At 36.0% G+C, this 66,676-nt stretch overlaps 3 protein-coding genes across 4 annotated transcripts; 1 reads left to right on the top strand and 2 right to left on the bottom strand.

The window, feature by feature from the left end:
• Positions 1-3,653: 3,653 nt before the first annotated feature.
• On the top strand, positions 3,654-5,969 carry LOC306883088 (THO complex subunit 3). The gene is made up of 6 exons (XM_079438180.1): positions 3,654-3,896; positions 4,027-4,183; positions 4,265-4,469; positions 4,546-4,707; positions 5,025-5,125; positions 5,213-5,969. The coding sequence occupies exons 1-6, from the start codon at positions 3,717-3,719 to the stop codon at positions 5,374-5,376; spliced, it is 969 nt and encodes a 322-aa protein (XP_079294306.1). The 5' UTR covers positions 3,654-3,716; the 3' UTR covers positions 5,377-5,969.
• Positions 5,970-18,615: 12,646 nt separating this feature from the next.
• LOC306883387 (complexin-2-like) lies at positions 18,616-48,354 on the bottom strand. 2 transcript variants are annotated; one of them, XM_079438593.1, is made up of 4 exons: positions 48,267-48,354; positions 33,718-33,876; positions 24,865-25,040; positions 18,616-22,257 (listed from the first exon to the last, which is right to left on the bottom strand). In XM_079438593.1, exons 2-4 carry the CDS (start codon positions 33,746-33,748, stop codon positions 22,060-22,062), a joined length of 405 nt encoding a protein of 134 aa, XP_079294719.1. In that variant the 5' UTR covers positions 33,749-33,876; positions 48,267-48,354; the 3' UTR covers positions 18,616-22,059. The 2 variants fall into 2 exon arrangements, with proteins under 2 accessions (XP_079294719.1, XP_079294720.1); XM_079438594.1 differs by lacking the exon at positions 48,267-48,354 and adding an exon at positions 34,577-34,697.
• A 7,947-nt stretch (positions 48,355-56,301) lies between these two features.
• slc25a48 (solute carrier family 25 member 48) lies at positions 56,302-64,587 on the bottom strand. Its single transcript, XM_079438354.1, has 7 exons — positions 64,407-64,587; positions 63,749-63,792; positions 63,461-63,532; positions 58,946-59,198; positions 58,495-58,770; positions 57,149-57,282; positions 56,302-56,827 (listed from the first exon to the last, which is right to left on the bottom strand). Exons 1-7 carry the CDS (start codon positions 64,450-64,452, stop codon positions 56,723-56,725), a joined length of 930 nt encoding a protein of 309 aa, XP_079294480.1. The 5' UTR covers positions 64,453-64,587; the 3' UTR covers positions 56,302-56,722.
• Positions 64,588-66,676: the final 2,089 nt, after the last annotated feature.

The following is a 66,676-nucleotide window of genomic DNA, read 5'->3' as shown; positions in this document are numbered from 1 at the left end:
ACTGACTTTCATTGTACGAAAAGTAGTTTCTTCCCTCAAAATATCCCTTTAAGAAATATGTATTTTGCATGCTAACAAGTCAAACCTTGATGCCTTGCACCCAATTGACAACACTGGCTCAACCAATGGCGTGAGTTGAGGTCAGAATTACTTGTTTTAACTATGGCAGATGCCGCTAGTAGCACAGAATATACTTCAGATTCAATGCAAAGCAGTAAAACAATCCTGACAGAATCGCTGCACTGCACATCATGGCACCTTTGCTGTTACAAAAAGGTCCTAAGTGTGAACTAGACTATCCAAATTAATCAAGAGATGCAATTATAAGCCATTAAAGCGATTCTTTCCGTTAAGAGGAAATGTTGTGGTCTGTTCTGTCTACTTCTTAAGACACACACACCTCTTGGGGATCTAAATCGCACATCCTAGTTGTTAGGAAAATGAATACCATCGAATCATGGAGGGCTACGCACCCATGTCTTCCAGCCATTTCCAAAACTTAGCACTGCATGAATGCACTGTAGAAAAGTTTGGCTTTGATCGACAGCTGCGTCTTGATTAGATCCGCTCACTAATTCTGAGCTGTTCCAATGCAATATCATCTGCAAATTGTAATATTGTGCAGGATCAGGCTGCCTTTAATAACTGCTAATATTTGCCTTGTGACTCCTCTTGACTCGAAGTGGATCATGTTAATGGTACGACGTTGAGAATATTAACGAGACTGTAGGGTTCTGGCCATCTCAGTTGGTCTTATTGCTCAGCTAACACAGGGAACGTTCTTAGAACTTTGGCTAATGTTCTGGCAAGATTCTATCAAGGTTATTAACAAATGTTTTATCAGTAACATTAATAGAACATTCTTTCAATGCTATCTGGTCTTTAATAATGTTCTAAAACCATTAGCACAAAAGACGTTATTTATACGTTATTCTTTTTTTTTTTTAGTTTCAGTTGGACGTTTTGCTACTTACTACTTGTTTCAGAACATTCAGAGAACATTTAAAGTAACATTCCCATAATGTTTGCAAAACTATGGAACGCATTACCAAAACACTAAACAAACTGAGCATTTTGAATATTAACCCTCTGGGTCTCTTTAGTCGGAACTGACTGTAAAATTCAACATTTAGAATTTTAACATTTTTCACTTCATCGAAATGGAATGACACTTGGTGACTTTTGTCGCATTAGCTATGTGAACACACACACACACACACACACACAAAGCATGGACGTGATTCGGATATATTAAAGAGTTAAAAAAAAAAGTAACTTCGTAAAAAGTGACAGTGGAAAAAAATAGCTCATAAAAATTGGGTGAATATTGCGTAGTACCATAAAATACCCTTAAAATCCTAAATAAAAATTCCAAAATCATTTTGAACAAAAATATTTTACATTGATATTTCTGAAAAACCAGCCCATTCTCATGCCAATTTGTACATATTTTACGAGGTGGCTAATTCATACGAATTCGTATGACCTCACTTTTGCCAAATCGTACGTATTTTACGAGTTGCACAATTCGTGTGAATTTGTACAAATGACCTACACCTAACCCCGTCCCTAAACCTACCCATCACTGGGGTTTAGACAAATCGTACAAAATCGTACGAGTGAGGTCGTTCGAATTAGACACCTCATAAAATCTGTACGATAGCGTTGGAAAAACAGGTTATATTTCAAGGCTTTAGTCACTTTTGACCACAAAGGTACCAAGTGATGAAGAGGTACAGAGGGTTAAAAGAACATTCAAACATAACGTTTTCATAACTTAATAGGAATGTGAGCAAAATGTTCTTAAAATATATATTTGTTAGCTGGGTGGTCTGACGTCTTTGATATCAGGCTATCTGCAATAATATTTTACATGGCCGATAATTATGGTTACAGTTATGTCAGAAAATCTGAATTGTTTTATTATATCTTCTTGTTTTCACAGTCGTCACAAGTGATTCTAATAACCCACGTGACTCATTTACACTCTTTTTTAATGTAGGAGACTCCTTGCTCCTTGATTTTTCACCACTTCTGAAATGTGTTTTGGCCTTACTGTATGCACCACTTCTTCCTTTTCAGCCTTATTGGAGTGTAGGCTTGATTTTCTATAAGAACTGAGAGGTGATTGATCTGACTTGTGATCTTGAAATGAGTGTGTTTTGAAGTGACTGAGTGTACCTGTTTTTATTTAAATTGATCTGAATCTCCCTCTTCAACGTACCTTTTAAACAACTGAATAAACTTATGAAGAAATACAGACTGTTTTCTGTACCCCTTTTTCTGTTTTTCAAACAAAACTCATCATTAAACATTAAAAGCATATGCAAGGACACAGAGTTTGTACCTTAAACGACATGCTCAAGTGTTTCAGTAGTTGGTTTCTCTAAGTGATTGGTCTCTATTGTCTAAGAAGGGACTTTGAGTTCAGTTTAACATTGTGCAGTTAAACAAAAGAAAGTGCAAAACATTACAAAGAGTGCTTTGAAATATACATGAGAGCATTAGCAGGTAATGCAACTGTATCTTGCCAGTGAGAAACAGAACCTGGACGTGTGCAGAGAGGAATGGCAGGAGTTGACAGAGAAGAAAAGGACACTCAGCAGTCTACAAACACAGCACAATCACACACATATAACGCTGGCTTTAACTTTTAATGAAGCTTGGTCTAGTAAAGGTGATCATATTTCGGACATGTCCTAGTTCAGTGGTCAAAATATCATTGAAATCTCATTTTGTTATATATGAATTACCAAATGAGGACAATACATTTTTGAATGTTTTGTGTGTGTTTGTGTTACGATTGTTATAATTAGTACGTTTGTGGACCAAATCACACTTGTGTACAAAAAATAGCTAATAGTAACCATTGCCAATAACAAACAGAATAAAACAAAACATTTTTTGTCATAATTGACTTTTTGTGGCATTTTATCATACTTATAAATTAGTACGTCATAATTTTGACTTTGTATTTCATAATATTGACTCTATTTGTTATCATTTTGACTAACAGAATATTCAGTTTCGTCATTTTTCATATAGTATCTCATAATTTCGACATAATTTTGACTTTTGCGGTATTATTTTGACTTCATATCTCAGATTTTTTTTCATATTTCATAATAATTATGATAAACTATCTCATAATTTCAACAATTTACACCATAATAATGACTTACTATGCCATAGTTTAACTAAAAAGTTTAACTAAAAAGAAAAGTAATGTAAATGTAAAGTCAATTTTGGTTTTATGTCTCCGAATGTTTACTTTTTGTTGCAATTTTAAGTTTTTCTCTCATGATATAGTATCAAAAGTTCGACAATTTCTCATAATTCTGACTTTATATCTTAAAATTGTACTTTAATGTCCTAATTTTGACTTTTTCTCTCATAATTATGGTATCTTGTCATAATTTTGACTTTATATCTTAGCATTTTTACATTTTTGTCATAAATGTGACTTTTTCTCTCATAATTATGACACAGTATCTCATAATTTCGACAGTTTATGTCAAATATGAATTTTATCTCATAATTACGGTTTATCCAAACATGTTTTGTTTTCCTTATGTGGCTGAAATACGCTCCCATGATCTATCTCTCAGGTTTTGTGTATTTTATTCCGCCTGTCGTGTTCCTCCCGTGCAGCAGGTGGCGCACAGTAACGTCCAGGTGAGGATGCGGCTTGAATACACGGCGAAGGAGCGGCAAGTATGGCGTCCTCGTACTATCAGGAGATGCAGGAGGTGTTCAGGAATAACAATAAAAGCAGAGAGTTCCCGGCTCACAGTGCTAAAGTGCATTCGGTGGCCTGGAGCTGTGATGGAAAACGATTGGCGTCCGGATCCTTTGACAAAACCGCCAGCGTGTTCGTCCTGGAAAAAGACCGACTGGTGAGGTTTGGTTTGTCATCTCCATCATCAAACCATAGTAACTGAACTACAATACTTTAGGTGATATGTGATCGTTAGCCTTTATTAGACGGGATCTTGCTCATTTTTGAACCTGTATTTCACGTATCAGGTGAAGGAGAACAACTACCGAGGGCATGGAGACAGTGTGGATCAGCTGTGCTGGCATCCCACCAACCCTGATCTGTTCGTCACCGCATCAGGAGACAAGACCATCCGCATCTGGGACGTACGGACCACCAAATGCATGGCCACGGTCAGCACCAAAGGTGCAGCACTGAACCTATCTGTCATATCTCTTGATCTCATGAGGTTTATTCATTTGTGGGATTTTCTCTGACAACATTTAGGAGAGAATATCAACATATGTTGGAGTCCTGATGGTCAGACTATTGCTGTTGGCAACAAGGATGATGTTGTGACTTTCATTGATGCCAAAACGCACCGTCCCCGTGCCGAGGAGCAGTTCAAGTTTGAGGTCAATGAGATCTCCTGGAATAATGACAATGACATGTTCTTCCTGACAAACGGAAACGGCTGTATTAATATATTAAGGTATGTTTGGTTGTAGTTGTAAGAGGCTGTTGGTGATTTCATGAAATCAATTGTCATGTTTATGTCTTTGTTTCAGTTATCCTGAGCTCAAGCTCATTCAGTCAATTAATGCCCATCCGTCCAACTGCATCTGCATTAAATTCGATCCCACGGGCAAGTATTTTGCCACGGGAAGTGCAGATGCGCTGGTCAGTCTGTGGAACGTGGAGGAGCTGGTGTGTGTGCGCTGCTTCTCCAGGTCAGTTCATCACCACTTTATCTCACAATTATGATTCGGTATGTCACTTTGACTTTCCATCTCATGGCTTTTACGTTTTATGTCATAAAGACATTTTAAATTAAAGAATTTTGTTTTCTAATCATGGCTTTTTGTTTTAATTTTGACTACTTGTCTCATCATTATGAGATATACATTGCTCTCCATAAGTATACAGTGCTTAATTTCAGTTACTCAAAGATGAAAGTTCATTGATGGTAATTTGTTGACAGACAAGCACATTTGCCTTATTTTCATTACGTATAATAATAGTATCATAATATTTCTGAATCCCACAGACTAGACTGGCCTGTGCGGACGCTTAGTTTCAGTCATGATGGGAAAATGCTGGCGTCAGCTTCTGAGGATCATTTCATTGACATTGCTGAAGTAGAAACAGGTGAGCAGACTCATTTGAAATGGTCATGAAAGCTTGAATTGTGTTTTGTGTCTGACTGACGTTTGTTGTTGTGTGTTATTGCTGTAGGTGAGAAGCTCTGGGAGATTCAGTGCGAGTCTCCAACCTTCACTGTAGCGTGGCATCCGAAGAGACCGCTGCTGGCGTACGCCTGCGACGATAAAGAGAGCAAATACGACAGCAACCGAGAAGCAGGCACCGTCAAGCTCTTTGGACTTCCCAATGACTCCTGAGGACCAGAGTCTTCATGTTTTCAGGCGTATTCTGCATCATTTGAGGTTTAATGGATGCTTCACTTAATATTATTGCTTTGTATTAGATTTCTACTTATTCGTGAAGTAAAAGCTGTAAAAGATATTTTGATGTTCAGCTCTCATATTACTTGAGTTCCTGAATGATTAAGGTATCAATTACAAGTATAAATAACTACTGCCAGCAGCTCCTCTACAGAACATAAGAATTGTTTGTCTTTTTCCAAACATTGGCCTGGCGACGTGGATGGAAGTCTAATCTGAGTGGTGTTATCACATCTGTGTAGATGACTTGAAAATCATTTGACTTGCAGAGCATGTTGTTGTTGTTTCCCATAATTGACCATTGCCATTTTGTAAAAAATGTATTGGATTTGTTTCATTTTAACAATCTTTTGTTCAAAAGCATGTCTTGTATCTCCAGTTTCAGAAGTGACCAGCAGAGGGCATCACGAGCTCAGAGGAAACAAGGCATGGCATTACAATGTATAATATGGGCAATTTATTTTTATATATATACAAATGAACTTTATGTACTGTGCTTTTTAAATAAAGTGTGATTGACCTATAAACCATATGACAAGTTGTTGTGCTTTTTTAAATTCCATTCATTTTCTTTGGGAGGGAAAATACAAAGCACCACATTTTCATGTGAGCAATGTTATTTTAGTATTTATCAACTATTAAAGTATTTATACATATTTTGAGTGAGCTTTTTTTAAATGTTCATTTTAAGTAAATTTTATGTGCATTAAACATTTTTGTTAGTTTTTTATATTTTTACTTTAGTACTTAATTCATTTAATTGCAAAGGCAGCATTTCTTATTTTAAGATTTTCATCTATTTTATTATAAATTGATTTATATTTCAAGTAATGGAAATGTTTTTTGTCAGAGGCTTATGCATACAGATTTAGCAGAATACTTTATTATTATCTGTGCCATATCATGATGGCAATTTAAATATGCTTTCATTTCATATACCAGACAAGGAGTTGTTAGAATAAATGTGTCTCTATTCAGAACTGTTCTGTTCTTTGGCTCTTACTGAATGCCGGTGTGGTGATTTCTGTGGGACGGAGGTGTGGTGGAGGGTCACTGGAGGTGGAGCAAACAGGGGTAGTCTGTAGACTTGGAGCAGTCTCCGGTCAGCAGAGAATAGCTGGTAAGTGAGATTAGGTTCAGCCCATCATTAATCTTTCTCTGTTGTGACAGACTCGCTCAGCATGCGCGTCCTCAGGAGCCTGTAGTCTAGCTGGTGGCAGCTGTCCTCACTCTTCTCTGCTGATTCACCCGAGCAGGCTCCAGGATGTCTCACTTTGCCACTTCCTACATGTGACACGCTGCTGCAGGCGTCCCTCGATTGCGGTTTGCGGTTTAATTGCATTTCCTTAAGCAGAGCCCATTTCCCTTGTGATGTCCAGTTTCCAGGCTTTGGCTCATCACCATTATGGTCACCCTCTTGTTTATGGTTGGGGATTTAAATCCATTTATGACTGCTAATCTTGCAGCTATTCCTTATTTCTATAAAAGTCTGTCTGAACTCACAAGGATTTGTTTCTGTTTTACAGTCCAAATTAAATGCAAATATAATATTATAAAACGCTTGGTTTACCTCTTTTTGTGAAACTGGCAGAATAAATTAATTAAAACTAAGTAATAAGATAAAGGAACCTTTTTTTTATTCAAGAGACCATAATTATTCCGCTTACACTAGTTACCTCACCTCAAGACATTGTTCAAGTTTTATTTCAAGACTCAGGTTTTGATCCTTAAAATGCTTTTGTGTGGAGGACTAATTTATGTCAAGCCTCCCGCTGCTAATTACAAAACGTCATTTTAGAGCTAATAACGGATATGCAGAGTAGAGATTACAGTTTTCTCTATTGCTTTGGCAAATTTTTCGACGCAGTATTATCAATCTTTAAACTGTAAGTGCAACTGTCAAAACTGTTTGCTGAAACATCACAACCCCATGTGTGCAAAAGGTAGTAACTCTTCCAAACCATTTAATTCATGCTGCAGAACCTAGTTGCGTCATTGGAAATATTTGTTATATGAAAATTTCATTTAATTTTTTGTGCAATATGCAAACAAATTTTTATGTGCAATGTTTTCATAATTTGTATATGCATTTTTTTTTTTTTTTTGACAGCCTGCTTTCTATACTAGAATGTCAGCATTTTAGATACTTATTTCAACAGTAGGCCTGTATTGGGAAAAATCAACACTGTAGTAGGCCTACACAAAAGAAAATTAACATTTTTATTTATACAGTACATTTATTTTTGTAGAAAGTGTCACAAGTCAAATTAAATTTCACCCCATCGCTTATTCATTTTTATACACTGTGTTGACTTCCCTTTACACTAACACCACCACACATTCCTACACAGCATCTTCTTATTTCTATTCCTATTCCATCGGCTACATTTCTACAGATAAATGTACTGCACTGTGTCTGATATTTATGGACTTAACACACTTGTCTGATGGATTTTGATATCATCATTTTGAATGTGATGCCTCACACGATGAAAGAGATTTATAAGTTGTGAAGAGTTTTACTGAGAATTATGCTAGCTCTTCTTCAGTTGTGCATTTAGTTATTGTGCAAATTTTAGACAACTGCACTTACTCATTTACACACGTGCCAAAACAGCAATTTGCTTAAATCAATAAGAAATTCAAATCTGATGTGAACAAGAAACTAATTGTTCAGACATCTGAATTTATTGTTTTGAGGGAAATTTTTTTCGTGTGTGAATTACCAGAGTCTGTGTTCGGCAGCCGAGTCTCTACTAATAACAAAACTGTAAGTTTAGCTGCTTCAAAAATAGCTTTATCGCTTCCACATGCAACTTTTCTGCAGTGAAAATAGCCTATTATTTAATTGTTAAATTCACAGTGTAAAGCTGACAGCAAATTTCTGTGCGCGTGTGGGTCTGTGCTATCTGAGCGTTTGTATGGAGGCAAAAGCGGGAGAAAGGACATGATTTCAGTCGATAATAAAACGTAATTTTGGGGGAAACATGGAAATGCTTTGTCATTGTTATGCTATTGTTTGTTATATTTATTGGTCAACATATTTTGGGGTTTTGGTTCTCCTCCACGGACTTATGCCTATGCATGAATCTGGTCCTGATCATTGTGGCAGTAGCTCCTAAAGGAAACCACATTATGGAGATTACAGGTGCAAAAACCTCAAAGTCCGTCTAAGATTTTTCTTTCAAATGAAAATATCATTGGACATTTTAAAAAATTAGACATTTGATAACTGAATAATAACCTTTTCTTTGCCATTAAAGTGAAATGACTAAACCTAAACACAAGAGTCTGATAAAATGCTCATTTAAAAGAAAACAATTCAAGAAAAATATCAGATGACTTTTGCAACTGAAGTCATATATATAAAGTGAAGCCATAAGTAAAGTGAGTTTTTAAGGCTTCAGTTTAATTTTGACCAAAACAAAAACTGATCATCTTTTATGCTTGAGCATTCCAAATACAATATGATTTCTAGAAAGTCATTAAACCTTTGTTTCCAACCGATAAGACATAGAAGATCAAGTCAGTCACTTTTTCTAGAAATCATGTTGGATTTGAAATTTTGTTGAATAACAAAAAGCAGAATTACAGGAATATTCTTTTTTTATATCTTTATAAATGTAAGTGGATGAAGACCAAACCTTATTTCTATGTAATAAAAAAAAAAAAAGAAACAACGTTTGTAACCATTTTCAGTCATTGAAATAGTCTATATGGGAAGCAAACAGGCCTACAGATTTGCTGGGATGACGTAAGACTTTTATTTATGAATGAAAAGACTCTTCTTTGTACACTTTTTTCCCCCAAATTTATTGGTGTGCATTGCTAAATTATTTATTTATTTGCATTTATGAATCTCATTATAAATTAGTTTATTGTGTTCAGTTAAAAAATAGCTTAAGAGTGAGTCGTTGAATCATTCACTCAAACGACTCATTCGCAGTCCGCTTCATTGAGATGCCGGTGCCATAATCAATATCTAATGCTTTATTATATTCCAAGCACTAAATGGTTCAGTATGACGCAATAAATCCTACATTAAGCAGTGGCATCCTCCTTCATACAGGACTGTCAGTAAATCTTGGCCAGGCGGGTAATGCCTTTGGCTTTTTGTGGGATCAGAAGCGTTTCTCAGGAGGAAGCTCTGAGTTTGCACTGCATTATGCATCGGAGCTGCAAGATATGGCTCTGCTGACCAGAACAGGTTACATTGGCACTCGGCTTCATGTGCAAGGACTGGAGTAGTGTGGATTACTTGTGGATTATTGTGACGTCTTCATCAGCTGTTTGGACTCTCATTCTCCAAATCTGTCATTTTTCAGCACATTTTTTTTTTTAACTCATTCGAAATACTTCTGCTTAATGTTACACTGTTAGATATGCAAAATAAATCTCTCCTGTCTCTTGCTCTGGCTACTGTGTATAGACCGCCAGGGCCATATACAGATTTCCTAAAAGAATTTGCAGATTTCCTCTCAGATCTATTGGTTAATGTTGATAAACTGCTAATTGTCGGACATTTTAACATTCACGTTGATAATACAAATGATGCTTTAGGACTTGCGTTTACTGACCTAATAAACTCTTTTGGAGTCAAGCAAAACGTCACATTAAAACGATGAATGGGCCCCATTCATCGTTTTAATCATCTGGATTTAATTATATTGCATGGAATTGATCTTACAGATATAGATATCGTACCTCAAAGTGATGATGTTACTGATCATTTCCTTGTATCGTGCATGCTGCGTATTACTGATATTAATTATATGGCTCCGCGTTATCGTCCGGGCAGAACTATTGTTCCAGCCACCAAAGACAGATTCACAAATAACCTGCCTGATTTATCTCAACTGCTCTGTGTACCCATAAATACGCATGACCTAGACGAAATGACTAGCAACATGGGCACTATCTTCTCTAATACATTAGAAGCTCAAATTGAAAAAGGTTAGAGAAAAACGTACTGCGCCATGGTACAACAGTTATACCCATTCTCTCAAGAAAGAAACTCGTAATCTTGAGCGCAAATGGAGAAAAACTAACTTGGAAGTTTTTAGAATTGCGTGGAAAAACAGTATGTCCAGCTATAGACAGGCTCTAAAAGCTGCCAGGGTAGAGCATATCCGCAAACTCATAGATAATAACCAAAACAATCCAAGGTTTTTATTTAACACAGTGGCTAGATTAACAAATAAACAGACACTGCCCGATCTAAATATTCCCTCACAGTTTAATAGTAATGACTTTATGAATTTCTTTACTGATAAAATAGATGATATCAGAAATACAATAAAAAAATGTATATTCTACTGCGTCTAGTATTTCAGCTTCATTCATTGCACCCAAAGAAAAACTGCAGTGCTTTACAACTATAGGACAGGAAGAGCTAAATAAACTTATCAGTGCATCTAAACCAACAACGTGCTTATTAGATCCTGTACCCACTAAACTACTGAAAGAGTTGTTACCTGTAGCAGAAGAACCACTTCTCAATATTATTAACTCATCGTTATCTTTAGGTCACGTCCCAAAACCATTCAAGCTGGCGGTTATTAAGCCTCTTATTAAGAAACCACAACTAGATTCTAATGAACTGGCAAATTACAGACCCATTTCAAATCTTCCGTTTAGGTCTAAAATTTTAGAAAAAGTTGTCTGCTCAATTGTGCTCCTTCTTGCAAAAAAATTATCTCTATGAAGAATTTCAGTCAGGTTTCAGGCCTCACCATAGTACAGAAACTGCACTTGTTAAAATTACAAATTACTTACTCCTTGCTTCAGATCAAGGCTGCATCTCATTGCTAGTATTACTTGATCTTAGTGCTGCGTTCGACACTATAGACCATGATATACTCATAGATCGATTACAAAACTATACTGGTATTCAAGGGCAGGCTTTAAGATGGTTTAGATCCTACCTGTCCAATCGCTACCACTTTGTTCATTTAAATGGAGAATCATCACAATTATCACCAGTAAAGTATGGAGTACCACAAGGATCTGTCCTAGGTCCTCTGCTATTTTCAATATACATGTTGCCTCTTGGTAATATTATTAGAAAATATGGGATTAGTTTCCATTGTTATGCTAATGATACTCAACTATATATCTCAACAAGACCAGATGAAACTTCTAAACTATCTAAGCTAATAGATTGTGTAAAAAATTTAAAAGATTGGATGACCAACAATTTCCTCCTATTAAATTCAGATAAGACAGAGATATTACTTATTGGACCAAAAAACAGTACACAGCATCTCTTGGATTACAATTTACAACTAGACGGATGCACTGTCACGTCCTCTAAAGTAAAAAATTTGACAGCAACTTGTCCTTTGAAAATCATATTTCCCATGTTACAAAAACAGCATTCTTCCATCTTAGAAACATTGCCAAGCTTCGAAACATGCTACCTTTTTCTAATGCAGAAAAGCTAGTTCATGCTTTCATGATTTCTAGACTGGACTATTGTAATGCACTGCTAGGTGGTTGTCCTGAGAGAGCTGCTTTGCAACGATTTGTATCGTAAAAAGCGCTATACAAATAAACTTCAATTGAATGTTCATTTTTGAGTGAACTATACCCTTAAACTTAACACTGGACATTACATTTAAATAGTTCATAGTTATTCAGATTAGCTTCTCCGATCCATTTTTTTTTTATATATATGAATATGACTTTTTATATGACACTTTTATATGACTAAAGATTTTTTATTCTTATGTTTTCATCCAGGTGCTGCTTTGCATTCAGTATTCTGCCTAATTTTGTTAGAATGTTTCAATTTTGGATGTTGTACTAGTTCTAAAATTGTTTGACATTTGCATAATGCATTGTATAAGAATGAGTCATAATTTTATGATGGTTATAAAATCAGATGATGAGGGTTTTTGCATTTTAATGAACATAGATATATTAAGAATAGAAGTATAAAATGAACTGTTATATGAACAGCCACCAGTGATAAAAATAAATGTCTGAGGGAAAATGAATATCTCTTAAAAGAGCTTAAATTCACAGCGTTTTATCAGGACTGTTGACATGAGGAGGATAATGTGAGTGTGTGCACTGTTGAGGATATAGTTTTAATATGTTTCTCATCTATAGAAAGTACACTTTTACCGGCCAAGATGCAAAAAGCCAAATTTTACTATTATTTGTCTATTTTTCTTGATTCATGTAATAATTCAATTGTGTTCAAATTGTCCTACATATGTCATAATAAAAAAACCACAGCAGAACACACACAAACACATATGAAGAGGCAGAAGTGAAATGCTTTGCTTTTCTCTGTTAAAATGACATGACACATTTTCGTATCTCTCCTAATTTCAATTTCAATAGATAGCGCTTCCAGGTCCCTTATGAGACTCTCTCGGTCCCTCAGGTCTTAATGGATTAGTTTCTCCACCAGCCATATTATTGGCTTTCGTTACTCTTCCAATTTGTCTTTCAGTTCTTGCTCCAGTAAATTTATGGGGCTTGATGTGAAACAAAACATTTCTGACATGCAATTTATTAGCAGCCCTCAGTAACCTTTGCTGTTCAACAATTCAGCCTCTCAGAACGTTGTTTTTCAACAGCTTTTGAATGAATAAAATATGCAATTCACATGCAGTAGCAATATTTTATGCTTGGCCACTTTCCTGCACTATTTGTTTACATTCCCCCATATGCAAACGCTAAAAATGCACTTCGTGAACTGTATAGCGCCATCAGTGAACAACAAACACATTACCCCGACGGCTTTTTCATCATAGCCGGTGACTTCAACCACGCAAACTTAAAGACAGTTTTGCAAAAGTTCTACCAACATGTGAACTTTGCAACAAGGGGAAACAACACACTGGACTTTGTTTACACAACAGCAAAGAATGCTTACAAGGCTGTACCCCGCCCCCACCTCGGGTACTCGGACCACATCTCTGTTATGCTAATCCCAGCATATAGACCACTTCTCAAACTTGCCAAACCGGTTCAAAAACTCACAATTTGGCCAAATGATGCTACCTCAACACTACAGGACTGCTTTCAGTGCACAGACTGGAACATGTTTAAAGTGGCAGCCACCTACAACAACCACACAGACCTGCACGAGTGCACTGAAACTGGGACTGCTTACATCAAAAAAGTGCACTGATGATGTGACAGTCACCAAGACCATCACCACACGTGCAAACCAGAAGCCATGGATGACAGCAGAGGTTCGCTGCTAAAGACCAGAGATGAAGCATTCAGATCAGGAGATAAAGCAGCCCTCAAAACAGCAAGATCTGACCTGTCCTGTGGCATCAAAAATGCAAAACGGTCATATGTTCAAAAAATCAACAATCACTTCACAGACAGCAGAGACACACCGAGCCTGTGGCAAGCCATTCAGACCATCACTGACTACAAGCCCCCGCCACAGGCCTGTGATGATGACACATCCCTCCCCGATGCACTCGACCACTTTTATTCACGGTTTGAAATGCAGAATGACACACCTGCACAAAAACTGCCCACACCTCCCAACGACCGGGCACTCTGTCTTTCTCCAGCCGACGTAAGGAAGACCCTATCTAGGATTAACCACATACCTGGCCGTGCTCTGAGAGATTGTGCTGCACAGTTGACAGATGTGCTTACAGATATCTTCAACACCTCGCTGAGCCAGGCAATCATCCCCACATGTCTCAAATCCACAACAATCATACCGGTACCAAAGAAATCATGTCCTATCTAAAGGACTACCGTCCCATAGCACTGACTCCATTCATGATGAAGTGCTTTGCGAGGTTAGTCATGCACAACATCAAAACCAGCCTCCCCAACACACTCGACCCGCTCCAGTTTGCATACCGTCCAAACCGCTCTACGGACGATGCAATTTCCTCCACCCTCCACCTGGCTCTTACCCACCTAGAAAATAAAGACTCCTATGTTAGAATGTTGTTCATTGACTTCAGCTTGGCATTCAACACAATAATCCCACAACAGCTCATAAATAAACTAAACCTGCTAGGCCTTAACAATTGCCTTTGTAATTGGATCCTGGACTTTCTAACCGGAAGACCTCAGTCAGTCCGTGTCAGCCACAACACCTCGAGCACTACCACACTGAGCACAGGTGCCCCACAAGGCTGTGTGCTCAGCCCGCTGCTCTTCACACTGCTGACCCACGACTGCACTGCAAAGTTCAGCTCCAACCACATCATCAAGTTTGCTGATGACACAACAGTGGTAGGTCTCATCAGCAACAACGATGAAACGCACTACAGAGAGGAAGTGGCACAGCTGGCTGAATGGTGTGACACTAGCAATCTGTCCCTCAATGTGGGGAAGACAAAGGAGGTTGTGATGGACTTAAGGAGAAACTCCATTGACCATCCACCACTGACCATCGACAGCTCGACTGTGGAGAGAGTCAGCAGCACTAAATTCCTGGGGGTGCACATCACAGAGGATCTCACCTGGACCAACAACTCCATGTCACTCTCCAAAAAGGCACAACAACGCCTACACTTACTCCGCCGGCTGAAAAGTGCAAGTCTCCCTCCACCCATCCTCACCACATTCTACAGGGGCACCATTGAGAGTGTGCTGACCAGCTGCATCACTGTCTGGTATGGGAACTGCTGTGCTGCTGACCGCAAGACCCTCCAGCGGACAGTGAACACAGCTGCAAAGATCATCGGTGCCCCTCTCCCCTCCATCCTGGACATTTTCCTTACACGATGCTCCAGCAAAACCAACAGCATCCTGAAAGACTCCACCCATCCCTCCCACAGTCTCTTCCAGCTCCTACCATCAGGAAGACGGTACCGGAGCATCAGAGCCCACTCCGCCAGACTGCTCAACAGCTTTTTCCCCAGGCTATGAGAGCCCTGAACTCAAACCACCCCGCCCCCCTCTGAAACCCCATGCAAACCCCTACCTCCTGAAACATGGACCACCCCCCACCCCAAACCTTACCACACCAAAGAAAAAACTGTATGGAACTTTTTTGTGCAATTCGAAGTGTGCTACACACAGGTCAGTGGGCCTGTACAAACCACCTGTAGTAACACACTCTCCTCTATGTGCACTAGACACTTTACACACACTGCTGCGTGTACACAATCCCACAAAAGACTCAGCAATATATGTATGTTTACATGCTCATGCACTACAAATCATCCTGCTCTGTTCCTCAACCAGCTGCTTGACTCAAAATGTTTCTCTTTGCACATGTACAGTATTTATGTGAAGCATTCATATAGTTTGTATATAGGGTAAATATTTATATATAGTATACTTATAGTTAAATCTGTCAGTAGGTTAGTTGTGTATAGGTTTATAGTGTTTTTTACTTCATTGTTGTATGTCTGTATTTATGTAGCACTGTGGTCCTGCGAGGCACGGCATTTCGTTCCACTGTATGTCCCCACATGTAGCGGAATGACAATAAAGCTCAACTTGACTTGACTTGACTTGTGTTCAAATATTCAGATTGGACTACGGTTCTTACTGTAATCAGGCTGTTTCTTGTGTGCAGACTTTAACTAGTTAGTTGCCTCTTCAGGAGGCTGGATTTGGAACTGTTTGCCGCAGTTACTTAGGAAGGATATCCACTCTTAAAGCCTGACATAACAGTCTAATATATACATATATATATATATAAATGGAACACTTACATTTCCACAGCTGATCACTTTACAGTATATTTTTTAAATGTTTGTGTAAAAGAGAGAAACAACTCAGAAAATTGCTCAAAGAAAGTTTGAGAAGTAGGACAAGCATGTGAAGTAAGAAACACAAAACCTGTCATCATCAGATCCTTACAGTCTCATAGGAGCATGATATATATATATATAAACGTGAGTGGGTTTCGGTGAGTAAGTCCCACATCAGCATTTGCTCATGAAATTCAGTCATAACCTTGCCAGGAAATCAGTGGGAGCTTTACTAAGGCAAAGATATGAGACGTTTGTGAGACGTTATATATATGAAATGATATGCTCACCTTTTTTATTGCTAGACAGACTGTCTTGTTAGCACTTTATTTAAATTCACAAAAAAAAAACTTTTTATAAAGCATTTTTATTTGCCATTTAAAAAAATGGTACTTTAGGTCATTTAGGTTCATTAATTTAACAGATTTACAGTGATTTGGTTTGACAGATTACATTTCATGCAATAAGAAAATCATTCTCTACATTCTCCACACTCTTGACCTTAAAAAAACTTGCCTAATTACAGCACCAGCATACTCATAACATAAAATCTAGAGGACTTTTTTTGATGAAACAAAAATATCTGTGCCTCGGTGCAACACCCTTGTTTTTGTCCATTGCACTTTTTATAAACATGTTCATCTAGTTTCTGATCAGATAAAGCTGAAAGGTTGCTGAGGTTAATTTTGACAGAGTAGTTGTTTATTCCTATCCAGAGTTCATGAGAAATGATCAGAGATGCAGTAAACAGTAAATCATTCTACTAAAGTTACATTTCCATATGGTTTGTAATTTCTTTTTAAAGAAATAACATTCTAAAGTTGTTTTATAAACCAAAGCCCCAAACACACAGCAAAAGGATAACAATCTGTGTTATACTACATTATATGTACCAGTAATTTATATATGTTTAAGAAACTAGTTTAAACTGAAATGAACTATAATTCATTCAGGTCCCTGACAACAGAAACTAGCTCAGTTGAATAGCTTAGACCCCTGCTTTCATTATTCCATCCTGTACAGCCACAAAATTATGGCATAAACAAATATTCTCAGATTAATAAATGATATGATGTGAAAACATGCATGTCAAAAGCCCATATGAATGGCATATGTCATGTTTATGTACTGGTAGGTATTTTTAATATAACCTAATATATACAAAATTATTATTTTATTTTTTATGCTGAAACAAAAAGACCAGTCATATCCTGCAGATTGACAGTTCCCCAGCTGACAGTGTTGAAGAGTGATGTTGCAGTTCAAATCACATTAAATAAATGTATTTAATTAATTGAATGTTTGCAGTGATTCATCCAAAATCTTTCTCATTTATGCACATTCATTGAAAGGACAGTAAATAATGGCCATGTTTAATGGTCTCATGCATTCACAGCCAAAGAGTGAAAACAAATAGCTAATTTTCCCCTATTCCTGAAATAAATGAAAGCATGCAACTGTTTGGTCCAAACCAGCCAAAGGGTGTAGTGGAAATGTGAAACATGGCCCTTAACATGTAGACACTTTTTTAGCTTGGAGCATCATTACTCCTTTATATATTGATTAAATATATTAATACATCCCAATATAATTTAGCTGTTGTTAGTTAACTGACATCTCATTGTTGTTCATCAATGAAATCTCTTTGAGCTGTGCATTTATCATATTCATCACAAAATTGTCAGTTCACTTTTGTATTCATTAATTATGTTGGCCATAATTCACATTCAAATTTGCTGAAAATGTATTCACCCTCAGGCCCTCCAATTTCTAGATGAGTTTGTTTCTTCATCTGAACAGATTTGGAGAAATGTAGCTTTACATCACTTACTAACCAATGGATCCTCTGCAGTGAATGGGTGCCGTCAGAATGAGAGTCCAAACAGCTGATTAAAACATCACAATAATCCACAGCACTCCAGTCCATCAGTTAACATCTTGTGAAGTGAAAAGCTGTGTTTTTGAAGTAAGCAAAAAAAACCCCATCAAAGTCCGCTACCCAAAATATTGATTTCTCCAATGAAAAAGTCTGAATCAGGAGGGAAATATGCAACGATCAATCACCTTTATAAATATGTTGGTGGATTTTCATTTGAGAGGAAAAATACAAATAGTTTCTTACAAATATGCAGCGTATTGCTTCACAGGATAATAACTGATGGACTGGAGTGGTGTGGATTATTGTATTTTTTATCAGCTCTTTGGACTCTCATTCTGACGGCACCCATTCACTACAGAGGATCCGTTGGTGAGCAAGTGATGCAATGCTACATTTCTCCAAATCTTTTGCGATGGGCTCACGGTGAGCAAATTTCAATTTTTGGTTAAACTATTACAATAAACCGATATGTTCAATCAAACTCACATGCTCCAGATGTCATCATTAAAATAATTTCAGATCCATAAATGGTTTGTTTTCTACTACTGGACATCTCCAGATAGCATATTAAAAATCACAGAATCACCAACACAGTCAGCCCTTTTACCCAGTTTATTATGTAATCGAAAAATAACATAAAATGAAAATTCCAAATATGTCTGTGATACATATGAAATGATGGAAGTATCATTAAATACTTTTTGACACCTAAAGTGTTTTGATTCTGTGGGAAATCAACCAACTATTTTATACTGTGACCTAAAAAAGGTCTGCACTTAAACATGTATGAGTTTCTTAGTGCACTGTATAACATGAAAAAAACAAACTGAACAACTTTAGATGTGATGAACCATGATGAACTGAAGTTCAGGGTCTAGAATCAATTGTTTGCAGAGGACACGTGGTTTGATATTTAATATCTAAACACAACCAAAAGTGTCCAAATACTTTTTAGGGTGATTTTGTGTTTAAATGTCATGAAGTGATTAACCACTGCATTGTGGCGGCGCAATGCAAGAATGTCTTTTATGCCAAGAGGTATATTGGTAGTACACCTAATATAATATCACATTTTTTGACTGAGATCAAGTAGAGAGAGAATGATAAACGCCTAGAAATGGCCCTAGCTGAGTAGTAGAAATGGCAATTTTGAAATGATCTCTACATTCTGTCATCCAAACAGCCTGAATGATAGGCCTGATAATTCATCACATCCCATTAGACAGATGGGAACTAATCCCTGGATAAAGGGTGCAGCTTCTGTTGCAGGGACAGTGATACATAAACAGGTACAACCTGACGTTCGGATTTGGTATTTAATGCAAAGTTTATCTGCATGCATACATGAACATTAGGACTCCCATATACCCCGATTCCAGCGTCTTCACGACAGCGGACACAGCCTGCTTTAGACTGTACACACATCAACGGTACAACATGAATAACATTGTACAGCACAAACAGGTACAGACGCACATAAATACACACTTACATTGAAAACATACAGTAGACTGTACTACAGTAGCAATCTTGTTTCTCTCTCTCTCTCTCTCTACGGAAAGTATATACACTTTCTGACATGTACTATGTATTTTTACAGATGCATGACTATTTTTTTCATTAATTATTGCAGTCTAACAATATGGCTTTGACTAGTGAAAAACCTTTTAGCACTACAAAAATGAAAAAGTCAATCTCATTCTTTATAGTTTAATTTAAAAAACGTACTTGCTTACTGATAAAATTAAAGTTGAGAGTTGCATGTGTTATTCTAAAGTATGTCATTCTGTTCTTACTAAGATTTTTTTTTTTTTAAACAAACTTTACAATCTTAAAAGCATTTTAATCACAGAACAACCAGCCTAATGGGTACAGATACATTCCTGTAGGCATATCATTTGCTAACAGACTTTAAAAAGGGACACATTTTTAATCTGACTGATTGGAAAACATATACTGACTTTTTGCAATTAAAACTTATATATTTCCCATCATGCAATACAATACCCATTTGAGCATTACTATACAAAATATGTCTGCCTCTTTAGCCCAGGTTTCATAAACAGTTATGTAAACATTTTTCCCTTCCCAAAATATGTGTCCAACACATTTATCAAATGGCAGTGTTTACTAAATGCTTAACAACATAAGAACATTAAATAAAAAAGCCTTGAGTTATCATATTTGCAACCCCACATCAGATTTTGCCAGCAGTAAGCTGAATATTTTGGGCAGTATTTTTATAAATGACCATATTGATATATTGTGTTTCACAGCAGGAATGATTGTTGATGATCAGATGAATATTAATATAATGGTTCCTCAAAATATTGTCATAATATATTTGTGTGATAGATCATTTAACATGCTGTTTCTTGAACTGTCAGTCCGGTACTAAGATGTATAACTGCAGTTCATTCTCTCTTTGGTATTTTTTACTGTTGTGATCGAAGCTCATGCATTCTCAGTATTAATTTAGCATATATTTTCATTTAATTATTTTCAAAAACTATGTAAGCCGTTTTCCATAATTTCCATGTAATTGCGATGTTTTATCTTTACATAACTATTCAGCTAAGGCAGGTATCCTGATATTGCAGAACCATGTTCTGTTTTTCTTGCAATTGCAATTTTATATCTCATAATTCATAATTTTCCTCGCAATTCTAAGATGAAAAGTCAGAATTATAAGACATAAACTCACAATTGCAAGGAAAAAAGCAATTACTTTTTAAATGTTTTATTTTGTGCCAAAAAAAGAACATCAGAATTCTGGGAAAAAAAAGGAATTGTGAGAAATAAACTGTTTCTGTCGATTACATGTTGCAAATTCTGAGTTTACATCTCAGTTCTAAATTGTGAGAAACAAAGTCCAAACTGTGAGATATAAACATGCAATTGCAAGAAAAAGTCAGCATTGTGAGATAAAAAGATGCAATTCCAAACTGGCTTGCATATAAAACAATGCCTGCACTTTATGCAAGAATACTAAATTCATTACACATGTAGGCATATTTTTTGCTTTTTAATGTTACAATTACCTACTTTTTTTCTAAAAGAATATTACAAGTCAGGTCAGACTTTTACATAATATTCAGCAAAGGCAGGTGTTCTAATATTGCGGAACATCCCAAATATTTTTTTGAGCCATGTTTAGTTTTAAATAAAATTTTGCATTTTTATATTTTTAGTATGAGACCACTTAATTTCTGATTGTCATGCGTGAGTGATCTAACATGAGATCTGCATGCTTTAAAAATGATGAATGCACTGTGAAACACTGACTGACTGACTGCTTTTGAGATCTTGAATAACTCTTAATTGTAAACAGGATTCGGTCCAGTTTGTAAAATGATAATCAGAGACACTTACTGAGCTTTTCCTGATTTTTGCTGGCAAGGCTAATGTGAATATTACTTGTGGTCAATTCAAGTTCTATTTCAGACTAACAAAAATAGAGATAGAATCAAAATAAATAACAATACATCACATAAATGAGAACGGCCAGGCTGCAAACCATTTGAGCATTCAGGTGGTCTAATGTGGCACATCTAAGACAGTATATCAGCGTCTCCCATATTTACATATGGCAACATATCAAATTCACTGATGGCAAACGTGATTCATCAGATAGTACAATTTAACCTCATGCAACTACTGAAAGCATTACGGCTGCATTCTGCACTTCACTGACAATTCTCCTGTGAAAGAAGTGGCAGTTGTATTAAATGCTCTGACCCCACAGTGTTTTAAATAAATACATTTAAGTAAGCATCATATTCGCAGTGCCAGAGCTCAATATCAATGTGCTGTTATTGTGGGGCTGATCGTTGAGTACCTAAGGCAGCATCAGAGACCCTGGTGATCAGAGATCTATAGAAAGTGTAAACAATTTGAACCTGAATGGCAGTGAAAAGACCAAACGTTGTCGGGTTATGATTTGTGTATCTATCATAAGAAAGAAAGGCAGTGAAAAGCCTTTCACCTGTTTGGCAAAAATCCCCCCTCACCCATCTTTCTCGAGAAACAGCTTCGTGCCTGTTACTTTTTAAACATGTCCTGCAGAGGTCCAGGCAGGAATTTGAGAACGGTGTCTAGAATGCTCTCCTCGTCCTCGTCGTCATCCGCCCCGCAGCCTGCCGGGATGGCCTTTTTGGGTCGAGTCAGGGAGCCTTCGCACGCTTGTTCCATAGCTGCTTTCTCCTCTGCTTCCTTCTCTTCTTTCTTCTTTAGTCCATACTATATAAACATACATAAAATATAAAGTTGTAATTAAACATGAGAAGAAAAGGAGTAGTGGACTATTGGAAATGTAGTAATGATGCCATTTCTCATAGCTCTACTGTATTTTATTTTTGGATAAAAATAATAAAATACCAAGAACTACAAAGTTTCAAAAATATGCAAAAAATAAATAAATAAATAATATATATATATGTCAGTGCAATGCTATATGATATACTATATTATATAATATACTATATGATATATTATATAATATATAATAAACTATACTACTTGATCAAAAATGCAGTTAAATCAGTAATATTGTGAAATATTATTTCTATTGGATTTTATATTTTAAAATGTAATTTATTCCTGTGATCAAAGTTATATCTTCAGCATTATTACAGTGTCACATGATCCTCCAGAAATCATTCTAATATACGGATTTGCTGCTCATTTTCATCAATGTTGAACACCACATATTTTTTGTGGAAAAGCATGTAACATTTTTTTTCAGGATTTTTGAATGAATTGAAATGTCAAAAGAACAGCATCTATTTAAAATAGAAATCTTTTCTGTCACTTTACCAAAATTACCAAGCCAAACTTTTGACTGAGTACTCTACTATACTACACTATATACCACAATAAAATTAAGTTGATATATAATATTCTATATAATGCAACTAACAGAAACACAGATGATCAATTCCTGCTTTATTTTGATCAAATAGTTATATAATCTTTTATATCATATTTATGAACTTTCAAGACTGAAACTCTATACACAAAAGCTATTTTGTATTGTACATGATTTATTCAGGCCATAAAGGCCAAACATTAAAACATTAATCTTGCAGTAGGATTTAACTATTGCCCTTATATATCATATTAGGGATAGTTGTCGCAAAAATGAAAATTCTGTCATCATTTATTCACTCCTCATGTTTATAGGCGCTGCTATTATGTGCGCTTGAGCCCCCGGGGCAGCCAAAAACATGAGATATTCTCTATTAACTTTAACCAATCAAAAAATCCATTGAGATTTGGGAGCCTTTCTGATTCCAAGTTTCAAGTTTTCCCAAACTGGGGCTCGTGAGGTGATGAAAAGCTAATAATTAATCATAATCATAAAATGTCAAATTAAACTAATTGTGTGGCCATTCCGTTTTCTGTGTAAGTATAGTCATGTGACTAGTGGCTGGTGTGTGCTGGACCAAACTGGAAGACTTTCCAAATTTATAGAAGAGGTAGGATTTTAGAAAGAAAAATGTAAGAGAAAAACTTTATGACGAATCAATACATTATGAATAATTTACTGCCATTGCGTAAATAATATGTAATCATGCAATCTGTAAAAATGTAACTGTAATCTGATTATTAGCACTTATTATTACTGTAACATAACATAATTATAAGCACTAAATTTTTGGAATGTGATTACGTAATCCAGATTACATGTCATCTGTAACAAAGTCTCTTTAAGACCAATGAAATCGGACAACAACTGTGTCATAAATGTTGTTTCTTTTGCTCAAATAGCGTTATAAAAAGCTTATTTCTCAGGCTTGATCAGCCAGTGCGCATGCGCAGTCCTGAGCATGCGTCTCAGAGCGCTGACTGTTTCTATAGCAACCGGGACTTCAAACGGCAGCTGCAGTGACTTTACTGATTAATGATTGGTTCTTTCATTCAGAAGGCGGGGCTTCCTGCGATTGAGCGGCCATATTGAGCGTTGCATTTTTCCCCATTCAAAACAATACGAGTGACATGTCTTAGGTATTCTATAGTCTTTGTCTGTAACTAAACAGCACTAATGGGGGTTCATTCGTTCCTTTCCTAAATTCAGCTATTGACCTTTGTTCATTTCATACTTCCGTGATTCAGGGATTGTATGGATGAGACTTGTGCCGGGGCAGTTTTCAGTATCAGTAGCTCATACAGTATTTAGAGAGTTTGATGAAGTCGTATGCTTCATATTTATTGATTCATTAATTGTACTTCTCATGTGGAACACGAAAGAAGATATTTTGAAGAATGTTGGCAACCAAACCATTTCAGTTCCCATTGACTTCCATTGTATTTTTTGTCCACACAATGGGAACCGAAATGGTTTGGTTAACAAAATTTCTCAAAATATCTTCTGTTTTGTTTGGAATGATATGAGGGTGAATAAATAATGACATAATTTCATTTTTGGATGAACTATCTCTTTAAAGTCCCCTATGGCTCTCAGTTTTAGGTGTCCATATGTTCTCTTCGCGCTTCTCATGATCATTTGGGATCGTGCGTGATCCTGTAATGACTTCATACCTCTGGCTAACACTAACGCTACTCTCCTCTCTTAAGAAGGAGCTGTTCAGTTAGCAGTAATTAGCTGACATTAAGACCCCTGCAAATGTGACATTTCATTAAAGGATAATGGAGATTATTGATGTTATTCCCACACACACATAAATCATTAAGTCCTGTCATCAAGGTATAACGGCTTCGTCCTGCTTTAGTCTGAAATTGATTAGCAATTAGCAAATGCTGCCATGTTTACCAATTCATTCAAACGTCCTGTTCTAATCAGCGGTCACAAGGAGCTGAAGTGGACGGTAAATGTGGAAAGCATACCTTATCTCGAATGGCCTGTCTGACCTTTTCCCTCTCGGCCTCCATACGAGAATGCTTGGCCTTTCGCTCCTCTTCTTGTTGTCTGAGTGCCTCCTGCCTCTCTTCCTCCTTCTTCTGGGCATCAGGGTCCTTCTCCTCCTCTCCACCTAACATCTTCCCCATGTCTTTGGTGGCTCCTGTGCAGTAAAGAGCAAAGACATCATAAGCAGTTTTCAGTGGCTGATACTGAAAAATAAGTCACACTATAATTCAAAAGTTTGGGCTCAGTAAAATGTTCTTTTTTTTCTTTTACTTTCGGAAAGAAATTAATACATTTATTCAGCAAGGCTGCTTTAAATAGATTAAAAGTGACAGGAAAATAAATTTATAACGTAACAGAAGATTTCTATTTCTTTCTTCATATTTTCATTTGTAATTTTCTGCTCATGAAAGAATCCTGAAATGAGGAAAATCTTAAATTGTAAAATAAATCTGATAAATTAAAAACAAATAAAAATTTGGTCTGTTTCACAATAAAGCTTTTTACTTTTATACCTTTGGTAACATGAAAAATGGGTGGGTTCAAACTAAAGGTGCTATCTTCTAAGTTGTGTATCAGAAAATACCTGTAAATAAAAGCTGAAATGTTCATCTCATATTCATCTTTTGGTCTACAGCAAAAATAAAGGAATTGGCCTTACTGTTCCAATACTTTTGGAGGGCACTGCATATAAAATCCTAAAAATCTAAATCCTAAAAAAATCCACAAGATATTATTTTAAGATATGGAAGGAAGGAAGAAATAGAAATCTTCTGTAACATTATAAATGTCTTTTACTGTCATATTTAATTTTTATCTATTTTAAGCTGCCTTGCTAAATAAATGTAATAATTTATTTTAAAAACTGTGTGTGTGTGTACCTTTTTATGCTACCAAATGTCCCCACAAGGATAGTAAAACCTGCAATTTTTGACATTGTGACCTGCGGTCCCCACGAGGAAAAAAATGATCAAAAATAGTAAATGATGTTTATCTGAAAGTGCAACAATGCAAACAGGTTTTCTGTAAGTATAAAAGTAACAGAAGTCTATGGAAAGTCCCTACAATCCACAGAAACAAACATGTGTGTGTGTGTAATTTAAACAGTAAATTTAATTTAATAAAATAGAGAAAAATAATAATAATTTGCCCATTGGGAAAGAAAAATATAATTATAGATAATATATAATAATATATTTATGCTATTTATTACAATATTTAGATTCTCAAGTATATTTGTGTCGTTTATAACAAAAACACCAATTAAGAATATGTTTTGCAGCATTCTTAAGCAAGTTTCTTTTTTTTTTTTTTTTATTCATCAAAGAATCCAGAAAAAAAATTATCAAGGTTTACACAAAAATATTAAGCAGTTCAACTGTTTTCGACATTGAAAACTTTGCCATCACAGGAATAAATTACATTTTAAAATATATTAAAATAAACAAACTGTAATTTTTTGCAATTTGACTCTTTTTAATGGATTTTAGTGAAAATAAGAGACTTCTTTTAAAAGCCCCGAACATTTGAATGCTGATGTAATTCTAGATTTTAATCACAAATTCCAAAGAGAGACTGATCAAGTTTTGCACTTTGCGATCTCCTTTTATGATGATATACTGGAGACAAAATGATGAAGGCAAACAGAGACACCAGCATGATGCATGTGTCACTCATCTCTCTGCCATCTGTTTCATTGGTGCAGCTCTACCTATCACGCTGTGTATTCTACATCATGTTTTGGTTTCAGCAAACAACAGCCGCAGGTCATTATGGGTAGTGCAGCAATAAATGCTCTTAAGGATGTTTGCATATACCTCGATGTTCACTTTAACCATACGTTTTAAAACACAAAGAACAGTTGTTTTTGAGAATCATACAGACTGATGTGAACAGTCTCAGCAAGATTTGGTTGCAAATGCTGTACTATTGCTTAAAGTCATAAATCATTTGCATAATGGCTGTGCACAATGTGTCTCTACAAGCAACTGTACACTCATTCATAATTAATGGAAGTCATTTATAATGCATGAGTGTGCATTTGAAATCCAGCGTCAAGGTCTACGCTTTACCTTCACATGTGTTTAATTGCTTCTGTATGACACTCTGGACACTGAAGAGGAAAGGAGTACACTTTAAGTGACCTTTAACCGTCTGCGTGCGCATGTCGAGGACAGCTTGAGCTGACATAACAGGGCTCATATCACGTCAAGCTGCAGCTTTCCCATGGTCCACAAGGATTCAGTTTCTGTTGCCTCATCAGGTCATTCAAAGCGCACACCAAAGCAAAGCCTCCAGATCAAAAATTAACAATCTGCCCAGTTTTGGCTCACTTACTATCACTCTAACTGTTAATCTAAGACTTTATATTTGAACTTTAATAAAGTCAGAGCTAAAGGGAGCAAATGAGGGATCTTACATATCCTGTTTTCCAGGACAATCAAAAGATTGTCTAAAATTATTAGATATTAAGGATATTACAGCCTTTAAGTCTGTATATATGAAAGATATATAAAATATATATCTTATATACCTATATTAATGAAAAACTATATAAAAGAAAAACATAATTTGAGTAACACTTCTCAAGTATATTTATTTTTACAGGATGTTGATATGTTTTTTTTGGAAAATACAGATTAAGAATTTTTTGCAGTATTTTTTTACAGTTTGCCAATAAGAAAGAAAAACACTAATTTGAGTAATTAAATAATATCTTTTGCTTTTATATAAGCATATTTATATCTTTTTTTTTTAAATGATTTTAACATGTTTTCACTGGAAAATACAGATTAAGGTTTTTTGCCGTATTTAATATTATTACGTTAATTAAGGTTTTTGATTATTTTTTAAAGAAGGAATTTGCCAATATAAAATACCTAATTTAAGTAATTTAATAAAATATTCTAATATAATCTAATATATAATTTGTGCAGTATTTCTTTTATTTTTTATTATTATTATCACATGCATCTGTTCAAATATCAACTGCACATTGACGGCTAATATGTACAGTATGTGTAAAGAAATGGCAAACAGTATGATTTTTGCCAAACAGGTTTCCAGAACACTCCTCTCTTCTGCCATTGGTTGATTAAACAGAAAGCCCCACCCTAAACTCACACCACTGGTTAAGCCACTGTTGCTGTTTTCAGGCCAGTCAGGATTTTTAAACACTAAATTAAAATACCAATAATAACTAATAAATAAATACACTTTGACTTTAAGCTGTAAACATTCTTCAGATTTTCACACCACATTAATTGTTCTAAAAACACAATGCAACTGCCGTTCCTGAGCGCTATAACAATAAGATGTAGGCCACTGAATGTAGTCCTGTTTTCTGTTTAAAGCCACACAGAGGCTGGTTAACAGAACAAAAGAGCTGCATCCCTCTATCAGATTCTTCATGGCTTTACATCAAAGCCCTTGGTAGGAACAGCAGCGATGGTTATGGATGGAAGAGCAAATCTGGGGTCTGCATAACGATGTATTCCAGTATCTCTGGAAACAGCCTAATACTTAATGATACGTGAATTATCAGAACTCAGGAAATTAGCATATTAATGAAGTTCTTTTATAACAGTAAAGTAGTAGTAAAATAGGTCACTTGTATTTTATAACACAAGCACTGCTAGCGTTTCATACAGTCTCTAAAACAAACATCTTGAATAGAATATCTCACACAAAGAGAAGGGAATCTGAGAACGATTAATAAGTGGGTGAGTGTATCTGGAGATATTTTGGGTAATAATGTGCTTTTATAATGTCACGTAAACATCCAAGCATGGCTAAATAGCTATAAACTCTTTCATCGCAGTAGGGAGCGCTATTACACATCTTCTAAAAGAGTACTGAATCTCTGGATCAAAACACACTGAAGAAGAAACAGAAAAAAGCAATCTCGTATGTAAGCAGATGCATATGTAAATTAACATGATCGTCAAACATTAAAACAGCAAATATCTCAAAACTATATCTCATTCTGAATCTGATCCGGAAATAGAACTTGATTTTCTCGGCTCTTTGTTCAAAATGTTGTTTTTTTATGAAACTTACCCACATTTAAGTGTTAATAAAAAAGAATGCATGAAGCTAGAATATTTTTGTTTTGTTTTGTTTAAAAGCAGAGATTCGTTCTTTTGACATATTGCATGTTCAGATATTCATACAACAAAATATGAATTATGAATAATAATTTTGTGAAGATGATACAAATTGCTGGCGGCTTTTGACAGAGTTAATAAGCAGGGCTGTTCTGAAGCACAACATTTGTTATTACATTTCATTGCCGTTTTCTGGTTTCCATATTTCTTTAATAAACATAAAGGTTACAGTCTGCTGAACGTGGACTCTTCTCTGTGGGATCTTGCAGAAATTCTATAAGCTTCTGAATAATTTGCAAGGGTTGAGGAAATCAGTCTAGGGAAAGTCTGTTGAATAATGGATGATTTTCATGAGTAAATCATGCTCCATTACCTCAGAGCTATCCCACTAAACATTGGACGTCGGATAGACGTGCAGATCATGTCTATATTGGGTCCGTCGGTCCATGACCAATTCTGGACATCTATTCGACGTCCAAACTAGGTCCACTATTTGGACGTCCAACCATGACCCAACTTGGACGTCATTTTGACGTGCAACATTTGACCTAATCTGGCTTATTTTTTTTGGACGTCATTTGGACGTCTATGGCAGTTGTGATATGCACATTAGACGTGCGGTAGACGTCGAAAAAAGACGTCGCCTGGCGTTACAAAACAACCCCATCAATGGACGGAAATTGGACGTCCAAAATGACATGGAAAAGATGTCACTACGACGTCACATTGCGCAGTGGGATGAAGCAGAATTTAAGCCATGTTAGTTTATAAGATCTATTCTCCAAACAAAGGAGAAATAAAATAAAATCACATTTAATAAAGATTTTTATATGTTGGGATCAAATTCAGGTCATCAAAGCTTTTTTGTTTGATATATTAAACGTGCCACACAACACATTTCTTTCATATTTCATTTTATGTTTCACAATTTATAGTCTCGTTCCGACGTCTCGGCCTCATCCGTGCGGAACAGCAAAGGAAGTGTGTAAAATACGACGTGTGGTGAAAAGACAATCTGTATTTCCTGTAAGATACCGTGCACTGAAGGTCATTGCGTGGTCACAATGCAATCTGCTACATCTGGCCCACTCAAGGGAATTGACAGAGGAGAAATACATTTCATTTTATTGCCCATAGTCACTCAGCTGATGAAACCAAATCATGAAATTGATTTAGGGGCTTAGTGACCTTTAGACAAACTTATGTTTATAGGATGGGGCAAATCTATAACATACACAAACGGCATGTCAAATAAAGTAAAACTATACACAGATCAATAAGCACTTTTCCTTGTTATTGTTAAAAATGTATGAATTTCAAAAACATATTGCTGACTTACTGTCTTGCACCAAATTACATTGTGGTACCATTTAAATTAACTGGTATAATTACTACTAAATACTTTTAAAATACTTTTAATGTCTTAATTATTTAATTACCTAAAACTATTGTTGTTTTTATTTAATCAGCTATTTTAAAGCGTTACTCCACCCCAAAATGAAAATTGTGTCACCGATGTCGTTCCAAACCCGTAAAAGCTTCGTTCGTCTTCGGAACACAATTTAAGATATTTTTGGATGAAAACCGGGAGGCTTGTGACTGTCCCATTGACTGCCACACAATTTACACTGTCAAAGCCCAGAAAACTATGAAAGACATCGTCAGAATAGTCCATCTGCCATTTTTATTTTCTTTGCGTATAAAAAGTATTCTCGTCGCTTCATAACATTCAGATTGAACCACTGATGGCAGATGGACTATTTTACATTTACATTTATTCATTTAGCTGACGCTTTTATCCAAAGCGACTTACAATTGCTATATATATCAGAGGTCGCACGCCTCTGGAGCAACTAGGGGTTAAGTGTCTTGCTCAGGGACACATTGGTGTCTCACAGTGGATTCGAACCCGGGTCTCTCACTCCAAAGGCATGTGTCTTATCCATGTGTAAATTGTTTGGCAGTCAATGGGACAGTCAGAAACCTCCCGGTTTTCATCCAAAAATATCTTAAATTGTGTTCCGAAGACGAACGAAGCTTTTACGGGTTTGGAACGACATGGGGGTAGGGGTGGGCGATATGGCAAAAATATCATATCACAATTAATTTTTTTAGAAATATCACGATTCACGATTTTATCATGATTCTTTGTTATGTTGGTTTTACTATTTTGCAAGTTGTCTGAGCAGTACAGCCACACAAATATCCCTTTTGTTAAAAAAGTATTAAAAAATATTTTTAAAAATAGTGGATATTTAGGCCAAATTTGGCAAAGATAAAAAATGTATTATAAAAAATCGTATTATTGAAAATCTTATTATTTTATCTTTGTTATTAAAAATAAGAACAAAGATACACATTACAAATACACATAATATACAAATAAAGTGCTTTATTTTCAGGTACAATAGGTGTATTTACTATTCAAGAAATTTAATGAACAATTATAAAAATGAGTGGAAAATAACTATATAGACTGATTACTATTAAAGCAACTGTATTAAAGTTTTCAGTCAAGAGTAGTAATGATTTTTCTCTTTGTGTTGTGTTGTTTTATTAAGGCCCCGTTTACACTAGTGCGTTTTCGTTTTAAAACACATAACTTTTACTACGGTTACGCCAATCGTTTACACTACTCCGGCGTTTTTGAGGTTGAAAACCGAGACTTTTGAAAATGCTGCAGACCCTGTTTTAGTTTGAAAACTCCAGGGTTGCGTTTCAGTGTAAACGGACCAAAACGGAGACTTTTGAAAACAATGGCGTGGCGGCACACATTCGCTCTGCGTAACCTTTTGACAACCGTGTAAACAATAACATCATGCTCGTTATTGTACACATAGATATGTATGGGTAGATGCCCCATTTGACCGCTCCAAGCATCTAAATAATAGGGAATCTATTATATATATCTATAGTAGAACATGCATGAATGGTCACGTGACATGCGTTTTCGATTGTGTAGTGTAAACGGAGATCGTTTCTGAAGCGCAGCGGAAACGCCGGTATAATCAGGGATCATTTTCATTCTAAAACGCACTAGTGTAAACAGGGCCTTAGATTAAGAGTTATAGAGGATATAAGAGGATAGTTCACCCAAATATGAAAATTGTCATCTGTCTGTCTATCATAGTGTTTTATTTCTATACCATCATTTACACACTCTCAAGTCGTTTTAAACCAGAATGAGTTTCTTTCTTCTGCTGAACATAAATGCTATTTTGAAGAACGTGGTCCACAGTGCATAGTATTTTTTCCCCACTATCAAATTCATGAGGACCAGCAACTGTTTGGTTACCCTCATTCTTCAAAATATCTTCTTTTGTGTACAGCACAAGAAAAAAATAATATTACAGGTTTGGGATAACCCGTGACTGAGTAAATAAATAATAAAAAAAATGACATTTTTGGGTGAACTATCTCTTTAACAACAATCGGCTGCATGTTTACTGTCCCTTTAAGACCTGCACGCATCTAATATAGCCTACAGGCACGCATCCGTTTTTCTTTCATTTTAGACATAACCAACTGTGGTTATATGTAAACCTTGTGTGTTTTGACAGTATTAGTGCAAAAGATAACTTAGTCCAGTAATTAGGTGCTGTTTGACAGTGTGTGCGCGTGCGCTTCAAGTGTATGCACTCAGAAAAAGTGCACGTCAGAACAGCACGCGAATGAAGTGTTTAACTGGCAAGGCGTTAAAACACATGCAAATGTACTGTGATTGCGAATAAGTGCAGTGTCCTGTGAGTGTAACTCTACTGCAGAGTTAACATTTGATGTGAATGTATGTCGCATTGTACAGTATATTGAGCCGGAGGCGCCAGAACTGCAACTGATAATGTGCGCTGTAGCACCATACTACGATATTTCTTCAAAAGCAGATCGTGGAGACATTTTTATTGTCCATGATAAAAAATCATAATTTCGCACAACCCTAAAGGGGGGTAAGTGATTAATGACAAAATTTTCATTTTGGGGTGGAGTAACCCTTTAACTGCACAATATCACATTTTAGTACAGTAATAATCTCTATTAAAATCAATTCCTGGTTACATGCTATTATGCAAGTGAAAATTATTATTAAACACACACACATATATAGTCAATATAATATAAAAACTAGATGATATATTAATATAAAATACAAAAAATACACCTAGATATTATTTCTAATTTTTATATATATTTGTAACATCTAAATTAACTTATAGCCAATTATTCTACTACTGCTTTATTTAAACAATTACTTTAATTTCACATTGAAGAAAAAACTCTTCAGCAATTTTTGCCACGTCAAACAGTTAACAAATAAAACTAAAACCATAAAAAACATGTTGAAATAAAAAATGTTCACTGAACTGAAATAAAATGCCTAAAAAACTCAACATTTCTTAATTTCGTTTAGTGTAACTTGATGTACTAAAATTAAATAAATGATTAAATCTACATAAACATATTTAAAACAAAAAAAATAATAATAAAAATGGCAAAAACACACAACTAAATTACAAAAACTTTAACTAAACGTGAAAATAGAAAACATTCAAAAAACTAATTTTAAGAAAAAACATAGTATACTAAAATAAATACTACATACAGAATCAATACAATCTAAATTGGTCTTGACCAAACTGACATAAGAATTGAGACTAATTCATATACGGTACATCTTTGTAGAAACGTGTGTTATGCAAAATGCTTATCAATGGTTGATAACATGGCACTTACCGCCCAGCGCTTGCTTCATCACAAAATCCATGATGCACTCCGATATGTGGTCCTCTTCCAGCTAAAGAGAATGTTGCATTTAGTCCAGCTGTGATCCTGATTCTGCCGGTCCACCACAGTGTGTCAGTCTCCTGTGTCCTGATGAATCCTTCACACCTACTGCGAAAAGAGAGATGTAAATCAGAATTATTAACAGTTAAATTAGATAATACTGATCTCTACAGGGTCAATACAACCTCATCACATCTGTGAGCATCTGAGCTGAAATTTAACATCACTACTAAAAATCCCCACAAAACAGTAATATCTGCACACAAATGCACATTAGTGTTATTCTGAGCTTCTAGACGAATCCCACACAGTGGGAGCTTAAAACGAATTCACAGTCAGTTCTGAAAACTCAAGAAAGTCCAAGTAATAATTGCTTACAGGAACACATTGAACATTTCCAGCTACACTGTGATATTAAGTGGAAATGTCAAAACATTTATTGCGGATTTCGTCTCGAGAAGTTCTCTGAACCTTTATAAAAGCTTGATTTAATTTAAAATACTTTCTGTAGACACACAAGAGATGGTTTGTCTGGTTCGGCCATGACATGTTTGAGACATAATACATGCACAAAATCTGTCAGCTTTACAAAGCTGCCAAGAGCTTCATTGAGACTTAGGATACTGAAAACTCTCAATCCGCAAAAAAAAACCCAGAACCCTGAATAGCAGCCAAACACCTCTTAAGAGACGAGACACAAGACTAAAGGACAGCAGGTAGGTTAATAAAAGAAACATTAAACAAACTGGAATTATGATTTTTTTAACTAGTTCCTATTATGCATTTACTTAAGTCTGCTTCCACTTACCAGCTTACTGACTTGCAATTTGTTCTTCTTGAAGGATTCCTAACTGAACATTAAAGAAAACGACATGCTCGAATAGCTGGAACATGACAAACACACACTGCGTCCTGATAATCCACCTCTCTGTCTGTCGCTCCAGTAGCTTCATTCATACTCGCCCACACTCCTCCCCCTCATCTTCCCATCTCCCTTCAGTAAAATGAAGTTTTTTCTGCTAAGTTTAAAGGACGCATTACCCCATTTACTGCATGTTTTGGTTTGCCAGAAGTATACAATAGCTTTTCAAACAATTCTTTAATTTTATGACATCTTTTCCGTGTATTCTCCCTATAGTAATATTACTGTACATACACCTACACTTCTGTTTCAATATATACACTATATATAGAATATATATATATATATATATATATATATATATACTCTTAATCTAGGTCTATAGATGAAGAGAAAACAGCATGTCACAATAAAAGACTCTCCAAACCTTCAGTACATTCATCCCCTTTAAAGCACCACCATGAAAGATGTGTATTATTATTACTTAAACGTTGCTTTACCAGTGTAGTTAGTTATAAAAGAAAATACTGAATTTTAAATAACTTTTTTGCAGAACTGCACCAAAAAAAAAATCTGTAGATTGTAAGAAAAATGTTGATAAAAATATTTTACAGAGAAACGTTAATCTCTTCAAATTGTCATCTATTCCTGGTTGTTATGAATGTTTTATGTTTTAATATATACATAATTTAAAAATAAATAACAATATATTTATTTGATATATAAAAACTGACAAAAAAACACCTAAATATTATATATACCAACAGGTACATCCTGTGCACACAGCAGATGATTTGAAATGCAATAATTATGAGCTGTATTGTTTCAAATTTTGAAATGTATTGTCAAAATGTACTACTTTATTTGATCTACTACAGTATTTTATATAAAATTGATCTTCATCATGAATTTGTCACGTCAAAAGAAAGTCAAATAAACTAACCAAATAAAAACTGATCATAGTTCTTAGAAAAAAAACAAAACCTAAGTATTATGGGTAAAAACAGGAATACTTGTGCTCATTGCAGACCAATAGTTATGAAATGTATTGTTGTAGGCACTGAATTTATGCTGCTGTAAAGCAGATGATTGAGAGCAAAACAGTCAAATTCCATATATTTATCCTCTTTAAAGTTCCACCATGCAATAGTTATTATTATCACTAAACCTATATAGTGCCAAGACTAAAATCACGTTTAGTTAGTTATAAAAGAAAATACTGAATTTTAAATAACTTTTTTGCAGAACTGCACCAAAAAAAAAAAAAAAAAAAATCTGTAGATTGTAAGAAAAATTTTAAGAAAAGTATTAAAGCTAAAACAAAAATTCAGGTCTGATTAGCATAACACAAACCTGTGACCTTGAGGTTGAGTTTGTGAGCCATTTACCAGTTCAATTCAACTTCTACCACGTCAACTAACACAGCATTGATGTAGAGGTCTTCACAGGTTCAAATATTCGTACCTGAACCCGTGCAGACCCGAGAAATGCCTTAAATGTACTACCCGGACCCGACGTGGACCAGAACCCGGCTGGGAAGACACAGACCTGAGTGCACCTGTCCCGATCGGCACATATTGCACAGCAAATGCTATTAAGTCAATAAACATTTTTGCCTTAACTACTGTATGGCTCTCCCTGACTGCAATGCATACAATCCTCCTTGCCAATAAATGTCCATCCATGTTAGGCTGTTCCTCTCTCTTGCCGTCTGAAAGAGCCTTCTTAATCCACTCATTATTCCAGCTTCAAAAGTCTACTTGCTGTCACAGAGACGAATAACTAATGCAACTTTGCAGTTTTCTTCCTATCTCGAGTCAACTTGGACTGTAACGTTTACCCTTTTGAACTACAATAACGATACTTTTTGTTGGTTGTAATAAAGACTCAGAGCAATTCAATTTTTTTTTTAGCAAAAAGCACACAGAATTATAAGTTCGTTACACGTTCAGTTTTTTATTTCACATCACCCATGTAGGAACCCATGATCACCGTCAGTTTGCAGTACTAACATTTACTCCGCCCGTGCTCTGTTTTCTGGTGGCTGAAGTAACGTGTTTTTTGGGGTTTTTTTCTTATTTCCCGCTAACACTTTTCTCATCCTATAATTTTACAACCTGCAAGTTACAAAACACACGCAAGCTGACTGACACTGATCACTCGGGTGCGGTGTTCTCCGATCGACTCGGGTATTACACACAATGACCCGGGACCCGAAGTAATAGATTGGGACCCAACCCGGACCCGGCTGACCATTTAAAATACAGACCCGAACCCGCATGGGTCCCGGGTCCTCGGGTCCTACGTGAAGACCTCTACATTGATGTACTCTACCTGAGTCTTGCCAGTGTTTCGTACATAAATGCCTTCATTAAACTGTTTTCAGAGTGGTTTCACTTAATGACTTGAGAGACTGAAAAAGATGTGGTGCAATAACCATTTGCTTTGAATAATTTGCATTATGAAACATTTAGGGACATGTCGCAATTTGTTGGTTTTAGTCGACTAGTCGATTTTTTAAAAATCGTCGACTTCATTTTGCTCGCATGGACTAACAGCCAAATACCGGAAGTGGCGCATTTCACGGACGAGAATCCATAAAATACATTATTAGACTATTTTCCAAGGCTGCATGATATATTAACTCCATCTCTGCATGTTGTTGTGAGTTTGGGTTTATTAACGTTCATCTGGGAACGCAACGTGCGCCATTTCATCAGATTTGTAAGGTAAATTATTTATAAATCTACACAAACACAGGAGAATATATCGCGATTTCAAAATAAAAGCTCAAACCCTCACTCAGAGTTTACACGGTTTGATCTCCACATATTCATTTAATTACAGCGGCTATAGCATTTCTGTCCTAAGGAAATGGCCAAATATTAAAGATTAAGTGGATATTTGAATTAAATGGTGCTTGGTCAATATTAAACATGGATTAGATCGCACAGTATAATGTGTAAAAACAATCATCAGGTCGTCGGCGCATCCTGCAAGCCTATGTTGTAATGCTTAATCTACATTAGCTCTATTGTTTATAATACATTATGTATTTTAACAGTTTTGTTCAATAAACCATATGATTTCTTTCTTTTGACACTTTATTTGAACTAATTATTATTGCATTATTGCTATTATATATGTATATATGTCGTTTTATTGTTCATATGTTCATTTATTTCATTGTTACATCTATTTTTATTACCACAAAAAACAATAATTATAATTATAAGGCCCTATGAAATCAGTTTTATTTCCAAATTTTTTTTTTTTCCATTTTCTATACTCCGTTTTAATGGTTGAATTACATTTTATTAATAAAAAAGCCTGTCTAATTAATTGATTTTATATAAAAAAAACTGTATATTTTTTCTTTTTTTTTTCAGAAATACTGCACATTTACATTTGTCACCTAAATAAATTAGGGTAAATAATATTTCTGGTAAATACTCCTTTAAAAAGTGTTGTTTTTTTATTATAATTGTATTATTAGTAGACTAGAACATGTGAATATGTTGTCATTCTCGCACTATAATAGTGAACTTTGATTTCAGTGATTTGGATATGAGATGGACACTTGCTTCTTGCACTCTGTTGCACTTTACTTTATAAATTTGGATTTCATTTGGTTTAATAAACTATTCTTAAGTAAAATTGTTGATTTTTTGTGGGAAATTAATCGTTTAGATTAATCGATTAATTAGTCGATTAGATTAATCGAAATAAAAATAATCAATAGTGGCAGCCCTACAAACATTGCTTTGCATCTAATTATAAATCTTTTTCAATCATCTCCGATAAAACCATGCTCCATCCAGCTCCAGCGTCCATCCTGGTGAAATGTAAATGTAAATTATATGATAATCTAATATCCGTATGTGGAGATTTGTAAAAACAAGACAGCAAAAGGATATATGTCATCTGAAATCTCACAATGCACTACAATGGTGGGAAGATGTCAAGGAGAAGCGACGTTCTGATTGATTGGTGCATCTAATCCATCTTTGAGCTTCTACAATGATATAATGGGATTAGAATGACAGCCTCAAGGTTACAGTTTTAGCCAAATTAAAGCATAAATTGAAACTCAAAAGTCAGGGTTGCCAAGACTGCGTAAACAAAACCAGTCCATTCATGGCCGAAACTAGACCAATCATGCTCCAGGGGGAAATGGCTATCAAAATTGCTTCAAATTGGCATTCGAGGGGGACAGAGAACTAAAAAACCAACCCACGGCAGCAGTATAGAAGTAGCATATTCTGCGGAAAAAAACATGGACTTGGCAACACTGTCTTTTATTATGAAACTCCTTTAGACCTTAAAGCACACAAGATTGCACAGGATAGCTGTATAGTTTAACACTAAAGATAAAGAAGAAGAGCAGAGACCATATACTTTCTGAGCTATTACTGGATTCTTACATAAGCGCTACTTTAGCAGCAAACTACAAGATCGCCGCAAGGCGTTTGATTTCCTAAGAAAACTGATGTATGGCACAAAGTGATGTTGTGATAATGTGGCAATTAATTTGAGATGCTTACCGCAATAAACACTGTGATAGATTTTTTAAATCAGAGGTCTCCGGAAGACAACATAGCTGCTTAAAGCATGGATGGAGCTGACTGAGACTTTGCCCAAACAGGCATGAAATTATTACTCTTCCTATTAAAGGCTTTAATATTTACACAATTATGCAACATGATAAGGCATGAGTAGAAACATGGTTTTTCCACATGCACAGGAAACCACTCTGAAGTCTTAAAAAAAAATAACAGATACTTTTTTATGGGTTTTTGTATGTACTTTGGTACACAAACCAGCAATAATACGCCTATAAATCAAAAAAGCTATTATAAGAGACCGATCTCTCATGCCTCGTGAGAAAACACTTCAGCCAGATCCCAGCAAAGCAGTTACGTGAGATATTTTTTCCCACTTTTCTTATCTGAGCACCATAAAAGCAATTGATTTGCATGGACAGCTTGTTGCATAAAGTAAACAACTGTGAATTTATCTGGTGGTAGATTGTTCACGTCAGGCATGCGTCTCGTGGACTAATGACTTCAGTGAAGATTAGTTCTCCATGATTCTCTCCACATCCTCTCTTATCTTCCTACAGATCCTTTCAAGGACAACCATTTAGGAGTGATACACATGGTCCCTGGTTGCATCCATTAAGCCTATTGGAAACTACCTTCAGCCACAGCTTAATGAGTCAGGTAAAAAGACATCTGGGACCAGCTCAAATCAATAGATATGGACAAGGAAAGATTCCTGACTTTCTCCACAACCCTAAAGCTTTCAGCTTCAAGGCAACTACGTGACTTTAAAACACATTAAAACTCGAAAACCTTTCTGACCAGCAATTTCTTATCCACAAAGAAGCCTTGAAAGCAAAAGGGAGAGAAAATAGCATCAAAATCTTGAGGAAATAACAGCATGTTCAGTTATTTTCAGCATCCTTTCTTGTTGCTTAACAGATTGTGTCACTCCGCTTTTCTGTGTTTGTTCATTCCAGAAAGCCCAAAGTATAGCTACTTTTTGTGTGCATGCCATCATTTTCTTAACTCCACGCACCATTTGCAGGTCTAAAAAAATAAAGGTGCTTCAAAAGGTTCTTCAAGCGATGCCATAGAAGAACCATTTTTGGTTCCACAGAGAACCATTCAGTCAAAGGTTCTTCTTCCTTACCTTTTTATAATCTGAAGAACCTTCTTTCACCACAAAGAACCTTTTGTGAAACAGAAAGATTCTTCAGATGTTAAAGGTTCTTTATGGAACCATTTAGACAAAAAGGTTCTTCTATGGCATCGTGAAGCACCTTTATTTTTAAGAGTGTATTTGCAATCTGTAAAACATCGACTTGCACACAGGCTACTAATGATGGTCATTTTTTCCAAGCAAATCAAGTAACCTCTCTATACCTAGTAGTGGGTTTTTTCGCTGACTCTTTCAGCAGGTTACATTGTTATGTCAGTAGGTGGCGACAAGTGGGTGTCTTAATGAGTAATTCATTGAAATCATTCATCCAACTAATTTGTTCAAACACACTGATTCATTCAAGAACGAAACACACGAGTGAGTCATTGAATCATTTCTCAAACACTGAAACAAACACTGATTGATTCAGGAAGGAAACACCACCAGAACCATTTTCGTTGGTGGACGAAATACAGACAATTTTACATAAAACATTGTGAGTTACTGAATATTAACGGGTTGTTTATTCAACTATATAAATGCAATATCACACTCACAATATTGCAGTTTTGTCAAATATCAGCATAGCTGCAGTCTATATATTGCATTACATGTAGCCTGAGTGCACTTCAGACATTTTATAGACCAGTATTATTTATGCATATATAAAATAAAATAACACAAAATAAGGGAAATTGCTTTTATTCTAACCAGCTAGCCATTTTGCAAAATTAGGACAGGGGAGACCACATTACAGAGAAAATAAAGGGTGAGTAGATCTTTTGTGTATTCTAGAATGAGGATGTTTTCCTGTATTTAATTAAAAAAGTTGCAAAAACAACATTTACCAGAGGGTGATAAACATGCTTGACATTTACTAAATGTTTTTTAGGCATTTATGCAATGTTTACACCATTACAAATAACCAGTAACCACTGTTTCAAAATTAAAAAAAATATAATAATTGAAAATAATTTTTTAATATGAGGAATCTCAGGATAAAACATGAGGGCAAAAACATGTCTGGTTGAGTAAAACTGTTCAAAATGAAAAATATAGGCCTATTAATTATTGATAGTTTCTGACATTTGCAGCCTAAAAGACAAATCTGAAATGAAGATGAGCAATATTTTTTGGTTGAGTTGCATGTCCATGATGTCTATGGCTAGTCGTACACTAAGAGCAGTTACTTTTATTCTGTGACATTTCTGCTGAGTTTGCCAAACCACTTTGCACTTCAATTATTACTTAATTAAAAGAGCAAAAATGGCAAAATTATCACGTAGAAGTATAAAACCATGCACACAATCTGGAGCCTGGAAGTCTGCCAGCACAAAATCTTTAAACTATATGCCGATTGACATAATTTTGCTTAATTGTCATAACATAAAATATAAAAGCACCGATTATGCAACTGTTACAGCAATCCGAATGGTTTCAACCCACACTGTAGATACGTCTGGACAGTAAATAAGGAACTGATACACTTCCCGCACAAGAGAAGTCGTGGGAGGTTGTGGGAGGGAAACAGGAAGACAGGGCATGAAGGGTAATTAGGTTAAACTCAGAGCAGCTCTGCTTGGTTTACAAAGCCATTCTCTCAGAAAATCACCATTTACGATGAGATTCAATTTGTGGCATGGGGCCTGGCTACAATACAATACAGATCCATCCCAACACACAGGAGCAGGGAAGCAATCTGTTCATTCTCAGCATGTATATTAATGCATCGTGCCTGGAATCATTTTGACGGGGATCTGCATTTATTAGCACAACGAACCACAGATCTAGTGCAGGGCACTGTACCCTGCATGTGTCCTGAGCTGCGGGTTCAGTGCTATATTACACAAACACTGTCAAATGCATGCAATGTTTCATGTGAAACCTGTCTATGTTTCTATAAGAGAGTCAGCATTTATCAAAACCCCATCTTGCCAGCAGTTAATTATGACTTAAAAAATGGTGCTGTCGCACCATTTTGGTAAGTTTTCATAGTGGAATTTGTGACTAAACAATGTATTAAGGCTTTTAAGTTTAAACCGTAAAAGCAATTCATGAAACTGCAGAAATGTTAAAAATAAAATACATAAAATAAAAAATTGCACTACCGTATACAGTGGAAAAACAACTTTTCAATGCATGTAATTTTATTGTAAAATACTTTTATTTTTGAAGTTTTCCTATTTTAATTTTATTTATAGTAATTTTGTTATGTGTTTTTGTCCATTTTTATTAGCTACTGTTTTTAATATGTTCAGTTTTAGGTAAATTCCTGTTTTTTTATGGTTTTAGTTTTAGATAACTATAATGACACTGTCAAATAGATAATAACATAATATCTCTTAATGAAACCTAAATAAAAGTGGTCAAATATAAACAGTAGGCATTCCATAATCGAAACATTGTCACAGTATTTGTCACTATAGGATCATAAATATCTGATTATTTCTAATCGGACAGAAATGTTTCTCTATAGGCTTTGCCAACATGCCAACAAAACAGGAAAGCAAATCATCAAGCTATTTGTTAGAAATACTAAATGTTGTATGTAACATGATAAAAGTTAATGTTTACTTAATGAAGAATAAGCAAAATAAACATTGAGAAAGAGGGTCTTATTGGTGTGAATAGAGACCATGTTCATAAACTTCAATTTCTGCTCTTGATGCACCTGAGCAGGATCTTTCTGTGCGTCTCATAAAAGTATATCAGATGTGTGGCGTTGTTACCAGAGCAAAGCTTTCTCATAGGAAACATCAACCGAAAGCAGTGCAGGAAAAGCGAAGTACAGAACTGGCTGTAGGGAATCCAGCACATGAGCTCTTCTTTACTTACTCTGACTCGTCCGGCTCGCTCGGCCACAAAGAAAGCTTTGCTTTTGACTTTAGAGAGATTGCCGCCAAGTGAAGCAAAAGCCACTGAGGTTTTGACAGGCATCTTGTTCTTGAAGAGTACTTCTGAGGTTTCCCTTAACTCTAGTCCTGCTTAGGCAATTTGTCTGCAAGTCTTTAAATATGCACAGTGTCATCCACATAAACTGCCAAATATACACTGTAAAATGTGTTTATTGATTTTTGACCAGTGTTATTTTAGTAATATTGTCAATTAGTTTTTAATTTTACTTATATTGTTTTAGTATTTCTTTGTTGTACTTTTACAATTTTATTATTTTTTTTTTTATGTCTGTAGATTTATTATTTTTATTTCAGTTTTAGTTATTAGTATAAGTTAAACCCAATGTAAATGAGAAATGTTGCCAACTAGCTAAAATAAAAAAAGATATGTTCTTTAAGTTATATATTTCATTTGATTGTATAAGTTTATTTTATTTCAAGTGACAAAGTTTTTTTTAATGGTTTTAGTTTTAAATTATAATAATTAGTTAGTAACAATAGTTATTTAAGTATATAATAAAATCAGAAAATTAAGGTAAATCATTTTATTGTGTGCCATTTCAAGTCAAACTGTAATTTTATCTGTAATTAATTATAAAAAAGCATGATAATATTATTTAATTTCATAATGTTAGCTGTAAAATCCGCTTTAGCAAGACAAAAGTCATTTTTGTACAAAAATGTGTTAAAAATGAAATTTCTATGCAGAATGCTAAACACAGCACATCATTTGAGATGCGGTGCAAATGTTCATAAAAAAGACGTATTTATATTAACACAAATATTATAAAATTTTTGTTTTCCTTAAAAAAAGCAGTTTATCACAACTTGTTTTATTTTAGTCTTTTAACAGCCTGCATATTTTACAATTTATTCCTATTAGTTTAACAAAGCAAAGCAGTTTTTTTTTTTTAAAGTACAGCCCCTGGTTGGGAATTGCTGGCACAGAAGAAAAATCTGATACTTTACAGCAATGTATCACAAGTCAGCACTGACCCACTTAAGCCAGCATATGAATATGAATATTATACCCTCTGCTGCGTGAGAGCAGTTGAGGACACTTGATTCCAGGAAGGGGGTCTGCAGCTACTTCCACTGCCCTCCTGCTATGTAATTGTCAGAGCATATCATTGCGTGCTGGGTCGGGCTCACACAAGAGGTCACGGGAACCCCCCTCTCCAAAGGGGGCCAATTAACTCTTGTCACATTACAGTTGGCATGTCATCTACACATTACTATATTGCTGCTGACTGATTCACACTTTGCATTGTGTTCAAACAGGGGCTGTGCATAACAAACAGATGGGCCTGACTGTGAAAAATGAACAGTTGCACTGAACGCACACAGTTTTGTGTGTGCAATCTTGAGAAAACGGCAGAATAAATCTGTATACATATTGTTAAACACTGGACCACCTGTAAAAGAGATGAGGATTTATGCGTAATCCAATATGCCTGTTATCGCTTTACATGTCAGACAGATGGTATTTTCCTGTCTAAGTGGGATGTTCTTGGCCTGAATAAGCGTCATTGGGGACTGAGAAAAGTTTGTAAAATTCTTCTGCGTTTTTCAAACTCATTTAATTATTATATTATTCTATAGCCACAAGCTCTAATACTTCCGGATCACACATCCATATTGGTTTTGCACTAAAAAAATACATATCTGCTGACCCCGTAGGTTGTCTGATTCAGCTAACTCAGACCTCTTTCTTGAGTCTGAAGTGTTTTCGGTGTTTGTATGTGTCTGTGCGCAGAGGCAGTAAAAATCTGGAGAAGAGAGATAAGCTTTCAGCTGAAATACTTGCTGCAAGCATTTTATCCAAAACACATTATCTTCAGACCATTTAGCCAGATTAAAGGTCTTTTAAATTATAATAAACCCCTCTAACATCTTTCCACAGCTTGACTCGGTAGCATATACATCTGGCTCACGAAATCTGACCAGGTGCAGTCAAAGCATTATTCTTTTAGGCATTCGATATCAAATAAGTCTATTTCTGTCGAGGTGCGACAATATGAAGTGGTGAATCGAATGAAGTAAGAATCTTTCAAATTTCATAAAACAGTTATTATCGTGGATGAAAAACAATTGCAATAATCACCTGCGGTAACCTGTCACTCTGCACCTATTGGCCATTTTACACAGCAGCTGTTTTATTTCACAGCATTTCAATGGCAACAACAGAAGCATAGCCTGCAAAAAGGAATATAATCATAAAGCCTCACAATGCAATTTGATGGAGATTTGGACACAGCTATACATAATTCAGCACTTGATTTCTCCCCTGCAGCTAGACCTCTCTTGACGACTCTCAGCACCAAACACACAGCGGAGGCTTCAAAACCACCACTCCACACCTGTCACCAACAACACCTCACTGAGACGCTCCTTCCAACCATGACAGATGTGTCCATATGACTGACTTAAAGAGTCATGAATCATAACGTCATGCCTGTATCAATTTCTTCCGGTTATTTTAAATGGCTAATGGTAGGCAGACCGATTGTCCAGCTCTATTCGATGATGCTATAGTGACACAAAAAATACACTAAGTTAAAAAATCTAACAAGTGAAAGCTAAATCTTATGGGAATGAGAGTCCAAACAGCTGATAAAAACATCACAATAATCCACAAGTAATCTACACCACTCCAGTCCATCAATTAGTGCAGTGAAGTGGAAAACTGCATGTTTTTAGTAAGAAACAAATTCATCATTAAGGCATTTTAGCTTTAAATTTCTGGCCATGTTCCAGAATAATATTTCCTCTATAAAGTCAATCTCCTGTTGTCATCTCACATCAAAATAACCTACATATTTGTTTAGAACATTTTTTGGACTGTATTCACTTGTAAATGGTGTTTGATATGTGCATATTTCTCACCTGTTTGCAACTTTTTCACTGGAGAAGACAATATTATGGTTAGAGGACTCATACATTAGCCAGAAGCAATGGTTTGAAGGTTAAAAAAAGTCTTAATAATGGATTTGTTTCTTTCAATCATACAGCTTTTCACTTCACAAGATGTTATTTGATGGACTGGAGTGGTGTGGATTACTTGTGGTGTTTTTATCAGCTGTTTGGACTCTCATTCTGACGGCACCCATTCACTGCAGAGGATCCACTCGTGAGCAAGTGATGCAATGCTATGATTTCTCCAAATCTGATGAAGAAACAAACTCACCAACATCTTGAATGTCATGCATGTGAGCAAATTTTAATTTCTGGGAGAACTACTCCTTTAAATATTCAACACAATAATCACACATACACATGACATGAATATGCACTTAAGACACTTATAGTATAAGCAATCAAGAAAAATGGTGCATATACTGTAGTTTTCTTTTGCGAAGTTGCATGATAGTAAACATCAAGCAGCATACGCAATCTAAATCAAGATTTTACACATTTTTTGAAGCAGAAAAAAAGTGATCTTATCTGCTCCAATACTATACATCCATTCTCTCTTTCACTCCTTTTAACTCTCCTTTCACTCTCAGTCTCTCAGAGACAGCACATGAATAATGGTCAAGGGTTAGGCCTAATTCCCATTCTTGCCTGGGGTGGAAAGTAAGAAGCAGTAATGTGTATTTTCTGCGTCCAATCAGGGGGAATTCTTTTGAAAATGCGAGTTACTGTCTCATGCGTATAAGAATAACAGCGCTGCATGCAAAAGCCATTTCAACAGCTCAAAGCATAATTAATGTAACACTGAAGTATCAGGTTTTCAGACTTTAACCTCATGAGAACTGATTATAAACTAAATTTCATATTGATGACATTCTTAAAACATCCTACATTAAAATATTACATTACTTAAGTTTAGGGTGTAAGCAATCCCAGATAAGAACATGAATAAATGAACAAAAGTGTACATGATTAACTGCCGCCAGCATTAATAATATTTTTATTTCAGTGTATTTTAGTGTTTTAGTTCATTTCACAAAACAATTGCTAGTAAATTTCACAAATAATTACAAAAAGGCAAATAACATTGAATTAAACATGAAATTAAGCAGTAGAAAGACTGAAATAGTATTTTCTTACAAAATATACTCAAGATATCTTTCATTTATAAACTTTAGAAGATATTACAGTGTATTTTACTGCACAAATTAACCTCCACAATTACTACTATATCAGTTAACATTCACAGTAATGAAAAATGCATGCCTAATTTATGTTAATATCTGTCTCCTTGTTTAAGTAGCACATTAAAGAATTGGAAGATAAAATTAAGAGGTTAATTTCTAGTGTTATTTTGACATTTGCACAGAGTCCATTTCAACAGAATATGATTACAGAATTATTTGGTACTAATATATAGCCCACTGTATATACTGTCTGTTTGCTCATGCTACTTAATCAAAATATTAGATATTTCCTTGTTATTCTGTTTCATTTAGAACTGTACAGTTAGACGTTTTAAGAATTAACATTTGAGGAATTACATAAGCCAATACAATGTACAGTAAGAGCATATGGGATGAGCTGTCCTGTATACCAGGCAACGCTACATACTGTACTGGAGCTCAAGGCAACTGTAGGATCAGATACTGGTTTCTCACACAGAAGACCTCTGAAGCTCAACCCCACTATCAGAAAAGCTCAACAGGAGGATCACGCACCCCATTCAGCTGTTTTCGGCCTTGCAATCATGCCGTCCATCAGCTGACAGATTCATCAATTGCTGCACCTGCGCATACTGTCGTCTCTCTCTCTCTCTCTCTCTCTCTCTCTCTCTTTCCCTCATCATGCACGTCGCGCGCGCTTCTGTCTCTACGGCTAACCTGAAAACGCACAAGGCATCTCAAAGCACCTGGCAGCTGCAGGCAGCTCACATTTCCCTTTTCTCGCAAACATGGAGCTGAAACTGGCAGATCACGCCTTACCCTGCGTGCCCAACCCTCTCCATCCCCGAGTTTGCACCGTGGCAGCGTTCAGCAGCATGCAGCATTCAACGACAACAGCGCGCCGACTCTGAGCAAACGGATGGAGAAAAGACAGCATGCGAGGAGCGAACATTTACAAACCTCCGCGATGTAAGAGAGCGAGGTGGTGGCTCTGTGGTCCTGACTGCTTTGAATTCAGCGTCTGATGTGTGCTGCTCCGTATCGAATCGCCCCCTCCCTCCTTCCCTCCTCTCTTGTCAGATTCTCTCCGCGCCCGCCCCTCTTCCACACTCTGCCATCAAGAACCGCCGCTATGCGTTATGAGGAGGTTTGAAAGCCCCCAAAGGAAGTCCAAAATGTGCGGACTGTTGTTTTTAAATACTTTCAAATGTTTCCGTAAACACCAAAGTTCCATTTAGAAGTGAGTCAGAGCGCGTCGCCAAACAGACGCCAGAGAACCGGAGGAGGTAGTCATAGCAACAGCTTCCGCACTTCTGGACGCGGTAAGTCTCCGGAACACAAGTAGGCTACTGTCATTATGTTTTAATTGTACATGCTGACATCACAAGTATATATTCACTTCAATGGTGTGAGACTACTGGATGCTTACAACTGATTTCCTTTTGAACTGACACCAACTGAACTGCAGGGGTAAAACTATTTAAAATATAGCGAAACTCGATCATGATGCACAATGTTTCCATCTAGCATGTAGGCTATTTTGAGGTGCAGCTCGTCATATCAATGGAGTGTTTTCAACTTTTTATTATTAGCAGTGCACTGGTTACCTCACCTGAATGTGTTTGTGTTTGTGTTGCAGTGGTGGATGTTTCAACATGGAAAGCAGTTATCTTCTGAAAGGAAATATGAATTATGATAGACAGGGCTTAGACTAAACCAGGATTAGGCCATAGTTCAATTAGGACATTTAAGTAATTTTTATAAACATGCCTTAGAAAAAAGCATAACTGGTGTGCATCTTAAGACAAAACAAAGGCACTGATATATTTTAAGATCAGTCAAGTTTCTTTCAGTTGAAACAGCTCAGATTTACATTTTAGTCTAGGACTAGGTTTAAGCCTTGTCTGTGAAACCAGGGGTTAATGTCATAAAACTAGGGAGTTAAGCCAGTAGTACTGGCAGTGAGTCATTTACGTTGGAATCGCTCCGATTGATTTAAACTCAAAATCGATTCACTAGCAAAAACAGATCAAAAGAGCCATTCATTTTCGAATTTTGACAACGCTTGTAAAGATTATAAAAAGCACGTAGCCAAAACTCTGAATCAGTTAAAGCATCGTGTCGCAAAATTATTCACTGTTTCGAAGTGCTCTACTCAGGTTGAGTATCGGGAATCATTTGATTCAGATCGGGACTTCAAATCGCTTATCGGGAATGATTTGATTCAGATCGGGACTTCAAATCGCTTATCGGGAATCATTTGATTCAGATCGGGACTTCAAAGCGCTTATCGGGAATTATTTGATTCAGATCGGGACTTCAAAGCGCTTATCGGGAATGATTTGATTCAGATCGGGACTTCAAAGCGCTTATCGGGAATGATTTGATTCAGATCGGGACTTCAAAGCGCTTATCGGGAATGATTTGATTCAGATCGGGACTTCAAATCGCTTATCGGGAATGATTTGATTCAGATCGGGACTTCAAATCGCTTATCGGGAATGATTTGATTCAGATCGGGACTTCAAATCGCTTATCGGGAATCATTTGATTCAGATCGGGACTTCAAATCGCTTATCGGGAATGATTTGATTCAGATCGGGACTTCAAAGCGCTTATCGGGAATGATTTGATTTAGTTTGGAACTTCGGAGCGTGTTTGTGAATCATTTGATTCAGATCGGGACTTCAAATCGCTTATCGGGAATGATTTGATTCAGATCGGGACTTCAAATCGCTTATCGGGAATCATTTGATTCAGATCGGGACTTCAAATCGCTTATCGGGAATGATTTGATTCAGATCGGGACTTCAAAGCACTTATCAGGAATCATTTGATTTAGTTTGGAACTTCGGAGCGTGTTTGTGAATCTTTTGATTTGTATGTTGGAACTTTGGATCGAGCGGGTTTGCAAATAATTTCGCAAATTGAATGATTCATGATACGCATCCCGAAGTCCTGGGCTGCATCTGAAAACTGAAAAATGCTGCCTTCGGAGGACACAAGGTAGGAAGGCATCAAGGCATGTTTGAATCCAAACTTAGCTTCACTTCCTGTCACATGAGATACCTTCATCTGATCGATTTTTGAAGGCAGCATAGATGTATCCTTCGCTGTCATATCCCACAATCCTGTGCGTTCCATTCCGTGACGGTTGAGCTAAAAAATAAAGATGCCATCTGAAAGCTGCATTTAGTGGTTAGTTTGTGTGTAAATGTATATTTCTGATTAACTTTTTGCACTTTTGATGTTATTTCTAGCGAGAAATTAGTATTATAGTAATTAAATCACCAAAAATCGTTCTATTTTGTTGTAGATCATTAAACCGTTATGCTGCCTCAGAAGCCTGTCCGAAATCAATTTCGTGAGGTGCCTTCGTGCAAAAACGCTGGCTGCAAAGTCATCGCCTCATAAGGCAGCGAGGCAGCAAGTCAGCTGCCTAAGTTTTCGGATGCAGCCCCGATCTGAAATAATGGTTCGCGAATCATTATTCAGATCGGGACTTCGAAGCATGGATTGAATCATTTGATTTAGAACTTCGGTGCGGATTCACAAATCTTTTGATTCAGACTGGAACTTCGGAGAACGAATCATTTGATTTAGGCTAGATCGGAACTTCGGAGTGGATTTGTGAATCATTGGATTCAGATCGGAACAGTGCAGATCACGAATCATTTGATTCAGATCGGGACTTCGGAGCGGGTTTACAAATCATTTGATTCAGATCGGGACTTCGGAGCATAGATCGCCAATCATTTGATTCAGATTGGGACTTAAAGCTGTTGTAAAAACGAAAGAAAGAAAGCAAGCAAGAAAGCAAGAAGGTGTCAATCATGGTGTCAATCACTGCAATTTCGAGAGCGAGTTCTGTTCCGTACACACACGAAACGATCATTGAGGATTCACTCTCATATTTTAATGCTGTTGTCACTCCTGAAACCTTACAGTGTTGACGTGGTGATAGTTCCTCTGGGTAACACTTTGCTGTTGTTTTATTAACTTGTCTTTAGGCACATGCCCACTCTCACTGTACAGCAACACACAAACAAAAGTGCTGAAAGTGTGTTGAACACAAACGATATGCAATCACAAATGATAATGTTCAGTGACACTATCTATCAGCAACGTGGCATTATGTGCATTCAGCTATTTTAGACTTTACATTGCAGTGTTTTCCGTTCTGAAGGTCGGCAGGATCTTGCTGTAAGTGCTGTGTACAGTGATTACTGATCGCTCATTACCTCCTGTACATAGAGCTGAACAAATATTACTGACAGGTGCTCAGGCTACACTGAACAGCATAATCAGTCCAAACAAAGCACAACAGAGAGCTGCACCATTAATGACATCACGTCTGCAACAAGAGAACAATGAAGTTTAGGAAGCTGTAATGGGAGCCACAATGAAATCATCATCCTAATAAGTCACACAGTGAGCCGTGAGGGAGCCTTTAGAGATAAAATCCATACTGAAGGATGCTCTATTATGTGACCAAAACAGATTCATTTCAAGGTCAAACTACAGGACATGACCTTTCTGGAAATGTGTCAGAGTTCATGAGGGAGACGGGAGAAGAAAAATAAACTGCTGTTATAGAAAAAAAGAATCAATCATGGGTAAAAACAGGTATACATTTTAAAGTTAATATTAAGGGTATGGAGGAATAATTACAGTTTTATTTATTAATCAAATTTAAAAAACAATTTTTTTATTTCTTAGTATAGTTAATTTTATACAGCTTACTGTGTATAACAAAACAAAAGGCTAGTAAAGTATGTTAACATAAAGATATGACAAAGATGTTTGGTACTCGTGATCTTTAGGGTGTCTAGTATTAATATATGCATTTGCATATATTTAGTTTTGTTGAGTCTGGTCATAGAATGAGTAAACATGTTGATGGTCACAATAGTGACCGGTGGGATAACAGTGAACGTAGGTGTAAAATATAAATCCAATTGCAGTTGCTAGTGAAAATGACAATAAAATGTTGCAATGACAAAATATTGTACTATATTAAAAATTCAAATGTTACAAAAAATGTACAATAACATGTTATATTTTACCAATTAAGGTAACAATTTTGAAATGCGGTGATGGTTTAATTTTTTTTTATCTCAGTGTTCCAAGTTTTTTTTATGCATAATAGTAACCCTAGAATGTGATCAAACAGTTTAAAATAGCTGGGCTAAGATTTATACAAAATGTTATGACTGCAGAAATGTGTTATTTCAGTACACACATTATCCCACCGGTCACAATTGTGACCGAACATAAAACACAATTTTTCACACACTTTTCCAAAAAAATAGAAAATTGATTATTTCAGAAGGTTACTAATGACACATCATTTGGATATTTTCATATCTGGGAAAATTTTGGGATTAAACGGGTTAATGTCATGTGTCCATTCGGCTGCCAACAACATCAACACCAGTTTGTCCAGAGCTCCAGGTTAACAGCTTGTGGCTCAGTGGACAAATGTTCAGAGACCTGTCTAAAAGCTGTTTTCATCCAGACAAATAAATATATATGAGGATGAAAGGATGTGAGTTTAGTATGTATGATAATCTTTTTCATTCTGCATTTTATTTGCATAGTTCAGATACTTAAATGTGTTATAAACTATACTACATGATCATAATAATGCCTAAATACATCAATTTTTATTGGTTGGCAGTTGCTAAGGATTTGCTTGTTGCTAGTTGCTGGGGTGTTGCAATAATTAGTTTAATTAAATATTTAAATATTTATAAGAAAACAAAATATATATAATAGTTAAAAGTAGTTTTATGCAATAATTAGTTTAATTAAATATTTAAATAATAATAAAAAATGATAAATTATGTAATTAAAAGTTTATGTAATTAAAAAAAAAAAAAATATATATATATATATATATATATATATTTATGAATTGCAATGTGTGCAAAATTTACATGAATTTTCTAGTAATTTGTGATTACATGAGTTTGTTATTATTTTTCTCACAAATGGCAGTTTGATATAACATCTTATTAGAATTTGACATAACTAGAAATAAAAAAAAAAATGCATTTCTTATAAAATTGTTGTGTGTTATTATTGTCACTACTACTAGTACAACAATAAAGACAAATGCAAATGAGGGTAGCAGTTAAATATGTTGTGCTACAGGATTTTTAAATTGTTATCAAACAACAACAAACGTGCAATAAAGCATAATTCATGATGCACATGAACAGGTATCTCACCACCAGTCAAACCTGTCAAAAACATGCAACATATTGCTTTAGATCTTCATTAGCACATCAGATTTCACATCAGATTTAGTGACATGTGAAGTAGTCAATATTCATTCACACAAATAAATTAACAAGATAAACAACAAAATAATCAAATGCCCACTGCCTATGGATCCCCCACATCTGACTCATCATTTAATCCAAAGATATGAATATTTCAAAGATAGGGCCACAGTCTGTCTAGAGCTGTTGTTAATTGCCATTTTTCTCATTATTCTATCTGTGGGTTTCACTTTCGATACATTAAATGTTACTTTCTCTTTTAGTGTGCACACAGCTAAATCCAAACAATGAACAGATGAACATGGATAGATTGATGGATCCCTTTTTAATACAGTGACCAAATATACAAAACAGTATATAATAGCATATAATTACTGAGGCACCACTAAAAGGGTTTTTGGCATCATCCTTGTTGCTTGATTGGCTTGTGCTGTTTTGCTTGTGGCTTGTAGAGTGAAGCAGCATTAGTTTTCAGTGGAGGCTGCTCAGCTGCACCGAGGTATAGACACAATCACACTGGTGCTTTAGATGCTGCCCGTGTCCTCAGCTGTTTTCACTTAAACCTCATCTATCACTCCACTGGCTGTATATGAAAGCAGGAGACCTTTTGCTGCATCTGCGAGAAATCTGGCACTGCGTTCGAAAGGTCAGGTCACGTTTAAAGCAAGTTGTTTAAATATGACTGTGGCCGTTCTGGGTAGCAACAGAATGCATGTAAACTGGATTACGTAATCACATTCTAAAAATTAGAGTATATTACATTTTAAAATGCACATAATTAGATTACAGTTACTTTTTATGGATTACATATAATTCACACAATGACAGTAAATTATTTATCTTCTCCCTAATTATTATTTTTTCTCCTTTAATTATCCTGTCTACTTATGAAAATGCGTCTAAATTGCCTAGTATGCCAGATAAAAACAAAAACTCTTGGTATTGATATGCAAAAATGGACTTTGGCTTACATATGATACGGATGTGTTTGGCCTGCATATAATACGCAGTTTTCGCGTGCATATGATACGCATATACCCCACAACCCTAATCCTACGCATCGTGTATCATATACACGCCAAAGTCCATAGATGTGTCATTTCATGTAAATAAATTTGCAAATCATACTTGGGAGAAACAAAAGCACCTCTCTAGCAATAGACCATGTATGAAACAAACAATTATCCAAGTTACTGAACGCTGGTGTACAGATGTGAAATTCTATCTTGTTCAGTTAATGCAGCAGCTCCCATATGTTTTTGTCAGCCAAACCCCTTAAAATAAAATATGTACTTGAAATATCTGAGGAAGTTAATATTTCAAATAATGGTTTTTTTTTTAGCTTTAAATCAATTCAAAACTGCAGTTCTACTGTAGTTCTCACATTAAACCCAGTTTGGGAAACACTGGTGTAATTTAATGTTTAATGCATTTTATATGTTGACATCAAAAATGTAACATGTTATTTTTCTCTTTGCTTGTTTGTATCAATATGGTACGCTTGATGGTAAGTTTAAAACGTGTTTTATAAAAAGTCATGTAAAAGTAATCTAAAAAGTAGCCAGAATATATTTTCTAAAATGAGTAAACTAGATTGTCTCTAAAGTTTTCATCATGTAATCAGTGACAGACTACAAATTGTTAGTAATCTCATGCAGTTATATGAGTATTTTTCCTGATTTAAAGATACAGCGCCATCTAGTGTATCAGAAGCAACATCAAAATCTTTTTTTTTTTTTTTATATATATATATGCAGGGGTCAGAAAAATAATATGAACACCCATTATTATAAGGGTTAATATCATTTGTGGAAATAAAAAAAAAATGAAAAAAACAACAACAAAACAAACAAATGCAAATATAAATTTCATATGTGTGTGCATATATTCTATATATACATATATTATACATTCGTATATATATATTCTCTAGGTTCAGGTTGTATATCAGTGTAGTATGAGTTATGTTCAGCAGTGTTTAGTAAAAGCAATGGGTGAAATGTTAGACATCCAAAAATGACAAATCATAGGAGGCCATTTAGTAAGGGTGTCTGTAGCTTTAACAGTCCAATTATTTGGTGTTTTAAGAACAGCACTCTATGTATACTGTATATGTCTTTACTGTATACACAAACATAGACAAATTAATAAACGAAGTGGGCGAAAACCAAAAGTGAATGATAGGGACCGTTGAACACTAAAGAACAACAAACAACAGAACTAGAGCAGCAAACTTCACCTTAACGACCCTGTCTCCACAAAACCAACATCTCTGAAAAAATTGATAAAACTTTAATCACAGATCTCAATGATAAAATACGAAAAATATGGTGTCATGATCATAAAACCTGGACAGTTTTGAAGAACATTCAAATGGAGACTATTTCAAAGTTGTATGAATCTATTCTGAGAAGGCTGGAGGCTGTATTAACAACAAATGGTGGCAAAACACCTTCATAATGAAATACTGCCTATTTCCCAGGTGTTATTTGTCCAACCTATGTACTTTTTACATCTCTTTTCTTGAGCTGATATTCCAATTTCCATACTAAGCAGATAATAAGGATATGAAAAGGATCTGAAATATTAAGGACGTGAACTGTTTTCAAAACGTCTATCTTGAGAGATACTTCTACAAAAATAAAAGCTCATTAAAATTAATCAAGTAAAACACATCAGTATTAGTTTGAAATAGACACTTCACTTCAGTATATCATTTGATTTATTCACATATTTGAAAAATATTTCATTAGCAGATAATCATTTTAAAGGCACATTGCACTGACAGCCTACTGAACTTATTTAAATGTGGATAAAAACTCATTCAAGCACAGGCTAATGGTTTGTTAGGCAATAATGCATAAACGTGACAAATGCTGAATACATGTGTGTGTGCAAAACAGAAATTAGCGTATCATTCTCATGCAGGTGATGCATAATCATATATTAAAATACTGTATCGGAGTAAAATATTTTCAAAATAAGTACCTATTTTCTTAATATAAGAAAAACCTAAAAGCTTCACTGATACCCTTCATTGTATCAACAATGAACTCACATGTAAGTCTCTACATGCCATTAAAATCATGAACCCTCTAAAACTGTTTCCGGGAGCAGAATGAGTCTGTGTTAGAAACTGCGGAAAAACTGGAGGGAAAGCTCGTAACCAAGAAACATGGTTGCACACATTGGAAATCCTCTGATAGCATTGACAGTCGCTCCACGAAAGAAAACCTGTATTAGACATTGATAGTAAAGCAGGGAAAAAAGAACAAAAGCATCAGTATTTCATTCATAGTTCACAAAACTCTGAATCAGCATATTATAGTTGTTTTTAACTTCTACCAGGCCTTTATAAACTATATATATTCACCACATCTTTTAACCTTTTTTAACCATTTTGAACCACATTTCTGACCAAACATGTTTGAGCATGCACTTGTTTGAACTTGCTACTTCAGTAAGTGTTTAGCAGCTGTGCATGTCCTGCAGCTGCTGCATTACAACTTTGTTTGAAACCTTCCAGTTTTGAAACTGCATCCATCAGCAACTTACATGTATTCCCTCTGTCTTATAACTTTGCATGATGCAGTGCAGAATGCCCTTGTATTTCCTGTGCTGCATGGCATCCGCCTGCAACCGGCTTTTCACCACGTCTGCTGGTGTGGCGGTGACCCACGAGATGGATCCTGTGAAACAACAGCATAGCCAGAAGTGAAATCTCATGTGAAGTATTCTGTCCTTAAAACACCTGACTCCTAGTAGGGTCATATTTAGGTTAAACCAGGCCTTTCCCGTCACACACCAACAGGAGGGAAATTTTTAATGGGAAATTTCAAAACAATGCAGCCTCCCACTATCCTTAACCAAACGTACACTTGTTCATCAGTGCATGACTGCTGAGAACTGGTTTGGTGTCATACAGAGGGTCTGACATAGTTTTCAAACAATTCAACACGTGTGCAAACAGACTGAAAAACACTACAAGTGCATCTGGTGTTTCTTTTGGTAAGCATCACATTCAGGCTGGAAAAGAATAGCTCTGTTAAACCTAGTGAACTGAATTTTATTCAAGGTTTATTGTATTATACTGCTTTCTCAGATAAGATATGACCACATTTTATGACAGTATTAAATGTATCTTTTGTGAAGCCAATCCTATAACACCTTATGACAAGCATAAAAAAATTAAGGAATAGTTCACCCAAAAATGAAAATGGGCTGAAAATACTCAGCGTCAGACCATGCACGAGCAGATTAGCATTCCATCACTTGCTCACCAATGGATGCTCTGCAGTGAATGGGTGCCATCTAAATGAGAGTCCAAACAGCTGATAAAAACATCACAATTATCCACACCAATCCAGTCCATCAATTAGAAGCAATCAGAGGCAACAGTTTAAAGTTACAATGTCTTAACGATGGATTTGTTTCTTACAGACACACAGCTGTTCACTTCAAGATGTTAATTGATGGACTGGAGTGGTGTGGATTATTGTGATGTTTTTATCAGCTGCTTGGACTCTCATTCTGACGGCACCCATTCACTGCAGAGGATCTGTTGGTAAACAATGCTACATTTCTCCAAAAATGACGAAGAAACAAACTTATCTACATCTTGGATTGCCTGAGAGTGAGTACATTTTCACCAAATTTTTATTTTTTGCTGAAATTTTCCTTTAAGGTGGCAGACCAAGTGTTGATTATACATATGATCCATTAAATACCAAATGCAATCTATTTCAAATTGACTACTGTTGGACTCATGTTGTTAGCTTAGCAACAGGCTAACATAAAACACTAATGAAAACAATTACAAGTTAAGCCTGTGCATTTGAAAGTGTATTAAATCAGTCACTTATTAGGTTCAAGTTTTGGAATAGGGCCCATGTCTCATTTACCTGCTAAACCTCCTGCTAGCCATATGCAGCAGGGATGGGGTGTGGCATTGCCATCAGGATTCAGCCAGTTACAGAATAATGTGTACGGTATGAAGTACAGGGTGTAACCAGGTACATCCCGCAATATCATGGCTCCCGCGCCTCTGTAGAGCCCTTGAATGCCTTCGTTCTGCAGGACGGTACTAATGCAGTGCAGTGGCCCTCTGTACAATGACTGGGACTGAATTCCCATCGACCGCAGAGGGACACTCCCATTCCCAGCAAGGTTAAAGTTCTCTGGAAACGAACAAAACAGTAAATGAGAAACACTCTGTGTAAAAGACATTATTTCCCTGGAAGTGTTTGTCTTTGAGAAGCTTTCAGTAACCATTCTTCTTCTAACATGAATACGTGCTGTCTGACTCCATGCATAGCTACATGGTGCTAAAATGTATTTATAGCCATGACTTACCTGCAAGAACAGGTTGGGTTTGCATCTGCAGTCTAATTTTGACAAGGTCAACGGGGGCGCCCATCCCCACTGAAACCAGACCAGTCAGCATGCTCGCTACAGTCAAGTCAAGCATGCTGCATGGGTGTCTGCCGTCACCATAACGATATCTGCTAATGAGGCGCTGCGTGTTGCTGAAGAAGCCGAACACCATAGAGTTATAGAGGGTGATGCTGGCCAATGGAAAGGACAGGCCTTTGAAAAAGCCTGTAACCTGAGACAACACAAAAGAGAGATCGATTGTGTGCTTTTGCTTCCAAGGAAAGGAAATACCAGTTTACACCAAAAAATTGGGTCATTCCTGATATGCAGTCTTGGGAATATAGTCCCAAACCCTGTGATGTGGATATAGCCTGCTCATTGAGTCTGGGAATAAGGGGGCTGGCTCACTTATACAAATTTTGTCCCATGCCCTTTTTATTGGTGGCTTTCATCAATTGTTTATATCTTGATATAACCTAATCTTGGTATGTGTTGCTATCTAGAATTAAACTGCTGGTCTCATCTGGCCAGAGGAGAATGGCACACTATTTCCCTTTTTTAATACTGTAACGCTGCTTTGACACAACCTGTATTGTAAAAAGCGCTATATAAATAACGGTGACTTGACTTGACTATTATATAATCATATTATATACAATTCCTAAAAATGAAACCACATTATTATTTTCTATGAAACAATATGGGTATGCTTTTTGATCATTTTCCTTCTTTTGGAGTGGAAGTTGCCATTTTTGTTATTTCCCAGAGTTCTGAATGAGTTTTTTAGATGATAATTTTTTACATGAAAAACTGGTAATTATTCCAGATGTTTACTTACAGTATTTTTCATTTTGTCCAGCTAAAATTCTTTTGGAATATTTGTTGTTTTATGGTTGTAAAAAGTAGCTTTGGTCACACTTTAGTTTGGGGACCAATTCTCGCTATTAACTACTATTTTGCCTCAGTGAACTCCTAATTTGCTGCTTATTAATAATTAGTATAGTAGATGTTAAGTATGATAAAGGGATCTAAAATATGGTCATGCAGAAAAAGGCAACATGTGCTTTATAAGTACTAATAAACAGCCAATATACTAGTAATATTTATGCTAATAAGCAACTAGTTTATAGTGAGAACTGGTCCCTAAACTAGAGTGTTACCATTGCTTTTTTGTCTTTAATAGTGTTTCCATCTTATTGGTCTTGTGAAATATTAATTTTATATATCAAAAGATATCCTTATTGATATCATCCTTCAGTAAGTGACATCATCTTTGGTAGAAATTTGTATGATATTAACAACATTTCAAATGATGAAAAATACTCCAAATGACTAACCAAAAACTAAGTGTCAATCTCTGGGCAAAGGAAGTCAAGGCCAAGCGATGGCACCTATTGTATCCGTTGGTGTTCTTTTTCTTCTTCTTCTTCCGCTAGTGAGTCTATGACAGCCCATAGAACCGCTAGTGGGAAAGTTATGAAATTTGGCACACATATAGAGGACAGTCTCAAGATTAACTACAGCAAATTTGGAGTCTCTAACTCAAACTCTCTAGCGCCAACACTTGTCCAAAGTTTCCCTCATGTTTATGCTAATAACTTTTGAACAGTAAGGCACAGAAGGAAAATATTTTTTTCCTCTGAATCCTTGGCTCATGCCGAGTCGAACGAACATGTTTTTGTTGTTGCTATTTTTAATAGTTCGAAAAACCTACTTTTTAGGTTTGTCTGATTTTCGCCAAAATTGGCTCAGATCATCTTCAGACCATGCTGGCAAAAAGTTATGGAATTCAAGTTGATTCGTCAAACCGTTCTTGAATAATGAGCAAATGAATTCGACGAAAAGCACGCAAAAATAGATGTGAGGCTATATCTCTGCAATGGTTTGGTGTATTAAGACCAAACTTGGTGTGTTTTATAACAAGCATGACCTGAGGTTACCTGCAGTGTTTCGGCGCTGTGCCACCAAGTGATCTGGAGATATGAAAAATGGCTATTTTTGTTTATAACTTCTGAATGGTTTGGCCAAAAATCTGAAAACTGGTCTCTTTAGAGTCGGTGGAGCATGCCGAGTCAAACCATATCATAATTTTCCCATGCAAGCCATTTTGGGTGTCGGTCATTTTTAATTTTGTCATAAAATGCAATATTTTATGCATTGACGTATTGTTACGAAACTAGGTATGCATCTTCAACACCATGCCCTAATGGTACTCAAAACGTTTGGGGCCAGCGCCACCTTGTGGCCAAAAGTTATATTGAAATTTTAAAAAATGCTAATAACTTTTGCTTATGCTGGACTGATGTTGATAGATTCCTTAGATCCTGCCGAGAACAACAATACCAATTTTGTCATAATTGGCTGAACTTCCTATCCGCCATTTTGATTCATGTTGAAAATCTACTTTTTCGAACTCCTCCTAGACCGCTGGTCCGATTTTTACCAAATTTGACTCGGATCATCCTGAAACCAAGCTGGCAAAAAGTTATGGTTTTGTGAAAATATACAAAACGGTTTTCGTTTAGCGCATCATGGAATTTGCTGGAAAGATGCCAAACTGCATCTGAGGCTGTATCTCTGTAAAGCGTTGACATATTTACACCAAACTTTGTATGTGCCATTGTCACCTCACACTGACCAGGCCACATCATTTTGGTAACAGTGCCACATATTGGTCAAGAGTAATAAACCATTCATTAAAAGTGAAGTGACATACGGCCAAGTATGGTGACTCATACTCGGAATTCGTGCTCTGCATTTAACCCATCCAAAGTGCACACACACAGCAGTGTACACACACACACACACCGTGAACACAGCTATTTATGTAGCTATTTATGCTGCGGCGCCCAGGGAGCAGTTGGAGGTTCGGTGTCTTGCTCAAGGGCACCTCAGTCGTGGTATTGAGGGTGGAGAGAGTGCTGTACATTCACTCTGCCCACTTACAATCCCTGCCGGCCCGAGACTCGAACCCGCAACCTTTGGATTACGAGTCCGCTGCTACAAATTTTAAGGCATGGTGCCAAAATTACTCTGAGGCTGTATCTCTGCAAAGCTTTAACACAGTGGCCAAGTTCACACAGCAGCAGAATACGGTTGTCAGTCCTGTATTTGAGTTGGTTAATACGGTTATGTTCACACACAGTTCAGTTATTTATGGGCGTGACAACCGCATTCTGTGACCGAACTCACACCTGAAAATTTTCAGGACTCACAACCATATTCTCGGAACACACGCACTGTGTGAACGGAACAGGACTGGACAACTAGTTGTCTATCACGTCATACAGCGCGAGAGAGAGCCGCTCTGCTGCACAAACGCTCATCTACCGTGTGTTATGTGTTTTCAGTAACTTTCAGTGACGGAGAAATTAGCTGCGTGTCAATTGAAAGTATTAGATCCAGTCAGTTTTCCGTCGGAGCCGGTCCCGTCAGTTATGTGTTCTGCGCGCGATTCAAATGCTCCGCTCTCCACCCAAATTTAAAAGCTGCTGTCAGTTAATGAAGATTTGACGAAGAACTCACGGCTCGATTGGACTCTTGTCATGTCAGAAAGTGATAAGACTTTCACTTTCAATATAACGATTAACAGGCGCGTTTTTTAAGCTAGAACACGTGTTTGCAGCGTTGAACAATGTTGAATTCTGGAACGCAATGGCCATTCAGAAGTGCAGTGCTGAAATATGCGTGCTCACGAATCCTCTCATTATAACTCACGAATTGTAGACATTATGAAAGATTCATTATGCATATATTCATTGTGTTATAACAGAGCTTTGTGAGATTGTGATGAACTTTTTAGAGATTAGAGCTATTTGCTGGCATTCTGCTATGCCAAACCAGCAGCCTATGCTTGCTTTAGTTAAAAATAACTGTTCTGTGAATGCTGATGCTTTAATAACAAATATTTATTGGGAGCGTTTATGCTGGGATTTCATGTAAATTTCATGGATGTAGCCACAGAAAAAACATAACTTGTAATGTAACTAATTACTTCTGAAATAAAGTAATCAGAACAGTAACGTGATTACTTTTAAAAGTAACTTTTAAGAGTAACTTGCCCAACACTGCACAGAACACACCAAAATGATTTGATTGCAGCGCCACCTGTTGGTCAAAAGTGATACGCCATTTAATCGTATTACTAGAGGTTGTATTTATGATTTTTCAGCCATTTCAATTACAGTCATCCTAAAATTGCTTTTATTACTCGTTGCATTTGGTCTGATGCTCCATGCCATGCTTAGCTCCTCATTTTGCCTCTGTAGTGCTTGGCCCCGTAATTGCTGCTTGCAGCTATATTTTTCATTTGGATCCACCCCTCTAATACCTGCATTTTCACTGTGTAAGTAAGTTTTCATATACTTTTCATGACGAATACAAGGCTCCGTGGCCATTTGAAGTGGTTGTGACACAATAATTGAGAAAAAAAAAATACTTGCCAGTACATTTTTAATTCATTTATAAAGATAGTCAGTGTAATAAAAGCCTTACATTTTCCTTTTTGTAGATTGTTACAACACAGTGGAAAGTATTCTTGTATCCTTTGCCAGCTTGTAAACGAGTCTGTAAAAAAAAGCACAAAGGAATTTATTTTCATTATTCCCTCGACTGACACTTCATTCCTAACCAATACACAGTGGGAACTTAGAAAGTAAAACTAACTACCTTTAGAATGGAAATATAATTACATAACATGAACTACAGCATTTTACAGTATATGCATAAATACGTAATATAGGATTTGTACAAAATGAATCCCAAAACAAGGATCTGTCTTACCTTGACTGTGTCAAGCGGATGTCCCACAATCACACTGGATGCTCCTGTAACAAAAGCAGTTGTATATGTTCAATATGTTGCAACTGAAGACAAACACGGTCATGATAGATTCTGCCTGTTGCATAGCATTGTAGGAGGCTCTTCTTGCAGAACACAGTGTCCATTTTATGAATAAGTTGCATTGTTATGAACATTTCATGGTGGGTGCACAGGCACATTAGGGCTTTACAAACTAAATGTTTCCTTTCAATGGAGAACACCAGGTTTCCACCAATTTTTTATGTCAACCAGCCAGTCCCCCAGTGCCAAAACGCGTAAACTCAGCGTTGTTTGCACATAAAATACTTTGGACACAAAGCATTTCAACGATTTTACTGACCTGGTTTTGACCAACACGTGACATATATTTCGTTTAAATAGAAACGGATGTATATTCTCTTGAAACTTGCAAAAATACTTTACTCTTTCAGGAGAACTAACAAAGCTGAGGGGTTTTTACATATAGAAGCGACGATAACTATAAACTTCCTTCAAGTCGCGTAAATATAGGCTTCAGATAAATCACACGATATTGCGAACATGTGCGTTTTTGGGGTTTGTTTGTAATGTTAACACATATGAAACTTTTTACAAGGTATGCAAAACAAATAAAACTCACCTCCAATCCATCCTGCTAAAAAATCATCCAAATGAAAGATTGTCATTGTGCAACTAAATGAATTTACACCGGAGAGTCCCACATAAGCGTCGGCATTGATGGGGTTTCAGTTGTTCACGCTAAAAACCCGTAAGCTTCATTTAACAGTTGGTCAGATCAATAAAACAGAGGTAGTAAGTCAGCCTCATCCACATATTTACATCGCTGAAGGGGGAGTATACGGGGGCGTTGCCGAGAAACGAAAATAGATTTGTCCTCCAACAAATATTCAGAATGAGCTGATTATAACAATATACTGCATGCATATTTCACACTATTGTGTAATATGACTGGTAAAATGTAGGGTTATTTATCATGTGACTCTTAACGTGGCTGCTGAGCTTCTCTGTATATTGAGGAATGCCTGGAATGTGCTTGTGTCCATGACAGAAAACCAATAAAACCAATATATATTTTTACGAAAATTCTCTTGTAAATAATATTTAAATTATTGCTAAATGATATGTTGACTGCCCATTATTCATCGCCCAAGTCCTTGACATGATGTTGGGATGTAAACAAACCCTCTGGTAATAATATGAATTCATGTGGAAAAGTTACTAGCTGTTGCATTGGAGTAATGCAAAATAACTGATGTTTTGCAAACTTTTGTACATGAACTATAAGCATAAGAGTTATGAGGACTGCCAACGAGCACAAAAAAAATAAAAATTAACCCACTATAAAACTGAAAATGTAATTGCTGCCTTAAATCAACATGGTGCCAAAGGTACAACCTGCAGTGAGTTTGCTCTTTTTCAACCCACTTTCAGTTTAATTTCTGATTTTGATTGAAACCCTTAAGCTGATAGAATCAAGTAGTCAATAAATGACAAAAATGAAGCAATCATAATGAAAACACGTTCCCTTCATTGTGAAAAATACTGTTGATTCGCATGCCCTCAAAAACATTTTGGCATGGTTATGAGACTCGGGCAGCCAATGAACCCTATGACATACAGTATGGGCCTACTGCGAATTCTATATACACCGAAAAAAATGGTAACATCTAAATGAACTAATTTTATGCAAGTGACAAATTTGATTTTATACCACTGAATCAGCCTATACATACCTATCACTCTCAACTGTTTTCCCCTAAAGGATGCAAATAAGTACCTTAAAGGTGCACCTTAGTACCTGAAATGTAAATATTAGTACCTAAATAGTACATATTTGTACCTTTTGAAAAGGTACCGCCCCAGTGATACCTTTTTCTGAGAATGAACAAAACTTATTTGCAAGACTTGTTTGGGAACATTCTCATTCTTATAAAAATATCTGGTCTTTAATAAAGTTCTCAAAATGTTTTATTGATACATCATTCTTGGAATGCATTTCTGAAATGTTTTAGTTGCAAATTTTTTTTTAAATGTTACTACTTGTTGCAGAACAATTAGAGAGCATTCAATGATAACAGAGAGAATTTTAGCTAATCTATTCTCTGAACATATTTTGGTAGCTGTGTAACTGCAGGATAAACAAGTACTGTGGAATTTAAAGAGGAAATTATATAGTTAACATATTAAATAAATAAATAACTAGAGCCAGTGTTGGGGAAAGTTACTTTTAAAAGTAATGCATTACAATATTGCATTACTCCCTAAAAAAGTAACTAATTACTTGGTTACTTTTTATGGAAAGTAATGCGTTACGTTACTTTTGCATTATTTTTTAAATATGAGCAGGGCTTGATTGTTTGTTTTTAATATAAGAAGTTCTATTTATAGCAAATATAAAAGCCCTTTCACACCAAAAAGTGTAATGAATAAACCTCAGGCTGAAGGAAGAGTAAATTCACGTCTGTACAGTAGAACGCAGGAGAAGAAAGTCCAGCACTCTTCAGAAGCAATGAAGCACAATTGGTAGTTTATCTAAAGTCATTTTTGCTTATTAGTTTGGTTGAACTGGATCATCAAAGGTCAGCAGCAAAGACATTGGTTAATAATGGGATTAGATACATTTGTGTTATATAACATATTTAATTATTGCAGGTTTGTGTCAAATTCTGAGTTTACATTTCACTGTTTTAATTTATTTTGATGAGTGAGATGAAATGCAAATTCACATTTAGTCTAGATCATGTTCACACAGCGCACACAACGCCTCTGTACTCCCGATTTCTCCCAACATGGGGACAGGAGACTTGTCAGTCAATAAATGGGAAAACAAAGTAACTGGCGTTACTTTTTTGAAAAAGTAATGCGTTACTAGTTACTTGATAAAAGTAA

This window comes from Barbus barbus, assembly GCF_936440315.1.
Source record: "Barbus barbus genome assembly, chromosome: 17".
NCBI classification, from domain to species: Eukaryota; Metazoa; Chordata; class Actinopteri; order Cypriniformes; family Cyprinidae; genus Barbus; species Barbus barbus.
Note: the sequence above shows the minus strand (reverse complement) of the source record. Positions and strands in the feature narration are given on the sequence as shown.

What these genes read in the sequence shown, in the direction of transcription:
- LOC306883387 (XM_079438593.1), bottom strand. Translation starts at nt 33,748, where the DNA reads ATGGATTTTGTGATGAAGCAAGCGCTGGGCG. An exon ending in GATGAAGCAAGCGCTGGGCG is followed by an intron (nt 25,041 to 33,717) that starts GTAAGTGCCATG and finishes TTTACTGCACAG; the next exon opens with GAGCCACCAAAGACATGGGG. An exon ending in GACAGGCCATTCGAGATAAG is followed by an intron (nt 22,258 to 24,864) that starts GTATGCTTTCCA and finishes ATGTTTATATAG; the next exon opens with TATGGACTAAAGAAGAAAGA.
- slc25a48 (XM_079438354.1), bottom strand. Translation starts at nt 64,452, where the DNA reads ATGACAATCTTTCATTTGGATGATTTTTTAGCAGGATGGATTGGAG. An exon ending in CAATCTACAAAAAGGAAAAT is followed by an intron (nt 59,199 to 63,460) that starts GTAAGGCTTTTA and finishes GTGTTGTCTCAG; the next exon opens with GTTACAGGCTTTTTCAAAGG. An exon ending in GCTAGCAGGAGGTTTAGCAG is followed by an intron (nt 57,283 to 58,494) that starts GTAAATGAGACA and finishes GTTGTTTCACAG; the next exon opens with GATCCATCTCGTGGGTCACC.
- LOC306883088 (XM_079438180.1), top strand. Translation starts at nt 3,717, where the DNA reads ATGGCGTCCTCGTACTATCAGGAGATGCAGGAGGTGTTCAGGAATAAC. An exon ending in TCCTGGAAAAAGACCGACTG is followed by an intron (nt 3,897 to 4,026) that starts GTGAGGTTTGGT and finishes TTCACGTATCAG; the next exon opens with GTGAAGGAGAACAACTACCG. An exon ending in CATTGCTGAAGTAGAAACAG is followed by an intron (nt 5,126 to 5,212) that starts GTGAGCAGACTC and finishes TTATTGCTGTAG; the next exon opens with GTGAGAAGCTCTGGGAGATT.